Source organism: Haliotis rufescens, unplaced genomic scaffold, assembly GCF_023055435.1.
Source record: "Haliotis rufescens isolate VD_foot unplaced genomic scaffold, xgHalRufe1.0.p SCAF_11, whole genome shotgun sequence".
In the NCBI taxonomy this organism is placed as follows: domain Eukaryota; kingdom Metazoa; phylum Mollusca; class Gastropoda; order Lepetellida; family Haliotidae; genus Haliotis; species Haliotis rufescens.
Genome location: NW_025963791.1, coordinates 3,137,842 through 3,209,930, shown reverse-complemented (window position 1 = coordinate 3,209,930; position 72,089 = coordinate 3,137,842). Strand labels below are relative to the sequence as shown.

Here is a 72,089-nt window from a genome sequence, read left to right as displayed (position 1 = left end):
GTCTACATGAGTAGGACAGAATACAAGTTTCACCACGGCTGTCAGCTCACTGTGGGAGGAAAGCCCGAATTGAGGCAGGTCTCAAACGTTTACCGAAACCTACGATAGCGGGAATGGTACTGAAACCCTAGAAACATAATCGGGGAGGATCGGAATTCGAATCCACGATCTCTCGTATGCCCAAAGGACGCAACTTTGCACAGCGAATTGCGACGCGTTAGACGACTGGGCCACCCGTATCCCCCACGTCTACATGAAGCCATTACGCCATACACGACCTATTACATTGGCCTATTTCACATAAGAACGTAGAGCCCGAATTAATCGAGTTTTTACAACATTTACTCACATCAGCCTCTGTGCCGTAAGCAGACGACAGGAAGCCAGCGAGGGCTGGGTTCCCTCTGGCAGACGTGGCATCATACGCAATCCCTATCGGGCCACGTTCTGGGTCCTCCAATACCGTTTGGAATCCAAAATGGCGCTTATCGGGCCCACTGTCCTTCCAGAACGGCTCTTCGAAGGTGACCGCAAATTTGACCAGGAAGGCTAGAGGCACGCTGTTCAGGAGGTTTATTTTCCTAGAGGGTAGGGGAGGCGTGAACTTGATTCTGGCTGAAGCGTAAAGGATGAGGTATAAGAGCACTTTTGGGCCACTGGATACTGTTATGGATGTTATCGGACAGGACCTATGAATAACGACATGATTTGTCCCATCCCGTGCAAGCGCTGCACTTACGACTCTGTGATGTACACAATTCAAGTGTGGTTAAATGAGTGAAACATGTTTTTCAAATCAAGAGAGAATCTAACATCAGATCAGTAAGACCGTAACCCAAGATGAATGATCCACCTTTTGTATTGTCCCGTATACGTGCCATAGACTTAGTTATGGCCGAACACTGGCAACATCTAACATCGACATTCTCGACACAGTTTAGCCGCACCTCATCTTCCCGAGGCAAGGGCGTTAACTGACTATAAAAGTCCAGTCTCCACCCTTGCCGAACAAGCCTGAAAGTTCCAGGCTCGATCGTAGCGCCACCTGTGGCTATTACGAGTTATGTCCCTTCTATGTCCCTCCTAGTGACCAATCAGATTCCACCTCAGTTCATATCCTTGCATTTGCTTCAAACAAAATGGCGGTGCCCAGTCACGACGATCTGATCAATAATCAATATCTACATTGTAATGGATCAGACAATCCAATGATTGACGTCATGAGGGTCGACCAACGCAATTTGGATACGATGACAAGAGGACAACCAGTCTGACAACCCGATCCATTCAACAGCCTCTTACAAGCATATATGTTGCAGATGGCTTATATTCTTACCAGGAATCTCCACGAATCCGATGATCTACGTATCCATATTTATATATGGCTATGTGTTACTTTGATACAGTACAGTCAAAACTCATAAACATGTACACTTCAAAATAATTCTTTAAGCACTCAGCTGGGTGTTTTTATTGCCTTTACTGCATGGCTACGTTGAGATATGAAGTTCCCTTAAATCACCTGCATGGTGTGGCGGTATCGCCATGATGACCCTGCTACACTGCACCTGGAGGCGGTTTTCGGTTACAACAGTAACCTTCTCCCCAGACTGAAAGAAGGGAATCATTCATAATTACAAAATATGCAATTGGTGGTGAGTCAAACAGATTCGCATGTTTATGTATCCTTTGGTTTTTACGAGCCACAAGTTCAGCACTATCGGAGCCCTCTGAAAATATGCTACGTCCCACGCTTTCGGTGTACAATGACACCCATTGAGCCTGACAACCTGACCACCCATGTCACCAAGTCCATAGAGTGCTCGGGACTTATTCTAACCCATGTCACCACACCGTCATACGTTTCCTGAAAGTATTCCATTTTACTTTTGAGTTGGACTCATACATTCTGCAAAGACACATTGGAACATTCCGCAGAGACAGTTATATCACGATGTGTCAGCATAATGTGGGCGGAAGCCCAAAGTGATGCAGGCTTTAGGCTTTAACACTTTAGTGAAACCCATGAGCTGGGCATGGTGCTGACAAACCAAGAAACGTTATCAGAGCCAACTGGAACTCGAACTATGATCATTTCTGATCAACCTGGTTCGGTTTTATCAAATAAACATGGCAACAACAAAAAACGAGTCTGCAAAATCTCCTCCTCCTTTTATAACAACTGCATTTCAACTAACCAGAATGCAATTATAACTATTCTACCTGAACTATATGCGTCACTGGGTGGTTCAAGTGCACGTTTCTCTTGCCGATCTTGTGCATCATGTGCGTGGCCAGCTGCTGAACTCCGCCCTGAAAACATACATCAAACAATACAGGAAAATATTTAGCTCATACAGTGATTGTTTGGAACTTGTTCGAGACTCTCAAACTGAATGGGTAAGTGATAAAATGATTCACCACTACACAGTCATGCACTAAATTCACCAACTAATCAAGCGAATGGCTGTTTAATGACTGACGACAACCATAAGGGCAATTGGAAATATGAGGTAGCATGTCGTTTAAGGGTGAATCCCTACAACACCACTGGATGGTAGCCCAAAGTTCATGATACTGATCAATCCATCAGTAAATATGAGGTTGATAGTGCTTAGCATCGTGCTAAGATTATTGCTACGTGCACGCATGGGTGTGCGGCTTCTTGTACAAGTCCGGACTTATGCCAGTCTTATATATAGTGCTCGTCCACTGAGTTACCAGGCGGGTACCCTACTTAGACACAGTATACTCACTTCGAGTCGACTAGGCCTTGTTTTAACCCCTTAAGGCGGTCCAGCAGTAAAGGTGTAAGCAGTTTCACACTTGGCATTACATACATTGTCCAAATCAAGACTGGAACGTCCCCCTTTCAACCATTCCATGCCTAAAAACCTGGCTCGATTACCAACATGGTGCAGCTAACTGAATGTTGCTTGAAGCGTAGTACAGGCAAACCCAATCACGCATGTGAGACTGCACATATCTTTTGGATGATCATTCGAAAATGGCATGCATAGAGGAAGGGATAGCTTACATTTTGGACACCTGTGAATAAATGCCCATCACGAAACATTGCGCGGCCATCTGCTGAGCCTACCTTGACCCTGCTTTCTCTGCCGGTGAACTCAGCCGGTGTGGTGAATATTTTCAGTCCTCCAGCCGAGTTGATATACATGAGGAAATACAACAGGGTCATTTCTGCCGGGGACAGACCAAACATACACCGACACGCCGCGTCTACAAGGTTCTTGGCCTCTGAAAGAAGAAACGCAAAACCTTGATCCAGACATCAATACGGCGCCAAAGTCAATATCTCCATCTCACTGTTACAGCCAAATGTCCGATATAAAGGTTTGAATCCAGGGCATCTTGAAAGCACACTTCATGTCTTTTATTAATAGACCCCGAGAATACAGCACAATTTGAGTTAAACCAAAAGGGGAAAAAAACTAATTCATAACAAAATTATCAGTTTCCTATAATTATTCACTCACCCGTGAGAGCCCAAGGACTTTTCACTGGATCACGGCGCTTGACGCCACGCAATCAACACTTATCATAGCCAGAGATGTGGAATATAGACTAAACATTATAGAACACACCATATCTAGATTGTTGGACAATGGGTGACTCCCAGGGAAGACATCTCGAGCTACCCTGGCTCGACGTTTTGGTTTGTTATATTTGTTGTTTAAAGCCGCACTCAGCAACATTACATATGTGTGACGGCGGCATGTAAATGATCAAGTCTAAACAGGCAAACCGTTGATTGATATTATGAGCAAAGCCAAACGTCGTCGGGGTACGATGGCTCGCAATCAACCAAGTCAATGAGACTTACCACCCCAATTCGATCCTATATGTCTGGGCTACTTCCTAGTCTGGGCTAATGCCGGCGTTGCTAGCCCACTGAGAGACACCATGCCCCAATTTAAGAGTGCAAGTATCCATGTCATATCTAACCTCCAAAGACCGCCTCCGTGGTCTAGTGGTAGAGCGTCCGCCCGAAGAGCGGAAGGTCCGGGGTTTGATCCCCGGCCGCGTCATACCAAAAGACGTTAAAGATGGTACTTATTGTTACCCTGTCTGGCGCTCGGCATTAAGGGGCTAAAACAAGGACTGGTCGGCTCGGAGTCAGTATACTGTGTCTGAGTGGGGTATTCATGTTAAACTGCGGCATGGTATCTCATCGAGCTAGCACTATAAATCGGCATCAGTCCGGACTAGTACAAGCAGCCACACAAACACACACACGTACATGCACGTCGCTATATAAGTGCAATAATCTTGGACGCGACGTAAAACCCCATTTCACCTCACCTCTAACCTCCAAAACTTTCAGAACTGTAACCACTTTAACTTGAATAGCAACACACTTTTCGTGAGGAATATTAGGAATATTAATTAAGCACATGTGTTCGCGGGATGTTTTAGTTATTCAGTAACTGTTGTAAAGCGTCGTACCTACAGTCCACAAGTTGTCATCCCGATATTTCTCGAACGTGATGCCGTCCCACTTGAGCGCCTCCACCGAGTTCTTCATGTCGCTCTGTGACAGGCGACCCTTCAGTCGTTTCAGCTGTTACCATGGCAACACAGAATAATTAAAATAACATAATTGATAATATAATATATGAAAAGATATCCCTATCTTCGTGTTATGTGGATAAAAGGAAGTCGCAGAACACAGCAAAAGTAGGTGTTGAGGATGTTCTAAATCAGTGGAGCAAAGCAGTCGTTAGAGTTCAGACAAAAGTTCCATTAATTTCCTTTTTAGAACAGGTCGCGTACTGCTAACGGCAAAAGTGTATAAGTGTAACGTCGCAACGTTCTTTATAGATTAAGGCGTCGCTGGATTGTTTGTGAATTGAAACCTCGATGCTTGACACCATGGAGGTACGATGACTCACAATTAGCCAACCGCCCGAACCTCTTACGACATGCATGAGATATCTTGTCACAAACGCGCTATCAAATAATCCCTGGTCTAGTGCATAAAAGCCTCTGCAAAGAAAGTGTTGGATCCCCGGGACCCTCATAGTGAGTGAGTATGGTTTTACGCCGCTTTTAGCAATATTCCAGCAATATCACGGCGGGGGACACCAGAAATGGGCTTAACACATTGTACCCATGTCGGGAATCGAACCTGGGTCTTCGGCGTGACGAGCGAACGCTTTAACCACTGGGCTACCTGACCGCCCCCCGGGACCCTCATACCATGTGACGTTAGCGATGGTACTTGTTACTCTGCATGGCGCTCGGCATTAAGCAGATAAAACAACTACTTGTTTTGTTTGTTTGCTGTTTAACGCCGCACTCAGCAATATTCTAGCTATATGACGGCGGTATGTAAATAATCGAATCTGGGCCAGACAATTCAGTGATTGATATCATGATCATCGAACCACGCAACTGGGAAACGATGACAAACATAAACTAATTTAGCTAACCTAGCTACCCGATCCCGTTAGTCGCCCCTTACAAGCATGGGTTACTGAAGACCTGTTCTAACTAGGATCTTCACGGGTCGGTCGGCTTGGAGTCGGGATACAGTGTCTGGGTGCGGTATCCATGTTAAACTACAGCATTGTGTTTCATTGAGCCGGCACTTTAAAGCTCTGCACGCTAACGTCGAACCCATTCGACAGAGGTGTCCATCCCCGTGCATCTGATGTCGAACCCATTCGACAGGCAAACAGCATAACAACACCCCAAAATAAAACTCGCCATATCTATTTACCAAGAAGGCTTTGCGTAACATTTAAATTACGTATGACATGCATAAATCCTCAGCTTGCTCAATATCAAAACGTTCAGTCATTTATTTACCTCAAAAAGAAAATATCGCGAGTTAAAAATGTTTCGGCCAAACTTCTCGGCACACAACTACCAGAAACGGCCATTGTTGACTTTTGGCACTTCACGTTGAGCGGCATGCAGTCCGATATTTTCTTTATAATTTCATCATTTTTCCTATTCGATCATAATTCTTTGTTTGCTGGCGAAAGGAAAACACTCATGTTCCTTAATTTCTAAAAATTAGCAACTTTCGGTGTAACTAATTGTAAACAAAAACAATCTGAATCGTAACATCATCGATTGGATGAAACTTGTACTATCATGGCAACGGCGGTAAACAAACAACTCCACATGCATAGTTATCCCGTTAGACTATTACAATCATTTTGTTACATGTAACTTAATTTTCTAGAATTATTGACACGTATGTATAAATCTTTGTAAAAAGAATTTCATTTTTAAAGAGTTTGCAAATGATTTCGTTTGATAAACTTTCCGACACATTGACAAGCCGACAAACAGCTGACAAACGTCAGTGATACGTTTGGGCGTGGCCTAACTCGCGATTTGTTGAGTTGAACAAAGTCAACAAACACTGCGAAAAATGACAAATATTGGATGATACGCAAAATCTGAACTGATATACATTCTAGGTAAACCATTCAATAGCAAAATAATGCATTTTATGAGAAATAATCAAAATACTTGCAATTTTAGCTATGATTTCTGAAACCGGAAGCACGTACCGCATGTGACACATGGAAGCAAAATATGCAAAAGTTGGTAAGCAATCATAAAGAAATTCCGAAATAGATTCAAATTCAAAAGAAAATACATAATTTACTATTTTTCGTCAACTCTTTACTATTTATTGATCTGGAGAGCAGTCTTTACTCCTATTTGTTTCATATTTCTTCGTGATTGTCGCCATCAAATGTGCAAGTCTAAATCCGAAACCGTAATGGATTTCACGCTCGATGATATTAATTTTAAAATATTTTCTAAAAACGAACGCAACGGAGAGCGATACAACGTATTGATATGCCATAATAATAACATAATATTGTTATAGGTCTAACATTACAAAAAGAACAATTTAAATATTAAAGATGTTGTTGAAAACTTTCTGAGAACCTCCCGTCCTCTGAACCGATAAAATTTTGGTACACAATGAGGTAGGGTAGTGTAAATATATATAGATTCTAGGCTCCTATATATGTGATTTTGTACCCAAAACAAATTAAATTGTACCCAAAATACTTTGTGAATTTGTACCTAAGAAAATAAGAAAATAGATCTATAATTATATTTATGTTTTCATGTAGATGAACAGAACACACAATAAAATATTTCATCAAGTTCCAAATATGATTATGACTGTGATCCTTGAAATTGATTGTTTAGTTTTGAGAGAAAATTGACGTCTTGTCACTGAAGGAGAGGCCAGTTAAGTTGGTTAAACCTAAGTTAGAATGAATTGTTTTGATAGGAAAGTGATATGTTAAGTTTAAGACACCAAATTAATGTATATCTTTGAAATAATTCTAGGTTGATCTACAAAATCACATACCCATTTGGGTAACAAATTACTAGAAATTTTGGGTACAAAAGTCACCACTGTACATTTCAACTGATTTTCGTGAATCAATGGGATAAAAAAAATTCGTCTGAATGATTCCTTTTCTCATTTTTTAAGACAAGAATTTGTTTTACATAACAAAACAGGCAGATCTACACAGATCACGTTTAGTCCTAAAAATGTTTAAAATATGGACACCTCAGAAATGAGGGCTTATAAGGTTATAATTCTACCTAACTTGTCACATGGTTTGACTTAGATCTAGGTCTACCTAAGAAAAGTCCTTATGAAAATCTGTTTTTAATTTTTTTATGACACTGACATTTCTGGCACTTAGACAAAGAGTATTCAAGGAAAGACAGATATGTTTTTGAATGAAAATATGACTTTCCTTTATAATTCTTTTTTCATGATGACAGGGGAACTTTTATACACACCAGCTAAGGAAGTTGTGATACTGTGATTGCATACAAAGAAAAAACAGGTTGGAAGCAGTACCTGTATGTATAAAATAGGCCACATAAGGTGAACAAAAGTAATGGATTGGCTGACTGGAAAAAATACATCTGGCAAGGGTAAACATGTACACAGGCATGTTTCTTTTCATTCCAACCAGAAGACTGAGATAGCATTGTCTAAGAAACCTGTGGCAAACTTACCAGCTCATGTGCCACCATGGTTCTTGTGATTAAACAAACAAAAATGTCATGTACTGTTACAAGTACTGTTACTGTAATTAAATTAAATTAATTCCTATTAAATTTTATTTTAGAATTGTTTTATTTGGAAACAAACCACATAATGCACAAGATTAATGTCCATATGAGTTTAGTATGTATATGTTAAGGATCTGATTTATTCATTATTCATGGAATACTAAAACTAAAATGATGACATCAGAGAGTTACTTATTCACATAGTTGATTTTCAGAGTGCAAGATAATAATTGTTGAATAAATATGTTTAAACTAAAGATAATAATTGAAGTTTGATCAGTTACACTGTGCTGATGCAAAGACTAATATGTACTGTCCCCACACACCATCATTGTGGGAAAAATAACTACCGGTATTAAATATAACTTAAAATTTTTAAACCTGTAAACAGCTGTAAATAATTAAACAATTACAAATCTATCATCAATACGCCATCATGGTGCCATTGGTGGTCTTCATATTTTTGGAATAAATTTAGAAATCCTTCGTGTAACTGTTCTAAAATCATGCTAGAATCTATGAATGTATTCCCGAAAGGAAGCTATCCTAAATGTAATGTGGAACTAACACCGAAAATATGTACGTAGCATTTTATTGCTTATATATACCCTATCATATTCAGCAACGCGGGGATGTTATTTTGAAACACGTTTTGTCAAGCCCATTTTCGCGCACCTGTTGAAGAGGGTGATCTTGCTGATCGACGATATCCATAGACGTATTACGTGGGATACACTTGTTGTAGTGAAACTTATCAGCGTTTACATCGCAGAAATATGAATCATGTCCCATTTATATTCACAACATTGAATGGTGATTCTTAAATATCAACAGAAGTTCAAATAAAAGATACCGAGAAACTTGCATGTGGCATGTTGATTTATCGTCTACCGTTTCCGGGTCACGGGAGCATGCAAGGTCAAACGGATTAACTAATACGCGAATTATATCGTCAAAGTCACATTTTTATTTCATGTTAGTGGCGATTACTGATACTGTGTATCGACTTATGTTTTTGCTGTATGTGATAGGCGAACTATTTCAAAATTTACTGTAATTGTTTTGTTTCGAAAGCTTATCAGCAGACTACCCCTGTCTGTGACATCACATCCGGTGACCTATGCACTTATTGAAATAGTGCTGTCAGAATTCACGATCTTTATTTTCATTTTTCTCTCGTCATATTTATTGGAATATGACGAATAAAACATTCTTCGATTGAGAAGATCGTCAACTTTCGCCAAGTTATATTTTTAAAGGCAATGTAAACTTTGTTGATGTTAAAATAGCAGTAAGATATGCGGAGATCGAGCGAAGCGCGCCATGTTTGATTTTAGGACGTCTGCTAGCATCATGACACGGGTTGTTTATTTTTGTATATCGTAAATATTCAACCAAAACGCTTGAAATTAGGATTAGTGAATATTTATAAGTCATTAATTGTTTCCTGCAAATTTTATAACATGACACGTCAGATTAACCCGAATATTCGTATTTCTGCAACCGACATGATGACCTCGAAAATTAAGTTATTTTTATGTTTAACGTTTAGATAATAAATTCACTGAAATGGTTCCTAATTTACCATCGCGCTGTTATTTGCTGATAAAAAAACCCGAATTTTTACTCAATTAAAATTAAGATATCGGAGGTATGATTATTGAAATCAATTTGCACAAATGTTACGATATTAAAAGGTTCCTAGCATGAAATGCAAACCACCTTCAATAACGCAATTCAGGTAAGTTCAAGAAAATTTACAAATTTTGTGTTCGCTTTGGTCTTAACATTGGTATGATTGAAAACATCAGGATATTTTTATATAGTACTGTGTAGTTTTCTATCAGGAATAAATGTGCAAAATATTTCTTCAATTGGCCCTTGTTTAATGAGGCACCGACTGTTTGAAATCACCCACCCTCTTTAGAGCGCCTTATGCTAAAATTAATCCAGCAGGCAGGGGTAAGAAGTGTGAAAATAATTCAGCAGGCTAAAGGTTAAACCGGGCATGCACTAGTCCCGACTAACGCGCGCACACACACACGTGCATGTCTCTATACAAGAGCAATAATCTTGAGCGCGACGTTCAACCACATTTCACTTCACCTCATCTCACCCACAAATAGTTCCAGCTACACACAAACAGACACACACAAAATATTACCCCCGTTTATCCTGGGTAGATGTCTTAGTTCTATTATGAAAAATTGCCTGGGACCATTTGCTACCACAGCATTGAGACATTTGTATTATTTCTTTGCCTGTCTGTTTGAATGTACCCAGAAGCGGTATGTACCTGACATGTCTTTGTTAAAAACTAACTACTAAATATCTCAATAAGGATTAATATCTCAGACCATTGCACCTACCTTCCAGGAGAATTGTATGACGTCGAGTCGCGTCTTCCATGCAAGTCTGGGGGTAGGGGTGAAGGGGGACTCTGTGTGGGGGGCCACGGGGTTGAAGGTGTCCATGCGGAACTTTTGCAGCAGATACTGCAGGTGTGTCTGCGGCCTGGAGAACGAGTGATTGGGTGAGTTGGGTAGAATTTTATGGAATATTCCAGCACTATCACTGCGCAGGACACCAGACCTGGAGGAACGATGGAACATGCATACATTGTGTGGATATAATGTTATTATTGGGTGGAACTGTTCACGCCAACTTGAAATGTTTTCTGCTGCTTTGAAGAGTATTTTAGTTATATCAGGGCGGATCGGCTTGATGTGGGAGTGAGTGAGTGAGTTGGGTTTAACGCCGCTTTTAATATTATTCAAGTTATATCACGGGGTGTCAGCTCAATGTGGGAGGAAAGCCCGAAGTGATGCAGGTCTCAGACGTTTACCACTTCGGTGAAACCCACGAGCACGGGTATGGTGCTAACAAACCTAGAAACATAATCGCGGCGAACCGGGATTCGAACACACAATCATAGGTTTCTGGCGTGCCCAAGGGACGCAACTCTGCACAGCGAATCGCGGCGCCTTAGACGGCTGGGCCATCCATGGCCCCCGCTTGATGTGGGAAGTGAGCAGGAAGTGATGAAGGTCAAGGACGTTTACAATTTTGGGAAACGAAATTTAAATAGAAACACAAGGAATCGTAAACTACTTTTAGCGTCATGGTACGACTGAAGCTCGGGTATCACCCATTTTTTGCATCGGCTCCTTTTTTAGTCAACGAAATCAAGGGACATGACGACACAATCCCCAAATCATCGAGGACTCAAATATACAAATACATTCTGGTTAATTGTTTAGTTTCAGTCATTTCATCAAAATGATTTAAGTAGTTTGTGATATTAACATGGGCTCATTTATAGTATAGTGATCCATGTGCACATTGACTAACGCCCATCCACCTTACCTGCCGACCCACTCGCCCCCGAGGTCCCAGAAGTCCTTGGTGCCATCTGCTGCGTCAAGCTGCCGGGTCTCCGTCCTCCCGCCTATTCGGCCTGTCAATAAGTGAACAGCAAGGGGAAGTTAATAAAATCGTTCCAATCACGTCATGGAAATGTTTTTGTGAAGTAATAAGGTGAGGTGAGGTGAAATTAGGTTTAACGTCGCGTCCAAGATTATTGCACTTATATAGCGACGTGCATGCACGTGTATGTGTGTGTGTGGCTGCTTGTACTAGTCCGGACTGATGCCGATTTATAGTGCTAGCTCACTGAGATACCATGCCGCAGTTTAACATGAATACCCCACTTAGACACAGTATACTGACTCCGAGCCGAACAGTGCTTGTTTTAGCCCCTAATGCCGAGCGCCAGACAGGGTAACATCAAATACCATCTTTAACGTCTTTTGGTATGACGCGGCCGGGGATCAAACCCCGGACCTATCGCTCGCCGGACGGACGCTCTACCACAAGACCACGGGGGCGGTTTGAAGTATTAAGCAATCAATAAATTTGCAATAAAGGTACTAATGACCTTTTCGCAAAGAATCGAAACATTCAAGAATGGCCGCATTGCACCCACAGGGATAAATTGGTTAATATGTTGAGCAAATTATTTTTGTCTTCACAGTGATTGGCTCAGAGACCTTATACCGATGGTATACGGTCTTCTATTGGCTATTCAAATCAGTTCACGTAAATATTTGATATAACGCCGTTCCAACAACATAAGCCGATAAATCTTCTTGCGATTGGCAAACGCGCATTTTCTTCAAACAAAGACTATGCGAATTACATAGAATAACCTACTTGCAACATAATAGCCAAAAAACACTCGGACATTTAATGGATAATTCATCGTAGCTCGAGTAGGTTTTTCTTTAAGAACTAGTCAAATAGCAATTCAAACAAAGTCACTTGCCCAAGGAGACCGGAGCCCTAGTGAAGCCAAACCGCCGAAACGCGTTCACCCATTCAAGGACTCGATCTCTGCCCACCAACGTTTCTTAACTTCAGCTGATTTGTGAGCTGTGCAGAATGGCTCTGTGTACGTACTCATGGACTGTATGATCTTCTTGTGAAATAAACATGATTGTGTCTGTACAGTACTAACGTGTCCATATCGAGATAACAGACCGTATGGTGTTTTGGCTATTAACAAGCCCCCAAATAGCAGTCTATGCAACGGAAGGGAACATAGCGCGTAAACCTGTCAGTGTGATATAGCGGTTTGTACATGTGATTACTATCAGTCTGATATACACCGCCTGTAATTGTATATGAGGCTGTTGTTCTCCTTTTGCGGTTACCGTATCACCTGCCCCGTTTATCAGCTGCTCTATATAGTCACTCCCGGGTTAAGGATCGGCCCGTCAGAAAGGTGAGCCTATGTGCTCTGAAGCATATACAGCCCACTCTACATCTCCGATTGGCTTCACATCATAAAACATTTTTTTAAAGACGATATCTTCCTTAATCATTAACGTATATTTTATTTCATAGAAAGTAAACTGCTACCGGGTTTTCTATCGACTACGTCATATGCCTAATTGTAATAAAGAAGTCGTTCATCGATTATATCATCTCCTTACTTTATACGCTAACTTCTAAATGCCTCTCAAAGATATCATAGGCCTTTTGTTACGCGAGGTACGGGTGTCATGAATAATGTCCTGATTCTCATAAAAAGGAATTATTTGTTCTACTTTGTACATCTAAATATCAATACAATTATGTCTTTAATGGAGTAACATAGATATCACATTTAAAGGAATATGGTCGTAGAAACGTGCAATCTTAGACTTTTTGGCAATGGCAATATCAATAATGAGTGGGTTAGTTGAGTTGAACGTCACTTTAAACAGTATTTCTGTTACACCAATTATTAAGGCATGTCTAATGTGGGGGGAAAGCCCAACATGGCGCTGGCCGTAGATGTATGCAATGGTAAAACCTGGGATATTTTGTACTCATATTGTAACGAAGTGATTGTGTGTGTGTGCGTGCGTGCGTGCGTGTGTGCTAATGCCGATATTTTTGTGCCTGCCCACGGAGATACACTGCCTCTATCATTCGTGACCAACTCGTGTTATTCCGGGACAGGCCGAATAGCGACTCGTGCCATTTTTGCGACCCGGTTCCGTCTTAGCGCAAACGGGCATACCTAAAACAATTGTCAATTCGTTCACATATATTTCCCCATATATTTATATATTTCAAATGCACTTTAGAGCACAGTGGGACATCCGGAATTATACAGTATGACTGAACACATTTAACTATGTCTTGGGTATATTTTTTGAAATCATATGCGCATTCTGATTGGTTTGTCGTATTTTCGCACATAACATTCATCGACAGGGGAACAAGTCTTCTTGCAAGTTACGGAAAGGGGCGAGTGGTGACGAATGTGCCTCTATTACTAGGAATGAAAGAACTATATATACTGAACCGCAAAAGAAACGCCACTCAATGTAACATTGCATGAAAAGTTGTCATTTAAATAGCAGGGTCATTTTGTCAAAGTTTCTAAAGTTTAATTTACCTTTTCCGGAAAAATGAAATTTGATGATAAAATAAAGCAGATGACAATAAAACCGATCGCCCAAACGCATGGTTACCCGATGCACGTGAGTTCCGTGAAAATTGAAATGCACATGCGTTCCCTCATTTCTTGCCCTTTAATAATCCGCCCAGATCGGATAACATTCATTCGTTATTGAATTGTTACCACATGCCAAGATTGACAAGAAATCAGCGACACCAAGCCCTTGGACGATTGCAAGCTGGACAAACCACCCGGCAAGTAGCCAATGCATTTCAAGTCCACGTAAGGACCACATACAGGGCTCCAGCAATGGTACCATGACCACCAACACTACAGATGACCGACCACGTTGTGGAAGACGAAGCGTCACCACCCGACGTCAGGATCGTCAGATTGTGCATCTTTAAGATCGCTTTGTTACTGCTGCGGAAACTGCTCGACAGACCATGGGGACACACCAGCGACACATTAGTGCGGACACCTTGCGTCGACGATTGACGAGCACCTCCACTATCACGGGCAAAACCGAGGACCCATTCTGACATCACGTCATCGCCGGGACCGTCTTCAGTGGGCAACACAGCACCAGCGTTAGCGCTACCAGCAGTGGTGAAATGTCCTCTTCTCAGACGAGAGCCGTTACTGTATCTCAACAGCAGATAGCAGAGAGTCTGGCGACGCCGTGGGGAACGATATTCGGATGCTTGTGTTGTTGAGAGAGATTCGTGGGCTGGTCCGAGCATCATGGCATGGGGTGGAATTGGTCTTGCACAGATGGTCGGCCCTGTGGTCTTCCAGAACATCGGTCCAGGGAGAGGCAATGGTGTCACAGCAGCTCGGCACATTGATTAAGTCTTGAGACTACACGCCATACCTCATTTAGCACGTCGCCGCAACCACGAGTTTCATCAAGAGAACGCCCGTGCCCACACTGCAAGAGCTAAAAGAGACTTCATCCTGCAGAATGGCATCAGAACCATGCCTGCCCTCAGTCCCGATTTAAATCCCATTGAGCACCTGTGGGACGATATTCAAAGACGGCTGAATGACGTCCGACCAAGGCCGGCAACTGCAGCTGAACTGCGTCAGGCGTTCCTCAGAGTGTGGGCTCAAGGGCCTATGGCCTTCATCAACCGCCTCCTCATCCATTCCATGTATCGACGTTACGTCAATGCACATGGCGGACACACGAGAAACACTTGTGATGCCATTGTCTCAGAGACTAAGGGGCGGTCGGGTAGCCTGGTAGTTAAAGCGTTCGCTCGTCACGCTGAAAACCCGGGTTCGATTCCCGACATGGGTACAATGTGTGAAGCCCATTTCTGGTGTCCCCCGCCGTGATATTGCTGAAATATTGCTAAAAGCGGCGTAAAATCAAACTCACTCACTCACTCTCAGAGACTAGTGTTGTGTTTCACTTTAAGAACATTTGACACTTTAATTTCAACCTTGATGATCTGTTTTGCCAGGTTTCATCTTTTTAATATGTCTCAAAGTATGTTTACAGTGTTTGGACAATTAAGGTTTCTCATATCTATCCATGGCGACGTTTCTTTTGTGGTTCAGTATATTATATAAACTACTCAAAGGAAGTTCAAGAAAACCGCACTCATATTAACAAAGACACATACATATATCTCTTGGCTCATTACAAAAAAATACGTCCTTTCCAAAAATTACATCTTACAATATTTTCATTTTTCATGTCATAGACTAAATGTTAGTCTAAAGCCCCATTCACATGGACACTTTCGCTTACATTAGTAAATATACCCCATAAGTAAATTTGCTTACATGAGTAAAATGTGAATGGGGCTTAAGTTTAAGTCCTTGTTACTTGTATTTAAGTGATATTACGCATGCAACACGTGATAGTGAGTATGTGAGTGAATATAGTCTGCGGCAGTCAGCAACATTACAAGTCCACCATAACGGCCTGTAGCTGGCCTAGGCCAGTCGAACCAGTGGTACTGGCTTGACCAAGCCATCGGATAAACTCTGCCAAATCACACACGCAACGATCTGCTCCCCCTTTTTGAGTCGACTGTTACCACATGGACGTACTTGGGTCTTCTTAGACAAGCAATTTATTGCTCAATTAACTCATTCAAAGCATGCATTCTGTCTCTGCACACACCGAGAAGACTGTTAAGTATAATAACAATTGTGTAACCTAACAAAAGCGTCCAACTGGTTTCAGAATTACTGCAGCAATATATCAGTGGGGCCTCGGAATGAACTTCCCACAGCGAATCACTGAGACGCCCGAACATTGGTTTCGGCGTGCACACGAACATTAACCATTCTTCGCACAGACTCAACATTAAAAGTAGGGTAACCCCGATATACCTGTCAAGGTAGGGCTGACCTACATACGATATAGAGCATAATTAATAGTGTTATAGAAGTGAATCTATTGTATGAATACCTTCAGCGCATACTTATGAGACTCAACCTTGCCATAAGGCCTGATCATGACTTTTTTAGAACTTGGTTTACGAATCTGCCGACTCCAAAACATGAAAATGTATAATTTTAAAATAAAAATGAAAAGCAGTGGGGTTTTGTATTCCGGCAAGAAAGTAGAATGTTTAAAAAAACTCATTTACTGACGCTATCAAAATAAATATACATTATATTGTAATAATTGTATACTAGTATATGTATTATTCGAAATAACATTAAAATCTGTTGACAATACATTTTACTTCGAAAAACGAATTATGACGAATCGCGACAGATCCTTGCCTATAACAGAAGGGAAGTAACTCAATGCGTCATATCCAACATACTTCTGAGGAAATAAAAACAGCATATGAAAATGGAATTTTCATATCGATTTCGTTCGACCTACCGATCTGATTATTTGGCCCAAAGTTCGTAAACCGATAAAATAGAAAGTCGGTGCCTATAAGCGTAGTTGTAACGTGGTTGTGACGGAGCAGCGGCTGACACCAGCACCGCATGTTCCCTGCATCTCTTCACTGGCTAGGTTTGGTTTTGTTGTTTAACGCCGCACTCAGCAATATTCCATTTATATGACTGTGGTCTGTAAAGAATAGTCTGGACCAGACAACCCAGTGATTGACATCATCAGCATCGATCCATGCAATTGGGATACGATGACAGTTAACTGACTATAAAAGTCCAGTTTCCACCCTTGCCGAACTAGATTTTGGCTGGACTAACGAGTCTATGCATAGTCCAATCAAAATCGCGCAAGGAAATCGAAATCCGGTTCGTAAATTGTCATGTAGATTTCGGTCAATTGCAGGATTTGCAAAACATGTGCACCGCCAACTCATTGTCAACAGATACTTTCCAAATCTTTTCATGGTTTTAATCAAGGTGCTGGCGTAATTTGATGCACTTCGCGATGTAAGACTCGTTTTATCACAGTTTAGATCTTGATTATCTACCAGATCGTCCTGACTGGGCGCCGCCATTTTGTTTGAATCAAATGCAAGTGATACGAGAGGTCGAATCTGATTGTCCATAGGAGAGGCATAGAAGGGACATCACTCGTAATAGCCACTGGTGGCGCGACGATCGAGCCCAGAAATTCCAGCCTTGTTCGGCAAGCGTGGAAACTGGATTTGTAAAGTCCGTTAACTCTCTTGCCTGGGGAAGATGATTCTAATCCGGCTCTTCACGGGTTTAACTGGCTAGGTATACGTGCTTTACCGACATCTTGCTTCTACCATGACGTAGGTATCCGGTAATATTATCAGAAAGTCCATTTTCACAGAAAACAGCTTGTCTGCAGTCATTATTGCATGGCTGTCAACAGCTGTTCAACCATTGCGTAATGCAGATTTTTCCTTACATGCTCTGGCAACATGTGCATCATCAACGATCTACGTCCGCAGATCACAGTTTGTGCAGCACGTAACAAGGCATGGTAGCCTCCTATGGGAGGAAATCTCAAAGTGGTGCAGGGCGCGGTGGGATATCCTAGTGGTTGAAGCATTCGCCCACCAATTTCTGTGGTGGACTTGCTGGAACATTGCAAAAAGCGGCGTAAAACCATAATCACACACTCACTCAACGCGCATACATTTACCGCTTTATTAACAAAATTACATGATTATTAAACGAAGATTGCCAAATCACAAAACGCACCCTCCTTATCCAAAACGCTGTATCCGTGTTTTAAACCCAAATCTGGTTTCGGTCTGATTGGACAAGTGTTGTTATCAGTACGAATCTAGGAATCAAAACCATGACAACCGAAATGTCATTCGACAACTTAAGGGCGGAACACTTAACATCGAATTGCGACGCTTCAGATAATAGAGATTTTTTTAAATTCTGAAGAGAGATGATGCGTACATACCAACCAAAGTGTTTTCCATAGCTTTCAATTCAAGTCAACTAACATGACCTAGAAAATATTAATTTTAATTTGTTTGGTGTCAATGTCTCCTTTTAACCAGAACAAAACATGTCACGTGTATAGATGATTGCTCCTCTCCACTGTAAATATAACCGGATTCCAACAATGCTATGTAAATATTACAGTATGTATATGAAAGTTAAATAGAGTACGCCTTGGATAGTATCTTGAGATACCTTGATCTTATCGATGATAAGCCAACATGTGAGGAACAACTTACACACGGTTCTAAAAATAGCAGTGTATACATAAATATACATAAATGTGTTCAAATCACAGCAAATTCTGATTTAATTCGAATGAAACGTTTTCATATTTAGCTTTGAAGCTAAAACGAGTCTCTTTATGCTTTATTTATAAAACTGCTCGAACAATCGATGATAATAGGTGTTTAAGGGCAGTTGCTATCACCAGATTGTACACTATTTGCAGTCGAAACATGTAGAATTATAATTTCCTTGAATATTGAGTCACTGTGACCCATTCATTCACAGAGTTTAACAGAATCGATTCCAGCTTTATCTAGCTTTTAGATAAGAAATCATGAATACATAACCAGATGGAAGCTAAATCTAATTTCTCGTGACACAGTTAATAATCTGTGTATACAATTCTTTGTGGGCATGGCAGAGGAGGTGGCCCCAAACAGTCGCATCAACTGCTTTTGATGAACCCGATGCTGTCAGAACAGGACGACTACGTGATTCTCAGCTCATACTGTCTGTCTCGTTATACCGCTAATACGGTAACACTTCTGCATGGTTCGACAGCCAAGGTCGTTTTATTTATAGGTCATACAAATGAATGAGTTGGAGATAATTTTTCCATTGTTTCACTGAATCAGCGTCAGAAAAATAATGAGGTGAATTTAACGAAATTAACAACGTACCCTCGTTATAACATGATCATCGAAACGCCGGTAACTCACCCTTGGCTTCGAGAAGACATATTTTTAGACCTCGGTCCTTCTTCAGTAAATAAAACGCTGCTGACAGTCCTGACAGACCGCCCCCAACAATTACAACGTCCACTTCATATGATTCCATAGTTAAACTTCATGAAGTTACCGCTTCAAACACATCACCTGTATGTACCGCATAACCTTCGACATGCACATCACACGCTGGCTTTCATCGTGCTGGAGATCACGTGATACTGATTAGACCACGTGAGGGCAAGAGCGTCGTCTGCTACAAATGATAGGCGAGTCAGAAGTCGATTTGTGCTTGCCACTGACAGCCGGCTGTGTTGTATTTAGGCGGCTGTCAATTTGTTTATATTTTCAAAGCCGAGTTAAGAAATATCTTTTCAAACTGTTCAATTGCTTAATAAATATCGATCTTCTTTCGACGTTACCGTCACGATTGATGTTAAAACATTTAATTTTAACGTCGCGTTCGAGATAATTAGGCTTATATAGCGGCGTGCATGCACTTGTGCGTGTGTGTGCGTGTGTGTGTGTGTGTGTGTGTGTGTGCTTGTACTAGTCCGGACTAACGCCGATTTTACAGTGCAAGCCCATTGAAATGCCATGCCGCAGTTTAACCCTGATACCACACTCAGACACAGTATACTGACTTCGAGCCGTACAGTCCTTGTTTTAGCCCTTAATGCCGGGCACCAGGCAGGGTAACAACAAGTACCATATTTGAAGGTATTTTCGTATGATGCAGCCGGTTATTGAACCCACAACCGTCCCGAAAGTCGCTCTATCCACGGTCTTCTCATGTTAGAACTATATTAACGATATTAAGAAGATCTATATAGATACTTCTAAATTTTTACATGTATGTTTTTAATCATCCGAGTGATGCACGTCTTAGGCGCTGACCATTTTTATGAAACTTACGAGCACGGGTATGATGCTGACAAACATATAGAGACATAATCAGCGCGGTAGGATGTTTTGAGTCACAGGTTTCTTGTTCGCTGAAGTGATGCAAGTCTGCATTTATTTTATTTCTCGTTTCACTAACACCAGTGTTTTCATACAGTGTGTCAATGACTTGAACGATGTTAGTGTCAAATAATCGTATAAACCCAGTATGAAGAAGTGTAAGTGCGTAACTGTATATACATCTATTTTATTTAAATATAACTTTTACAAATATAAATCGCAAAATATCAGCCGAGCATTTTCCTAAATATCTTAATTGTTGTAGTTATTAAACAAGTGTGTACCGGTATTTACCTGTTGCCGTTATCTTATCTATATAGGGACCTTCAGAAAGTGAGTCATATATAACGGGTCCACGGCAGATACGCTATAGACATTCATGTGGATGCACTCTGGTTTTTCTTAGCTCACCTTGACATAGTCACTGTGATGTCGTGTCTTAGTTTTGTGTCCGTCTTCAATTCTTTCATTTCGCTGAAGAATCTTCAGGGTATGTCAAATTACTAAGAGCATAGTCTTATCTGTCTATATAGCAAGGTAGAGATTTCCTTCACTCGGCACATTCTACTTAATATAATGAAGCGTGTAATAAATAATGGTAGGAATATATCATTTAAATGTGAAAATTTAATATTTTATGTGTTTGATTTGGGTGATATATTATTTTGATGATTTATATCATTTTGACGATCTACACACAGCATACGTTTGTTTAATGAATGTCAATTCGAAATGAAGGTTATCAAAGTACTATGAATGATGCTACGCTTTAATCATAAAAAATCCATTAATGTAGATACACCTTCAAAACTTAATTTATTCTAAGAGTTGCTCTGTAATTGGATATTACTGTTCTCACTTAAATAATACAGTTTTACATGGGTACGATGTGTTTATCCATCAGTGGCATGGAGACGAGGAAGAGGGCAATGGAGCGAGTGTGGCTTTACGAACAACAAATACATTTATATTGAAAAGGAGCCCCGTGAGATGTGAGATTCAGAACCTGTCGGAAATCTAGACTTGCTTCATGAGGTCCAAAGCAATACAGTAAGGGCTGGGAGGAAGGGAACATAATGTGGTTCAGGGAGTGTGAGACAGACTGTACACGATCGTCGGCAGTGATACATTGAGCCTCCTCATAACACCTGAAACATCTCGTAACACTGTCACTGGGGACGTTGGTATGAACGTGAACGTGACACAACGGCAGAAAAGGTAGCCTTGAAACAGACTTCCTCTGTATCTACAGATTTCCGGCCTCTTTTTTCTTTTTTTCTTATTTTGCCTCTTTTTACTTCTTACTTTGTTTTTGCAACCGATAAACAGCATTCCGACTTAATGGGTTCCACGTTTTAAAAAAAAAAGATAATCACAGAGTCACACTGACATCCAAAGGAGTATTCATACACGTATATACATTTGTTTTTTAACACAATGTATCCCAAAGGAATGCATCCTCGAGTATCCAATGAATGGTACCTTCATTCTATTATGATCAATACCCTGTACCCATTCGCCACCATGGCTTCTGGTTTGGAAGTAACGTCAGAAGTTCCATATCTCTCATTGCAAACTTTGCGCAGAATTTCTCTCGCTCATGAGCTTGAAATCAACAACCAATCCAAATGCCTCTTCTGAAAGCGAGTTCGGCATAGATCGACCTTCAAAGTCGCGGCCCCCTCCGCGCCATCCCTCGCATTCGTGACCAACTCGTGGTTTTTCGGGACAAACTGCTTGTAGGTGAGGGAAAGGGGCGAGTGGTGACGAATGACTCCCTCGATGAATTTAAACGAATCGCAAGATTGTTATTAATAATGTTTTCCTGAGTACTAAGACGGGGGAGGTCCTTTAGCTAAAAGACATGCCGGTTGCATTTGTGGAGGCACCTAAAAGTCCGACCACATTAAAATCAGATCTTAGTTCTCGCGACCGCTAAACAAAGATCTTAGGACATCTTATTACTGGTCACATCAGACGTTTACCACTTTGGGCACGAGCACGGGTCATCTTCCCGAGGCAAGAGAGTAAACTGGCTATAAAAGTCTAGTTTCCACCCTTGCCGAACACGGCTGGTATTATGGAGTTAGAGTAACGAGTCTATGCATAGTCCAATCAAAATCGCGCAACGAAATCGAAATCCGGTTCGTAAACTTTCGTGCAGATTTCGGTCGATTGCAGGATTTGCAAAACATGTGCATCGCCAACACGTTGTCAACAGATATTTTTCAAGTCTTTTCATGTTTTTAATCAAGGTGCTCATGTGATTTGATGCATTTTGAGATGTAAGACCCGTTTTATCACAATATAGATCTTGATTATCGACCAGATCGTCTTGACTGAGCGCCGCCATTTAATTTGAAACAAATGCAAGTGATACGAGAGGTGGAATCTGATTGGCCCATAGGAGAGGCTTAGAAGGGACATAACTCGTAATAACCACCGGTGGCGCTACGATCGAGCCCAGGAATTCCAGCCAAGTTCGGCAAGGGTGGAAACTGGACTTTTAAAGTCAGTTAACTCTCTTGCCTCGGGAAGATGGAGCACGGGTATGGTGCTGACAACCCTCGAAAAATCGGGGCGAACCGGGATTCGAACCCACAACCATAGGTTTCTGGCATGTACAAAGGGACACAACTCTGTACAGCAAATTGTGGCGCCCTAGAAGACTTGGACCCCTATGCCCCCCATAACGATATGACCCGTAGGATAATAGAGGATGCACTGAAGGGCAAGACGATCAACGATCTTGATTTGAAACGACTTCAACGACTTCAAGATCGTGTCCAATTCACGTCTTGGCCTTGAAGTTGTTATTTTACTGCTGCCTCGATATACATAAAAAAGGGACAAACACAGTGTTCCAATTGTCAATTGTCCCGAGATTTGTTCACAATACACTGTACATATTTGTCATCGAGCGCTCAACCCACGCGCCGCTAAGTCCCGAGTCTGTTACACAGACCCTGAAACAAATATATCCAATACAGCCCATGCAAGTCTATAATATTTGACAAGTCTAGATTACTACAGTATCTGAAACTGTAGTGGCTCGTGTTTACTCTATTTTAATAATTAAAATAATTGCTTTTATCTGTAAAATATGTTCATTGCAGAGACTAGATGTTTGACAACTAAGTCCCAAAAGGAGGCTTACATGTTGTGCTATTTTTAGCCTCATAGGGTTTTTCCACAAGGTCATATGTCGTAACTGGTACTTATAACACTGGGGACCCGGACTTCACCGGAATCTCTAGATTAAATTATAAAAGTGTATGTGCCTTTGCTTGGAATATCTCTACCAGATGACCTTCTCCAGGCAGGACTCAACACATACCTTAAATCAAGGGAAGTAGTAATAGTCTGTATAGCCATTTTTAAAACAATTTCTTTTTTAAAATAATAATCTGCGATACCACGAGCGCATCCTCTGACCTGGGTCACACTGTTACAGACCGTTGAGAGTTCACGTGATCGTGTGATGAGGCTAATAAAATAAGGAACTGTTTCACCAGGATATGCGCGCCTTCAAATGCTGCGCCTCAGTTATTTGTATTGACAATAAGAAAAACATTTTTTTTTTAAATTCCCTGCGTCATAGAAGCAGTATCTGTTATCCAAGCTTGTCAACTGATGTTGTACTAAACAGCCAAGTTTAATGAGTTTCCAGTGCCCACTTGCACAAAGCGATCTTAACGCTAAGACTGTCGTAAGCCTATGTTACGGTAGTATAGGAGTTACGATCATCTTAGCGCTAAGATCGCTTTCTTGGTGATATGTTGTTTATAAGTTGGGGTCAAATTCGAGAATCAGATTCACTCCATAAAACTTCACATAAACGACTGATTCACTACAAAAGTTATGGTTTTGTATGCAAGGTTTTGACTCCAGTTAGCTAATTGTCCTTGGATCGTGAGACGGAATTTAAATACCGTCGGGCTCATTGGCAGTTCCGGCACATTTGATGAAACGTCCAAATACCATTTTTCTGCTATCTTGCATTTTACGATGGAAGCTAACAGTTAAATATTACTACACTAAGAAAATTGCTCAGTTACCAACGGTAAAAAGTCACTGCGGTGTAAATGTTATGTTATTGAAATCATTAGCATAATATCGGGTGTGACCACCATTTGCTTTGATACAGGCGAGGCATTGGCGGCGCATTGAAATTTCAAGAAAAAAATAAAAAAATAAATGGCCCTAAAAGGATTCCGTAGGATCCGCCTTTGTTTAGTATTAAAAGCCGAAATAGTATTTGCCCTATGTTTAATGTACATGTAACATGCTGTGTGTAGAAGATAATTGATAACCAGTTATGTATGTATATATTATCATATTCATTGTAAATCTCCTCAGAAAATGGAATATCGTAAGGTTCGAATTTCCAACATTTTGCAATGGATAGATTAATATTAGATTTACAAAGTATTGATGTAGATTGTACTTTCGATTTTTGTATGATAATCTATGGCAAGGCAACAAGTAGGTTTCCAGTGCAGTAGTGATGACCCTCTCCACGTGAACATGCTGGCTAACATAACATCGGAGATTACTGTTAGTTTACAGGTCTCAGCTGGATTAGAGTTTATCATCAGAGTATAGATAGTACATGTGTACTTACGAGTCGTAACCTGATTAAGGAGATAGAGTTACACTGTCTTCAAAGATATATCCCGATGATGGGGTAATTTGACATACGTGTGTTGGAGGTAATTTGTAAAATATGTCAGTTTTACATTCTGTCCTGTTCACATTACATGAACTCCATATGTTCGAGGATCGTGTTCATATACTACTTAACAAAAGTTAAGGACCACCAGAATCGTTCATATTATTATAGTTAATCGGTCATGCCCCTGCAGATTAACTATATTATTATGAAAGATACGGGTGACCCTTAACATGTATAGGGGTTTATTAGAAAATTACCTCTTGACAAAAATAAAAAACCAAGACAACCTTACTTTTATTTTTATAGTTTAACATCTACATCTGTCAGCTTCAAAACATGGAAAACAACCTAAATAATTAATTCTTATTACAATGAACCAGACTGATTATTATGACGATTTCTAATAGTGCTGCTCAGTTCTTAATGTATGTTGATCTATTGGATCTACTGATCAAAGAGGGAGAGAAAGTGAGGGAGAGAGGAGGGAGAAGGTTGAGAATGAGAGAAAGTAGAGAATGGGCGAAAGAGTGAGAGAGTAGAGAATAGAAGAGAAAGTGGGGAGAGAGAGTAGAGATTGGGGAGAGAGAGAGGGGAAAGAAAGTAGAGAATAGAAGAGTAAGCGAGGGACAGAGAAGGGAGAGATTAGAGGATGGGAGAGAGAGAAAGTAGAGAATAAAAGAGTAAGCGAGGGACAGAGAAGGGAGAGAGTAGAGGATGGGAGAGAGAGAAAGTAGAGAATAAAAGAGTAAGCGAGGGACAGAGAAGGGAGAGATTAGAGGATGGGAGAGAGAGAAAGTAAAGAATAAAAGAGTAAGCGAGGGACAGAGAAGGGAGAGAGTAGAGGATGGGAGAGAGAGAAAGTAGAGAATAAAAGAGTAAGCGAGGGACAGAGAAGGGAGAGATTAGAGGATGGGGGAGAGAGAAAGTAGAGAATAAAAGAGTAAGCGAGGGACAGAGAAGGGAGAGATTAGAGGATGGGAGAGAGAGAAAGTAGAGAATAAAAGAGTAAGCGAGGGACAGAGAAGGGAGAGATTAGAGGATGGGAGAGAGAGAAAGTAGAGAATAAAAGAGTAAGCGAGGGACAGAGAAGGGAGAGAGTAGAGGATGGGGGAGAGAGAAAGTAAAGAATAAAAGGGTAAGCGAGGGACAGAGAAGGGAGAGAGTAGAGGATAGGAGAGAGAGAAAGTAGAGAATAAAAGAGTAAGCGAGGGACAGAGAAGGGAGAGATTAGAGGATGGGGGAGAGAGAAAGTAGAGAATAGAAGAGTAAGCGAGGGACAGAGAAGGGAGAGATTAGAGGATGGGGGAGAGAGAAAGTAGAGAATAGAAGAGTAAGCGAGGGACAGAGAAGGGAGAGAGTAGAGGATAGGAGAGAGAGAAAGTAGAGAATAGAAGAGTAAGCGAGGGACAGAGAAGGGAGAGATTAGAGGATGGGGGAGAGAGAAAGTAGGGAATAGAAGAGTAAGCGAGGGACAGAGAAGGGAGAGAGTAGAGGATAGGAGAGAGAGAAAGTAAAGAATAAAAGAGTAAGCGAGGGACAGAGAAGGGAGAGAGTAGAGGATAGGAGAGAGAGAAAGTAGAGAATAAAAGAGTAAGCGAGGGACAGAGAAGGGAGAGATTAGAGGATGGGGGAGAGAGAAAGTAGAGAATAGAAGAGTAAGCGAGGGACAGAGAAGGGAGAGATTAGAGGATGGGGGAGAGAGAAAGTAGAGAATAAAAGAGTAAGCGAGGGACAGAGAAGGGAGAGAGTAGAGGATAGGAGAGAGAGAAAGTAGAGAATAAAAGAGTAAGCGAGGGACAGAGAAGGGAGAGATTAGAGGATGGGGGAGAGAGAAAGTAGAGAATAGAAGAGTAAGCGAGGGACAGAGAAGGGAGAGAGTAGAGGATGGGGGAGAGAGAAAGTAGAGAATAAAAGAGTAAGCGAGGGACAGAGAAGGGAGAGAGTAGAGGATGGGGGAGAGAGAAAGTAGAGAATAGAAGAGTAAGCGAGGGACAGAGAAGGGAGAGATTAGAGGATGGGGGAGAGAGAAAGTAGAGAATAGAAGAGTAAGCGAGGGACAGAGAAGGGAGAGATTAGAGGATGGGGGAGAGAGAAAGTAGAGAATAGAAGAGTAAGCGAGGGACAGAGAAGGGAGAGAGTAGAGGATGGGGGAGAGAGAAAGTAGAGAATAGAAGAGTAAGCGAGGGACAGAGAAGGGAGAGAGTAGAGGATGGGGGAGAGAGAAAGTAGAGAATAGAAGAGTAAGCGAGGGACAGAGAAGGGAGAGATTAGAGGATGGGGGAGAGAGAAAGTAGAGAATAGAAGAGTAAGCGAGGGACAAAGAAGGGAGAGATTAGAGGATGGGGGAGAGAGAAAGTAGAGAATAAAAGAGTAAGCGAGGGACAGAGAAGGGAGAGAGTAGAGGATGGGGGAGAGAGAAAGTAGAGAATAAAAGAGTAAGCGAGGGACAGAGAAGGGAGAGATTAGAGGATGGGAGAGAGAGAAAGTAGAGAATGGGCGAGAGAAGGGAAGAGAGAGTAGAGAAAGGGAGATACGCTAGATAGAGAGACGAAACCTAGAAAGATTTGAATGGGAAGAATGAGAGAATATGCACGAATGAGAGAGAAGGGTGATACTCATAGGGAGAGGGGGAAGAGAGGGAGAGAGAATGTGTGCGAATACACATAGATGCAACTTCTCATCTGTACAATATGTACAAATGCATAGTTTACCTACATAGTTTACCTACATAGTTTACCTACATAGTTAACCTTCATATGATTGCTTCAGTGAATGCTCAGATATGTGGACAGTGTACATTATTCAGTTTCATCGTGAATAATAAACACACGATCATCGTTGTTTATGTCTGTTTATATACAGCTCACGTGTTTCTTTAGAACAGTGTTTACATACTTATCATTTATACATTATTTATTTATCTACATGGCGCGTAGCGGCTGTTATTCGTCACGATTCGCCTCGCCCGAACAGCAAGTCCTCAAATCAATGCATAGACTAGACTTAGAGCGTATTTTGTTCAATATAATTAAATGTGATTAAATAGGGTTTAACGCTAATGTCAGGAACACCATATTGTGAAACATTGTATCCGAGCAGGCAAAGGGGGGTCAATAGTGGAAGCTTTATGTGTATTCCCAATGGAGGGCGTCCATCTTCACAAGGCAAGGGAGTTAACTAACTGTAAAAGTCCAGTCGGCTCGTATACTGCCGTGCAAATTCAAGGCCGTAGTTAACTTTTTGTGACAGGACAGGTGTGTGTGTGTGTGTGTGTGTGTGTGTGTGTGTGTGTGTGTGTGTGTGTGTGTGTGTGTGTGTGTGTGTGTGCATGTGTGTGTGTGTGTGTGAGGGTGGGGTGTGTGTGTGTGTGTGTGTGTGTGTGTGTGTGTGTGTGTGTGTGTGTGTGTGTGTGTGTGCATGTGTGTGTGTGTGTGAGGGTGGGGTGTGTGTGGGATGTGGGGTGGGGTGTGTGTGTGTGTGTGTGTGGGGGGGGGGGGGGGGGGGGGTGGCAGATACTGTTATTAATTTTTTAATCAAGTTAAGGAAAAATGTTTTCTGTAAAAAAAATCTGCATAGGAGGTCGCGTAAGGTGAATGTTCTACTATTAAGCAAATCAGCGTAGAGGCGTCTTAATTCTTGTCACGACTGAGCGACAAGCTTGTCTTTATCTGAAAACGTATATAATCGAGTTGCGATTTCAGAGTAAAGACGCGCCGTGATATTATGCCAATACAGAAGGGTATAGTGGCAATAATCAAATGAAAATTATCACATCTGCTGGGGAGAAGGCGATCAGATCTAATGGATTTCTAATGGTTGATTTGATGACATGGCGGCGCACTAGGTCGTTAAATGGGTCGTGGGTCAAATTCGGTGTTTGCATTTTGCAGCCAACGTCACTTATATCGGGTAAAATCACCCCTGTTGACCATACAAGAGCGAATTCTTCAAGGCACGCTTCTGATGAGTTGACCTATGTCAGCTTAACTTATGTTGTTCCACTGACGAGTGAGAGAGACACTGTGTTCATTGAGAATCGTGGGTGTATTTTGACCTTGACGTACACGTCTGCCAATCGCAACCCAGACGTGTTCACTGGGAGAAACATCAGAACTGAGTGCTGGCCATGGTATGACATTGTTATAGTGCAAACCATTTCAATACTTACTTAACATTTCATTTATCTAAATACGCAAACATTCGGCGTATCCCCTCTTATCATAAGCCCCTCCGGGCAGGACCCTTAATTTCCAGCGCTATCTATAATTTTCAATTAACACCTCCTAACGTCGCCGGATCTTACGTATATACATACACGTGGGACAATGACCTTGCCACACGTCACGTCATACCTCGCTCTACAAAACGCAACTGACATGGTCAGTCTGAGAGACAGCCAGAAGGTAAGTGACAGAACGGTTCTCCCACCCGGGAAGATTGGCCACTCGGTCCCGGTGTGCGTTCTGTCACGTTATTATCAACATGTACCTTTTCAACTTATTCCAAACCATCAACAATAAACATCGTCGTCTTAAACTTCACCCCTGAGTTTTGTCATCCGTCATCACCCTGAGCTACAACCCGAGGGCCGAAACATACGCCCTTGGGCAACATGGATGCTTTGCCGTTAGAGGAATTTGATCGCAATCCTGGAACGATAAACACATGCATTATTATCTTGAAAGAATAAACGTTGCCCAACACGTTGTGCAAATGGCACCACAAGTGGTTCAGTTATGTTGTCCCGATAGTATTGACCTTTGACTTTGCCATGGGCAATAGGGAGAGCAGATCGGCCAGTCATTGTGACACCATCCGATACCATTATGGACCCACATCCCAAGCGTCGATGCTGTACGACGCCAACGTAAACCCCTCATTAGCACGTATCTAAACTCGATTCCTTCGGTCAGGGAAGTCGAGAGTGAAACTTGATTCGTCAGAAACGTCGATTTACCAGTGCTGACGTTCCCTGCATCACTGTCGCCTCTGAAAAACTTGCAGTTAGTTGTGGGGTGACATGTGGACGTCGAGCACGCGAATGACGTCAGTGAAGACGATTTCGCATAGTCTAGGCATGTACTCTTACACCAGCTGCCTGTTGCAACCGGTACCATCTCTGAGTGGCAGTTTGCAACCGATTCCGTTATGCCACCGTTCTGACTAATCCGACTGGGCTGGAGTTGTTGCCCCTGGACGTCCAGAGCAGCGTCGATCGTCGGCGTTATACGTTTGTTTGTGTCAGGTCCACAATCCACTGATGACAGACAGAGAAACATGCAGCCTCATACAATCAGTGCTGTTGCTTCCTTAATGATTAAATGTGTTAAATAAGAAAACAATATGCGTCTGCTGACAACCGAGACTGAGTGACAATGGTAAATCTGGCATACCACACCTTGAACGTGCTGCCCGAGGTCACGTGCTTCATGGCTGTCATGATGTTGTGTTTGGGAGCTTGATTTCTTCGGAAATGTTCTTGCCACATAAATCACTTACTTTCACAGAGATTGGTGTATTCTCCAGTTGTTTCACGTCAAAACAAAATATCCCCTACTCTTTTTTGTGTGCAATAGTATATATATCCTGCCATTTCTGTGTATCATATACACCCTGTGTTGGTTTTCCTTGGCTAATGTCGACATTTCCGAAACGCGGTGGGAAAGAAATGAAGACGAATCATTTTAGAAATATGAAATCTGATTGGCCCAAGAACCCACGCATTCATAATAAGTCGTCACAGTGAGGAGTGAATGTCACTTAAATTATCGTTCGGGCGCAAACTAAGAGCCCCGGTACGCCATTCTTGTACAGGAGTCGGCATAACGAAGGACGGGTGATCAGGTCCTGTTGTCACTTAGTTGATTGTGTGTCATCGTACCCCGACGGTGTGGGTCGTTCATCATGCTACCAAACCACTGGTTTGCCTCCCCAGACGGTTATCTATAACGCGTACTGGCTGACTGCGGGAAAAACAACAAACCAACAAACGACGGAACTATTTTACATTTTCCAGCATCTTGAACCTGGCCATGTGGCTTCGTTCGAAGATGGTTTCCCTAACCGGAATTACTGGTTGTTAGTATCTTTCGACAATAATGCCAAACATATATCTGGGCATCGGATATCAGACCACTATTATTTTCTTGTGTTTTTTCCCATGTTTGTATTGCCCAAAATGTTTGGGATAAGTTATAATTTGTTTCTACCTTTAACAGACTCTTCAAAGACTTGTAGATAATGCTGGTTGTCAAGGTTGTCAGAAAGTGTTAGACCTCATTTTCTTCACATAATGCTTTCATTTAAGTTTGAGTTTGAGTTTGAGCCTGAGAAATGTTTAACATTAAATGATAAATTCCTTCTACGCGCGATTTAAAAGTTTAGGATCTCTTTGCATTGTTTTATATTACAAGATATTAGGAAGAACAAAGACATAGACTATTCCAATATTATATGAACATTGTAAATCTGAGTCTATTGAAGACGAGATTCATGTCCTGTTAATCTGCGATGTCTTTGCTTCCCAAAGAAAATGTATCCGTGCATCAACAAGTAATGTACAATTTACTTAACCCAAATGGTGTAAATATAAATAAGTCAGTTGCTATCTTTATCACACACATTTTCTATAAGATGTCAAAGCGTTGTTAATTAAGCAAATGTCATGTCCGATACGTGACTACAACTGTGTTGTGTTCATTCAATTGCGTTCAGGACCGCCTCTGTGGTCAAGTGGTAGAGGGTCCGCCCAAAGGTCCGGGGTTCGATCCCTGACCGCGTCATACTAAAAGACGCTAAAAGATGGAACCCTGTCTGGCGCTTGGCATTAAGGGGATACCAAAAGACGTTGAAGGATGGTACGTGTTGTTACCCTGTCTGGCGCTCGGCATTAAGGGGCTAAAAGAAGGACTGTTCGGCTCGGAGTCAGCAAACTGTGTCTGGGTGGGGTATTCGTGTTAAACTGCGGCATGGTATCTCAATGAGCTAGCACTATAAATCGGCATCAGTCCTGACGAGTACAAGCAGCCACACACAGACATACATGCATGCACGTCGCTATATAAGTGCAATAATCTTCGACGCGACGTTAAACCCCATTTCACCTCACCTCAATTGTGCTCAAGACTGAAATACTGAATAAACACGTCTGATTCTCAGGATGGTGAACGCCATGACTGCCAGATTGATGGTTGCAGTTGCATCAAATCAAACGTAATATCAAAACATATACACAAAGTATACCGACTCTAATTGTATGCTTACAACTCAAATGTTGATTGTTTGTTCGTCGGAGTCGATGCCTACCTTTTTCATTTACGACGATATTTCATGATAGCACACACATATATGATTATATAGATAAAACCGTATTTTTAAAACTTTGTTTACGGATCCGTCAAAATTCAAATCAGCATCACACATACGTCGACAGTAAATAATAAAATATAAAAATATTCGACAGGAATGCTGAAATGGAACTGTTTCAGTGCATTTGGTAATACTTGAAAGCACAAGACTACAGTCTGGTGTTTTATTAAAGCTATTATCTAAAAGACTAGAACCAATTTGACCAGTCTGGGTTATTTTTATTTCCACCTTTCGACTCAAACGCTGTAAAATAAAACATCTGACCAAAATACCTCCCCCCAACCCCCCACCCCCACCCCCAGGTACCAGGTAAAATTAGGTAATGCTGTGTTAAATATATTCTTTGACAATAGGAATTGTATGCATAAATTCATCAAGAGCAGACTTTTCATAAGATAATGAAGAATTTGTTTGTATGAGAACGAATGAAGTGATTTGTGGTCTTTTACAAAAGAACAATAATTAAGCGTCGACAATGTTTCACTTTTTACCAAAACATTCATGCAAAAATAATTGGTTTGTGAACTTAACATATACTGACATATATTTACACTAATAACATACTTAATAATCTTAGAAACAACCACGTGTTCCTTCTAAATGTATTACGAATCACGTATGTAGCTGTAACTGCCTTTAATCCTTTCAACAGCAAACTCATACTAGAGTAACGTTTTTCCCCTGAAGAAGGGCTTCATTTGTTAAATGGGTAAGTGAGTTAACATCCTCGGTTCTTCAGGTTATTATATCTCAATTATATACTAGTATTGATAAATAAGAATCGTTTCGAAAATAACGCAACCTCCTCAATCTCTCTTAGCACATAAAGTTCCTTTGCTCTTGAGTGTAACTTTTGTACGGCTGTATCTAGCGACATGTTATTTGAAATCCGACTGAAAATAAGTAAGCTACGGTAGCGAAAAGGTCCAGGGTATTTATCATAGAATGGAGATATAATGCCCTGGACAAACGAGGACAGTAAGCTAAAGGCGCTTTGTGAAGTAGGTGATCTGTGTAGAAAAGTCTTTGTTTCAGTTAGATTGTCGACATATTATTTCGAACTGCCTCATATATTTCTTCAAACACCTAGTTTTTAGTAGAAACGCCTTGGAATAAATGTTGCAGTCTGTCACGATTGCCTATGGCAAACAAGATTGTGATAAGTGAACCGAGTCCAATTGTCAGTGTCACCCAACTCGGCGCCTTGGCTTTCCGTCTCACAGATTTCTTCTGGCGTGTTTGATTGGTGGTTAGAATGGCAAGGTCGTCTGGCGTCACAACTTCCGGTTTGATTATCCTTAGCACTTCCGTCGCCGCTCTCAACCCCGCCTGAACAGCGCCGTTCATAGAGCCAATCCAAACAGTAGCGGTCTCCGTCCCTGCGAAATGGACCCTGAAAGAAAAAACATTTTGGAAGGGGTAGAATGTTATAGAAATGAACATCAATTTTTCAAATGCATGGTATTGACTCTAGCAGCTCCAAACATAAACAAATCTAGTCTGACAGAACTGAACAGCTTGTAAGCATCCTGCTCTTCGCTTAACCAACTGACCGACACAATATCATACCAAAATTAAATAAAAAAATTATATACACAAATACATTCATATTTTCATGTTATTATGTATCTATCAAGTTACCGGTCTTCTGCCCATCGAACCAAAGCTTCTGGTGACGCCATTGACTGTTGCAACTAGGATAACAACTCACTTGCCGAAAGGTTGACGGAGTGCCTTGTTGTAGTACATCATCGCTCCAGGGTTGGCGACGCACAGAGGACCCCCGTCGGTATAGGACTCCTGATTCCAATCCCTTTCCGCGTAGTCCACGTAGCCGAAGACGTCGGGCCCGAAGAATCGGGAAAGGGATTCAAGTACACCGCGTTTCCTCTCCTCCAGCTGCCATGATGCAAAAGGGTGAGTGAGTGAAAATATCTTTAACCGTATTCCAGCATTATTACGGGGACACCGGAAATGGACATTGTATCCATGGGGGGGGGGGTCCAAGTACCCGGCTTGACTTGGCTTCATGTTGAAAGTGAAAGTTTAAGCTTTACAGAAGCACTCAGAACCAAACAATTTACTTCCATATAATTATCGAGACCTTTATTCCTTATTATTACATTACGTGACATACGGCATAAATATACATTATTGAAGAGATTATTCTTGGTATATAATGACTAACAATTGACCTACAGTCCAACAAAGGAGCTCACATGCCAACGTTCAGTTGATGCTTGGACAATGGTAACTTCGGTAAAGGTAACCTTAAGTAATCATAGGGACATCGTAACACTCATATGTGCACACGAATAATCAGGTGAAAAACAACATCCACTGACGACATCCACTGTCGACAAGTGACATTCTGAAATGAAATACTGAATATCAATCAAGTCATGGAATAGAGTATACTATACTTTGTTGTCAGCAATATTTCAGCAATCTTCCAGCTAAATGATAGCAGTCATTAAATAATCTGGACCAGGCAAACCCGTGATTGATATTATGAACAACGTCCCAGGCCGTCGGGGTACGATGACACGCAACCAACCAAGGGACCCAGCCAGCCACCCGACCCATGCAGTCTTACGACAAGCATAGGTTGCTGGGGACCAGTTCTAACCCGAATCATGACTTGGTTAGTAAAGAAGAGAAAATGTTAGAAAGCGCCCTTGTAATCTGACCTGCAGTTGACCCCACTGAACTGCTTGATGACCGCCGATAAAGGCGACGATGGCGGGGTTGTCGTCAGCGGAAGTCGCGTCACAGGCGAAGCAGAGAGGACCGGAGTCGCACCTGGACACTGTACTTTGCCCCCCACTGGACAGAATCTCACCCGACCACCCCCGGTCTCGCCAGAACGACTGGAATACGGAGCGACCATTAGCATCTATAATTGTGTCCCAGCATCGTGTATATAGCATGTTCTAAACAATTCATTCTTGAATCAAGCTCGTACTGAAAATGTCACAGGCATAAAACGATGGATTCCATTAATTATACTTACTTTGTACAATTGTTCACCCGAGTGCCCTGTCATTTGTACACGGTATCATACAAGATTTGTATTTAACTATCCTTGATCTTTAATGATAAATTTCAGAACATATAACTGTCCTATTTAGATTTAGATTATTTGTGAGTGCACCCTGCTCCCCTCATACGCACCTCTTTGAAGGTGAGAAGAACTGTGATCCTGTTGCTGAGCGGAGCCCGGCTTATGTAGTCTCGCTTGCATATTGGCAGATTGGGCTCGAAATGAACCTTGCCTGGAGAGGAGAGGTGAAACAAATACAGCCTCAGCTGGGACAAGAGGAATCAGACATTGACTTCGTATGTACTTGAGAGTGATCTCATGTGAATTTATATGACTGCGAGGCAAAGCCAAAGAAATCTAAGACGTCAGGTAAGCATGACAAAGATAGTCAGACAGAAAAAGCATAGGTATCTTCCATACAAAATAGATGTGTCAATGCTACAAGGTACAGATGGTAGGGGTGATATAAGGTACAGATGGTATTGGTGACACATGGTGAAGGGAGTACTGACGATAAAGGTTTAATATGATATAGTTGAAACACAGCTACACCGTGTAGCCGAGTTCACCACTGTTTGTCTGTTTCAACAGACAGTCCAGCCTGAACATTCTCTGGCGTTGACGTTCTATATTATGATAGGGTAAAGATGATACTAAGGATGGTGTGGTGAAACCGTAAAGATGATACTAAGGATGGTGTGGTGAAACCGTAAAGATGATACTAAGGATGGTGTGGTGATACCGTAAAGATGATACTAAGGATGGTGTGGTGAAACCGTAAAGATGATACTAAGGGTGGTGTGGTGAAACCGTAAAGATGATACTAAGGATGGTGTGGTGAAACCGTAAAGATGATACTAAGGATGGTGTGGTGATACCGTAAAGATGATACTAAGGATGGTGTGGTGAAACCGTAAAGATGATACTAAGGATGGTGTGGTGATAACGTAAAGATGATACTAAGGATGGTGTGGTGATACCGTAAAGGTGATACTAAGGATGGTGTGGTGATACCGTAAAAAGATGATACTAAGGATGGTGTGGTGATACCGTAAAGATGATACTAAGGATGGTGTGGTGATACCGTAAAGATGATACTAAGGATGGTGAGGTTATACCGTAAAGATGATACTAAGGATGGTGTGGTGATACCGTAAAGATGATACTAAGGATGGTGTGGTGATAACGTAAAGATGATACTAAGGATGGTGTGGTGATACCGTAAAAAGATGATACTAAGGATGGTGTGGTGATACCGTAAAGATGATACTAAGGATGGTGTGGTGATACCGTAAAGATGATACTAAGGATGGTGTGGTGATACCGTAAAGATGATACTAAGGATGGTGTGGTGATACCGTAAAGATGATACTAAGGATGGTGTGGTGATACCGTAAAGATGATACTAAGGATGGTGTGGTGAAACCGTCAAGATGATACTAAGGATGGTGTGGTGATACCGTAAAGATGATACTAAGGATGGGGTGGTGATACCGTAAAGATGATACTAAGGATGGTGTGGTGATACCGTAAAGATGATACTAAGGATGGTGTGGTGATACCGTAAAGATGATACTAAGGATGGTGTGGTGAAACCGTCAAGATGATACTAAGGATGGTGTGGTGATACCGTAAAGATGATACTAAGGATGGGGTGGTGATACCGTAAAGATGGCAAGACATTGGTGACAAGGATTCTCACTGAGTAAGTTAGGCGGGATGGTGACGATAGCCCGTTTACACTTGAATGTTGTGCCGTGTGTTGTTGTGATGACGACTCCCTCAGACTCCTGAAACATCGGTAATGATAACAGAGGTAAAGTGAGGTGAAATTGGGTTTAACGTCGCGTTCAAGATTATTGAACTTATATAGCGACGTGCATGCACGTGTGTGTGTTTGTGTGGCTGCTTGTACTATTCCGGACTGATGCCGATTTATAGTGCTAGCTCACTGAGATACCATGCCACAGTTTAACATAAATACCCCACTCAGACACAGTTTGCTGACTCCGAGCCGAACAGTCCTTCTTTTAGCCCCTTAATGCCGAGCGCCAGACAGGGTAACAACACGTACCATCCTTCAACGTCTTTTGGTATGACGTGGCCGGGGATCAACCCCGGACCTTCCGCCCTCCGGGCGGACGCTCTACCACTAGACCACGGAGGCGGTCCAATGATAACAGAACATACAATAGAATGTACACATACTTTCATTCTACAAGTCCACGAACTAGTTTTGGTGCATTCATTTCATCGTAAATGTATTAGAGATGTAAAAAGACACTCAAGTTGTTTACCTGCTTGATGTTGGACACTGGCTGTTTCAACATGACACTGTTGTCTCCTATTGCTTCGACCAACTTCTCACATATTTGTTGAGCTCCTCCCTGAAACGCAGAAGTGATAGACAATGTACAAAGGTAACGTGAAAAGTAATTTTACACCGCTTTATTGTCGCAATGTCAGGGCGGGGAACACCAGAAATGGGCTTTACCAAATGTACCCCATCTTCCCGAGGCAAGATTTTAAAAGTCAAGTTGCCACTGGACTTTTACAGTCAGTTAACTCTCTTGCCTCGGGAAGATGCATGTACCCATGTGGGGATACAACGAAGAATCATCATATCTTGTTGAAACATATATTATTGGCAAAATACAATAGGATTGGACAAAAGCTATCCACATTATAAGATTCCATTTTTGGCATATCATTACACTCACACGTTTGCTTTATAACATTATATCAAAGATGTGCATCTGTTTAAAAAACTGGTTTCGAATATACATTTGTACATTAATTGGTTGTTTATTCAATCGAAACAAGCACAGCGTCGTTACAGACACTTCCGCGACCACAAGTAACATCTCTTTTCACCTTAATCTTCAACTCCTGTCCCGAATCCTCTGTTTTCTGCACGAGGTTGTCAAGGCCATCTGCGGAATTGACGTACATTAGGAAGAACAGAAGCGACACCTGGGACGCCTCCACTCCCAGAATGCACCGCACAACAGCGTCGATAGCATCAGCGGATCCTGTTGCACAGACATTACAAGGGTGATACTGGGATACGATAACGTATGTGACGATGTTGATGTGTCATCCTCGATTATCAATTTTAGAATGATAGTCCTTGGCGACGATTCGGTGTAGATCCTTGAAACGGTATAAGGTTCTTTACCGAAACGTTGCCTTTGCAGTAAATAGAGAAGTTGTAAACCATAACTTGTGTCTACTTTGTAACCCACCTGCTGTCCAGAGAGTGTTCTGTTTGAAGGTTTCTAGCGTCATGGAGTCCCACTTCCGGGCCTTGTTGCACGAGAACGGGTCGTCTGCTGGTACCTGGCGTCTCATGGCATCTATCTGAAAACGGAACGAAAATCCCTTACACTTGTACATAGATTGTTACTTGGTGAAGGACACGGGGACTGAACGTCAACATGTTGAGAACCAGAAGCGTCTTGTGTATGATCCAATCTTAATGATTTTACGTTACCACTTGGGCTTTCAACTTCTGTCCACAAAGTATATACTTTGCTTTCAAAATAATATTCTGCATCTACATGGAACGATTAATCTGATACAATAATGTTCAAACCTTCTGATTGAGATCTCGACGGTGGAGTTTTCACAGATAGTAATTGAACACTGTTGTATCGAACTCGAAGGTACAAAATTTTACTTATCCTAGTGTTCGGCATTCACATCATCTTGAGAATATGGCGTGTTCCATCCAACGACACAGTCGAGAATTCGACATAATGATGACTACTAATTGTCAGATTGTCGTTATCCAGTAGGCCACTGCTGGCTTTTGAAAAAACACGTAGGGACACACCTTTAAGTATTCTGGGGTGAGGTGAGGGGGTGTGGGCGAGGGCGGGGAGTTTCGTCAGGGCCAGAATATTTCCTTCGTTTCTGCTTCAAGACATACAATTTTTATCTCGAAAGCAACAGCCAAAAACGCATGGCTGTTTCACGAACATTTGTTTTGGCAAAGACTGAGACAAAAATATTTTTAAGTATTTTCGGGAAAAGATTATTTTTAACAAGATCACATAATTGAGGTCTGCAAAGGTGAAATAAAAAGCACCTCAACCGCCAGCTTGTACCGCAACCGTACCGAATTGACCTTACCTTGTTGATGAACCTTCTTAGGTCCAGCAGTTCCAGGTAGGACAGGGTGGGTAGGGTGGAGGTGTAGGTGCGGATGCTGTGGTCATCCAACTGGACAAACTTGCTGCCCTCACTGTACTGGGGGTACGTCTCCAACTCCAGCTCCGACAGCAACGACATGATGTGGGTCTGGCATCTGGGGACAGTTGTACTGACTTAGAACAATGCCGGGACCGAAAAGACTCCAAGTGCCCCATGATCGTCGTAAGGGCTGTCGCGTGAGGATTGGATGTATGTCGTTGTGACAACGTGTGGCATTGGTCATGCTGTGGATCGTTGATCATACTATCAACCATTTACTCCAATCTCATTTAAATCAGATCTGAGTTCTCGCTGCCGCTTTGTTTAGCGATACCGAGAACTAAAATCTGATTTTAATGAGATTGCCATTTACTCCTAGATAAGGGTTTTCTCATTTTGAGTACCTTATAGTCCATTACTGAGCGGTGAAACGTCCACATTCGATCATTTACAAGCTGCTCATCTTCCCGAGGCAAGAGTGTCCACAAGCCTATATCATAGCTTAGGCTAGTGAACACTAGTGAACAAGATGCAAGCTGCCGTGCTATAACTATACAACCTGCCCACCCGGCCTCACCCGTCCACCCATTTTCACCCGCCCATCTGGTCTCTTCTGTTCACAAAGTTTCACCCGCCAAACCAGTCTCTACTGTTCACCCAAGTCTCACCCGTCCACCCAGTCTCACCTGCCCACCCACTGTGAACCTAGGTCCCAGACATCTGTTCCTTCAGTCCCATCGGTCCCAGCAACTGTCTTCAGGGGAACACTGTACGTGCGCCCGCCAACTCGATCTGCAAATACACACGTGGACAAACGTAACACAGTAAACGACGGTTATAACGAACTCAGCGTTATAACCGTTGTTTGTTATAAGCATATATTCAGCAAATGGACGGGACAAAAAAAGAGTTCGTTATATCCGTCAGTTCGTTATAAGCGTGTTCGTTATAAACGTTGTTTACTTATGTAGTTCTTTCCGGCTAGTTCAGTTCGGTGAGTGTATATACATGAGCAAAGATTCAGGACATCGGAGCATGATGTCGCGCAATCAGCAATAATGCACAGACGTTGACCTGAGGTGATCTTTATAACCACCCACACTTTAGTATTGTCTTCTGATAGTCGTAGCTCTAAGATCGGGGGCCGGTCGGGTAGCCTAGTGGTTAAAGCGCTCGCTCGTCACGCTGAAGAACCGGGTTCGATTCCCGACATGGGTACAATGTGTGAAGCCCATTTCTGGTGTCCCCCGCCGTGATGTTGCTGGAATATTGCTAAAAGCGGCGTAAAACCATACTCAATCACTCACTCACACTAAGATCGGATTTGTGGAACGGGTTCACAATTTATTACAGTCGAATCTTTCAGACAGGTTCAGGTTCCAGGGGACGAGTCATACCCGGGAAAATCCAAATTAGATTTAAGTTACCATTATCATCATACTGATTCTTTTCTTGTAACGTTCAGACTGTTATTAGTTATTATGTTTGCACCCACTATCAACATTCCACCCCAAGCTTGTAACGCGCACTTCACTGCATGGGTGTAAGTCACCGACAGACGTCTTTGCCAGGTTCCGGTCACCATATTTCAATGGTTGTAACACTATGAGTGTATTTGTGCAGCTACAATTAGAGCACAAAGCACTGAAGCTCACCTACTGAGGAGGAGTGAATGGCAAGATGCCGAACTTGCGATGAGATAAACTACTCATCTCCAGCAACTGGTATCACAACATTCACATCAAATATGGAAAATGACCATTTGTAAATTTTGGTTTTAAAGTAGAAGGGATGGACATGCGTTGGAACCTCTTTTGAACTCGAGTTTCTAAGGGTCATCATATATATATATCGACTTATCCGTAGTGTGAGACAAGGGTAACGTCAATAATAGACCGTAACACTGTAAGGAGTTTAGATCTGAAGAAGACAAAAATGTAAGTCAACCACCGCAATAAAATACACGGAGACATCTTTATATCACTCTGGTAATTGTTTCATTTAATTCTTATAATGAGGGTATAAACGTCCTTAGCTTGACAGGGGGCCCAGTCATCGCCACAGTTCGCTTTGCAGAGTTGCGTCCCTTGGTTCATGAGTTCGAATCCCCGATTATGTTTCTAGGTTTGTTAACACCATACCCGTGCTCGTGGGTTTCACCTGGGCTGACACGCCGTATTAAAACTGGGATACTGTTCAACCCAACTCACTCACTCACGCTTAGCGTAACCGCAAAAATAGTTAAGGGTTCAGAGGGTAGGTCCCAGAGATATACCAAAATCTTATGACAAAACGTGTTGCACCTTTTACAGGTAAGTTAATTTCATCTTTTAACTTAACTTTTCATTTGAAAATATGACGACAGTTTCACTATCAAACATGTTTTCTCTGCTATGGAAGTGTGTTTGTTTGTTGTTTAACGCCTCACTCAGCAATATTCCAGCTATATGACGGCGGTCTGTAAATAAATCGAGACTGGGCCAGACTGGCGTTCCGACGTGTTGGGTTATCACTGCTCCACACCTCCTTTGCACAGACTGAATAAGGACGGATTCTGTCCTGTGGAATTCTCCTCCACTCGTCCTGCAAAGCGTTGGACAGTGTATGTGGCGTATGTTGATGTTGACGTACACGTCTGTCGAGTTCGTCCCACAGATGCTCTATCGGGTTCAGATGCGGAGATCTGGAAAGCCATGTCTTCTCGGGGTTGGAGAAGAAATCGTGATTCATCACTTAACCATGGACTCGAATTCATACATGTACGGTGTTGCTCCATCGCATACTTTGTCGTCGGTACAAACGTCACAGTACAAGGACAAATACCAGTCTTCTGGGTCTAAGTCCCACCTCTCGCAGACGATTCCTGAGTGTTTGTTCCGATACCCTTTTCCAACCAGGCATAAACCTGCAGTCTCGGTGGCAGTAGCATGTCGATGACGTTAGTAGGTGAAAGAACCTGATGTAGCGATCTTGTGCAGACGTGGAAACTTCTCGGACGATCTAGGGCCGAAATGAGGCGGGTTTTGCGATCCTATAAACGAGATATGGTGCTCTGGTGCACGTTGAAATGCAACTGCAGCCTGGGACTCTCCAGCTTCAAGACGTCCTCTCGCGATGTTGCGATTGGCAGCATTCAATCTCGGCATTTTCCCACTTGAAGTAAGTCGACAAACGTGAGACAAAATGTTGACTGACGTTTGATCTTTAAAGTCATTGTCACTGCACATGATTGTTTCAACTTGCACGTGCATTCTGCTTTAAATTCCCTTTCCATAACATTTTCATGCAGTCTTATGCTGTGTAAAGCTACCAAAGTTTGAAGTTTAAAGCGTGTATTACCACTCCCAAACCCTACATATACTAACACACTACATAAAATTGGTCGGGCCTCTTGACACGACCGATCAGTGTCGTCGCAGGTGAAGTGGGATTCTTGAACAGACCTATTTATATATATCTTAAGGTGGAACATGTGTTTATCTATAACTCCAAATGCAGTGCACAAGTGGGAAGTATCGTCAACAGGTGCATTGTGTTGCCTCAACAGAATACAGAATAATGGCTATGTTAATGCGGTTGCCTGAGAAATAGCGTGGGTAGGTTTATGTCTACGTTGGTATGCGGAAGATCAACAGATTGAACCTCTCATGATCAGGGTATTAGGTGTGTGTTGAAACACAGATAACACGCTACTTCTCTGTTTACTAATTCCCTTTACATGCCTGATAATGTTATTTTTAATAGTCTTTTATTTATATAAATCAGCAAGGCTGTGAAACTGTTTAGTATGGGAATTTATTTTTGAACTGAGGTGGAAATATGTAACTTCGGCCATTATCAATCAAACTGATAAACTAACATGATAATCCAATATTAAATGCATTTTCGATATTTATTGGTATTGATGTTTATCAGTTTGAATTTCAACTCTGCTGATTCAGGAAATATAACAAAAAATATTATACACTAAACAATGGTTATGACGAACTCGAAGGGACAACTAATTTTAGTTCGTAATAACCGCAGTTGTGTTATAAGCATATATACAGCATTTATACAACAAATAATCGGGAATAAACAATAAGTTCGTTTTATCGGTCAGTTCGCTATAAGCGTAGTTTACTGTATATGCCTGTCCATGTTGTAATAGTTGTTTCAAGGTCCGTGTGTGTGGTCGTTGGTGTGTGTGTGTGTGTGTGTGTGTGTGAGAGAGAGAGAGAGAGAGATAGTGTGTGTGTGTGTGTGTGAGTGAGTGTGTGTCTGTGCGGGGGAGGGGTGGGCCTATTTTTAAAACACATTACATGTTATCTGCACCCTGGCATAGTATTTGCACCCAAACCCCTTTTTTCAAAATCCTCGATCCGCCTTTGTATGCTGAGATATTATTAGAGACATATATGTTCAAATTACTTCTGTAACTTATTTACTTACTCTGTTCACGTTTATGTATGAAACATGATGAATTAAAACCAAGAATCTCACCTTTCGCCTCTATCACCAGCACACGAATGTTCGGTTCTTTTTTCTTCAACCTATGGGCTGCAGTCAAACCAGATATCCCAGCGCCAACAATAATGGCGTCGAAAAGATCAGAACTCATGTCGATAATACTGTTTCTTATTCATTTCCTGTCGTTATGAATAAACACAGCCAGTGAATCGCTGGAGGTATGACAAGGATATATTTCACGAGCAAAGTCCGCTTCAGCTCTCTCCATCGCCATAATCATGTTTTATCTCTAGTCACATGACCGAGATCGTCTGCTGCAAACGTGAAGATTCGCTCGTTTTTACGCTATCACGGGAATAGGGCTACAAGATACGAGAGGTACTTGGGCTGTGGTTCGTTTTTATCTAAGGCTGCTGTTATAAACAATGACATGGGTTTTTTATAGTAATGGTCGGGTTGTGATCTACCGTGGAACGTGGACACGTTTGTTGAACTATTTGCTTAAAGGGGCGTTATGCTACTCAATATAACGTTCTGTGGCAATGAGACCAAGAAACGGACATAACTTTCTCAACGCAGTCATGGCCAGATATATGTCGGTGTTGGTAGCAGGTCAAGCAATTTATAACTTGTTTAACGCTTGAGTGTGACTAGCCTTGTGGCTAAAACGAGGGGTCATCATGTAGAACCTGGGACTATTCCCCAAATGAGTGTAATTCAGGGGCGCAACTTGGCTAATTTTAACTGTAAATTTAACTAAATTTACAAGGGTTCGCGAGGGGGGCATGCTCCCCTGGAAATGTTTAAACATTCGATGCTCTTAAACTCTATTTCCTGCATTTTGGGACCGTTTATGTTAGATTTTATTTGTAACAAATATTGGTAATTTATTTGTTATAATGACAAAGAAATTTAAACAATCATTAAAACGAATCGATATTACTTTTGTGTGTTTTTTACATTTTCATTCGTGTGCGTCAAGATTCCGATTTTCAAGTTAGACAATAAATAGCATGTTCGATGAGGGCTTTACACTTCGCACTCAAAGTTCAATTGAGCACGGATCTTACAGATGACGTACCAACACTTCAACAATGTCGGCAGCCCACAGCCAGTGTATGATCAGTGGGTGGATGAATAACATGACCTTGCGGATTGACCGGTACTCACGCTATCGACCACTAATTTGCGTAATCGAAAATGACCGACACGTGACAATACCTGATACCCCCGTCCTTATATACATGCAAGGAAATATATGATCGTGGGTTCGAATTCAAGATTCGCCCTGATAATGTTTCTACTGTTGTCAGCACCCCGTACGTTGGTTCCACCGAAGTCGTAAACGTCTAAGACCCGCATCAATCGGGCTTGCCTCTCACATCAATTTGAAACGCCCTGATATACTAGTAACTGAAAAATGTTCCGATTGTTCAAAGTGGCCTTAAACCTGACTAGCTACCGCAGACGTCTGGTTTGGTTTGGTTTGCTGTTTTACGCCGCACTCAGCAATATTCCAGCTATATGACGGCGGTCTGTAAATAATCGAGTCTGGACCAGACATTCCAGAGATTTACATCATGAACATCGATCCACGCAATTGGAATCGATGGCATGCATCAACCAAGTCAGCGAGCCTGACCATCCGATCCCGTTAGTCGCCTTTTACAGATGACGTCTGACGGTGCGAACGTTGAATTTCATTCTGTCTCTCTTGACACCAATAATAGTCATAAATATAGTCATGTGATAATGAGTTGACGTGACATGATTAAGTATCAACCCTCAATCATTACTGGTTATCGTCAACTCTCGTTATCTCCACGCAGGCACAGATACTCACGGGAAACTCACAGAGGTCAAGGTCGTGGAGATGCCTTTTCATCGTGACACAAACATCACTGATTAATATAGGCTGATTATTACTCAACAAACCGCAGCTGTTCAATGAATCAACCAATCAAAAACAGACTATCACATGAAGTATGAATGTTGAATCATAGATCAGCTATCACAAACTGCCTCGCTCCTTGCGACCTGTTACAAAGCTAGACGGTCTCCGTGGTGTTGTGGTAGAGCGTCTACCCGGCGAGCGGAAGCTCGGAGGTCATGAATGACGTTATCATAATGTCCGCTGTGGCGGACATATTGAAAAGCAGGCTTGATCAGATTCGAACGACTTGAACAAATTCAGGAGTTATCATTGGTGGGAACTGTGTCCTGACAAGTCTGCATATCTATGGATTGTAGTTGCTCGCAACTTTCCCCAATTGCTGCTTCCGACAAGGCTATGCTTTAATTGCAATACTTCAATGACTTGGGTCCAAAATGGAAAGTCATCCAATGATGCCAGTTTAGCAAAGCGGTCATGGGGTGAGTGAGTGAGTATGGTTTTACACCGCTTTTAGCAATATTCCAGCAATATCACGGTGGGGGACACCAGAAATGGGCTTCACACATTGTACCCATGTCGGGAATCGAACCCGGGTCTTCGGTGTGACTAGCGAACGCTTCAACCCCGAGGCTACCCAAGCGCCCCCAAAACGGTCATTGATTTCACAGGTGAGATCATGACTTTGCCTGTTTTGCTTAACACCAAGGGGAAAACACTGAATGTCCCTGAAAAATACTGTATGTCCCTGATGTTTCTGGGAAATACTGTATGTTTCTAGATAAAACAGCTAGTGTGCCTTTCATTTCCTCAATGAGGTGTTTGCTCTTGTCAATCATTATTCAAGTACATTGCAGGTCTGGTTTAACTGTTGCGCGACCTCACACAATCGCATTAAAATCAGATCTTAATTCTTTATTTAAGGGCAGCGAGAACTTAGATCTGATTTTAATGAGATTGGACCTCAGACAATATTGGTCCAACACAAGTGATCTGAATATTTCAAACACATTAGATATGCAATATAACGTCTGCCACTGTATTTTTCAATATGAAAGTGTGCTCTTATCAAAAAGCATTTTATTCCATTAAACTAGACAGTGATATGTGACACGGTTCACTACCTGATATGAAATACTATTCAAATAAATCATATGAATTTGTAAAACAATGCTGAATTGGACATAAATTTTCAGTACATACATAAAGGGAAACAGACACATCACTGCTTTTCCAGCAATATACATAAAATATATCTGTAGAAACTTCACACAAAACTATACCATCCATAACAGACTAAGGCCAGCTAGGAATCAGTACTAATAATTGCATTTACTATGTACTATACTACTTCATGGAGGAATCACAGATACAGATCTGATTGGTGGGATTGGTGTGATTTGAAAAAATACTATGTCTATGTAATACATGCCCCGACATCTCATTTGGTACCGACATCGACATCGCATGAAATTCTCAATAACAGCCACAAATCTGAAACACACAATGTTTATGGCATGGTGAAATACAAAGTTACCAGCACTAGTTTTCCGAAGCACTCTATGTTTCACCTGGAACAGGCTAGTGGGGACCAATTCTAACCCGGAATCCCCACAAGGCCGTATGAGGGAATCACCTACCTCCTGTCTTGATACAGAATATAAGCATCAATCAATATATGACAGACATATGTTTAATATTGTCACGTGTTAAATCATGAAAAATTGGCACATCACTTAAATTAAATTAAGAATTTGTATAGCACATTTTTAAATTAACACCTGTTCAAATGTGCTTAGACCATGATTGATCTAGTCAAAGGTTGTCTTGAAGAGACAGGTTTTGAGTGTCTTTTGATTTTTTAAGCTTTTCTGTTTCTCGATTTCTTGTAGCCGATTGTTCCATAGCAATGGGCCAGCATGTTGAAATGACCTATCGCCATATGTTTTTGTATGTGATTGTGGCACCACTAGCAGATGTTGATGGTGGATATATTCAATATCTTGGGTTATTAAATACAAATTTGACAGTAGCATACATTTAGCCTCCTAAATTAAGACTCCACTTATTGGCACATAACTAGGAAATTAGCAGCCAAAGGCTCTCAAGCATGACTTACTATTTTCTTTCATATTTGCGAAAATACCTCACAATAAAAAAGGCGGATCAATAAGAACACACAAAACACATGACTATTTCATACAGATCCACTTGAACGTCTAGTTCAGGTGAGCTAACAGAAGAAAATTTCATTTTCAACAAACTAGTCATGGATAGCTAGAGCTAATCAAAACAAACAAAAGACAAACTCTTGCTGAGGAGACATTTCTTCAATGACTAATCTTGCTAATATGAATGAAACGATAAAATTTAAGGCTGAGTTTTTTTCAATTACCAAATTTTGTAAAAGGAAAAAAACAACAATTTTGAGACCAGTCTTCCAAACTATTTTGTGAACCACTTTCAGTGACCAAAAAACTGCCAAGCAGGTCAATATTAGAAGGGAACTAACTGACTGTTCATTTCAAAATGACATTTCAACGGAACCATGACAAATATATGTACATATCCTGAATTCCAACACGGGGGATTTAAACATGTCATATGATTAAGTGAAATAATAAAGAAATTAGTTAGTGAATTTTACACAAAAATAACTGCACACCAAAATTCTGTTGACCTGGATGACACTCTTCATAGTGAAGCCATCATGCTGAACAGATTTTGGGTTTAACAAATCATTATCAGATAGTAATATTAGTATTATTAATACTGACATCGTCAGCTTCAATCTTTAGAAAAAGATGTCCAATTCTGCCATTGTCTATTGACATCAGTTTAGCAGAGTGTAGTGTTAATATAGGACTATTACTGGCTGAGGATAACGAACCTAATAAATGTTTACCCAACTCAGGCTTTAGACTAGTGGTTGTAGTCGCAGGCTGCAGCAGTATCTGTCTGGGAGACTGAGTTTCCAGAATAACAGGGTCCAGACTATCCAGGGGTCCCTTTGCACATACTGCTACGGGGTACAGGGCTTGAAATAATGTGACAAATATGTGACGAGTCTTCGAGGCGTGCTGTCAACACTGATTCATACAAACTCCCTATGTTAATAATAGTATGTTTATCACGGTACAAACATACACACATTGTAAAATCCATACGACATCACTTTGGGCTTATTAATGACAAAATGGCTCCTCTTTTGGACAAAGCAAATCCCATTGCAACACACGCTCCAAGACAAAGTGTCAGTTTTATCCAGGGAACATTAGCCTTGATCTTTGGGGTTATGATTCGAGAGGCATAAAGGTCATGGTCATCCTGTGATACAAGGTCAGGGTGAATGTGAGACAGAACTTCGATGGCGGTGCGGTACCCGGCCTGCACAGCTCCACTCATATACCCACACCACTGAGTCGCCGTCTCCGTGCCGGCAAAGTGGACCCTGGAACAGAGTGGTAAACAGGTGGTACAAAGGCGGTACAAAGGTGGTACAGAGGCAGTACAAACATGATCTTTATATCAATTATTTCAGTAACACTTGGGGGATCCAGGGTCAGACCCAGCAGACAATGTTAACTAAATTGAGGATTGGGTGGTCAGTCTTAGACAAATACTTAGTCTCTGAAAACAAAAACTTTTGACAGAAACAAACAACTCCATTTAAATTGAAGAGGACTCCCACTGAGAAGGAAGATTCAGTGGAAACTCTAGAAGGCTGAGCGGAAGGGGAAAATATGGTTAACAGACTGAGACAGACTAGACCAATCTATGTGACCTACAAGTGTTCTTTGCGTACAAAAGATATACAATATATTCTGTAAAACTTCATGTCTTAATTCAATTCAACTTATGAACAATAACTACAGTATTTAGGAACTGACAGGATATAGATATTTAAAGATATATAAAATAGATCACTGCAAACATTTCACTTGAATGAAGAAGTGTATTTTGCTATTTTCTTGCAATATGAGTTTCAAGATGGTCTAAAAGTAAATATGACCATCAAATCAATACATCATTTTGTTACTGATATTTGATAAAATCATCTCACCCTCATGTCTCTTAATATTAAATATCACAGACTCAACAAGAAAGATCGGAAGCCTTCTACAAGCCTCTGACTTCTGTTACGGTATCGTCTTGTGTTGATGTAGCTGATACAAAAAGATGCTCTGGAGAGATTCTCCATCCACTAACCTGTTCACTGGCTCCCTGAGTCCGGCAGCGAAGTACTGCATGGCTCCTGTCCCCAGACAGCAGACCGGGCCACCCCTGGTGTACGGCTCCACGTTCCAGTCCTTCTCCTGGTACTCCAACACCTCCAGGGCTGACTGGCCAAAATACGTGGACAGTTGATGCAACACACAGTGCTGCCGATCTTCTGCCTGTGTAATACACATTTACGATGTCACCTCAGTGGATAGTCTAACAAAGTTTTACCCATAATTAGCAAAAGTTTGTACATATGAAGAAACAGAGTTTAGGCTTGGCAGAAAAGCCATCAATCGTGTGATCAATTGGAATTATGAGATGAGGTGAGGTGAAATTGGGTTTAACGTCACGTCCAGGAATATTGCACTTATATAGCGACATGCATGTGTGTGAGTGGCTGCTTGTACTAGTCTGGACTGATGCCGATGTATAGTGCTAGCTCACAGAGATACCATGCCGCTGTTTAACATGAATACCAGTCCTTGTTTTAGCACCTTAATGCTGAGCGCCAGACAGGGTAACAACAACAAGTACCATCTTTTAACATCTTTTGGTATGAACGTAGCCTGGGATCAAACCCCGGACTTTCCGCTCTTTCTTCTTTTTTTGAAATATGTCATTGTGAATACAGGGGAATCCCAACAACCCAGTCACTTTCTTACTGGAATACAGTTGAGCTTACTGAGTTCGGAAGGATAAGAGTGAATATAATTGTGTGCCAGAGACTGGGATGAGAAAGCCATGTAGGAAATGGAAGCCATCACGTGCTCAGTCTATCTGCTGCACAATCACAATACGAGGACAATATCGTGCTATTTTCAGCATACATGTTTTTCTACCCATAAGTCCACGTACAAAGTGTTTATATACAAACAGCCATGATGGTTCTGGTGAACAAAGTACAAAGTCCTCTTGTCTGTTTCTGTGACTATACAGTGCTCCCTCGTTATTGTGCTCTTCAATATAGCGCTTACTCCATTATAGCGTGTGGTAAAGCATGGCTCCCAAAATTTACTAACATTTTCAATAAAAAAACCTCAAGTTTTTCAATGACACAATGTTTTCCCCCATCTCAGAAAACATTTTCAGCTGATCACCGCCATCACGTAACACCGGAAATACCAGTCAACAAATCTGAAGTACGCATTTTAACCCAACGAGGGTAGCGTTGTAGTGCGGGATCACTGTACTCACACTGGTTGCTGCCCACTGTACTGCTTGATGTCCTCCCAGGAAGCCCACGAGAGCTGGATTCCCTTTAGGAGACGTAGCATCGTAAACAATGCACAGGGGCCCTGAATCACAACACGGTAACAACGATGGGCCGCCATTAGATACTGCCTCGCCAGACTGACCCTGTTCTCGCCAAAAAGCCTACGGAATAGAAAACGGTTTGTTAAGATATTTCTTGGTTAGACATCTAAAAGAATATAAATTACTGTTCTGAAAATCGATTCTGCAAGGTAGTTTACTAGTCACATCAGTTTTGGGTTGTCTGTACATATACACATATGATATTCAAATTTCTAAAGTTTTGACTTCCAAAAGCCTTGCTATTATATATCCTGCATGTTAGATTGATGATCGATCCTTACCATCCTGTATGTTATAATGATGACGGATCCTTACAATCCTGTATGTTACACTGATGATGGACCCTTACCATCCTGTATGTTATACTGATGATGGATCCTTACCATCCTGTATGTTACACAGATGATGGATCCTTACCATCCTGTATGTTATACTGATGATGGATCCTTACAATCCTGTGTGTTATACTGATGATGGATCCTTACCGTCCTGTATGTTATACCGATGATTGACCCTTACCATCCTGTATGTTATACTGATGATGGATCCTTACCCTTCTGTGTGTTATACTGATGATGGATCCTTACAATCCTGTATGTTATACTGATGATGGATCCTTACAATCCTGTATGTTATACTGATGATGGACCCTTACCGTCCTGTATGTTCTACTGATGATGGATCCTTACCCTCCTGTATGTTATACTGATGATGGATCCTTACCCTCCTGTATGTTATACTGATGAGGGATCCTTACCCTCCTGTATGTTATACTGATGATGGACCCTTACCGTCCTGTGTGTTATACAGATGATGGATCCTTACCCTCCTGTATGTTATACTGATGAGGGATCCTTACCCTCTTGTGTGTTATACTGATGATGGACCCTTACCCTCCTGTATGTTATACTGATGATGGATCCTTACCCTCCTGTGTTTTATACTGATGATGGTTCCTTACTGTCCTGTATGTTATACTGTTGAGGGATCCTTACCCTCCTGTATGTTATACTGATGATGGACCCTTACCGTCCTGTGTGTTATACTGATGATGGATCCTTACCCTCCTGTGTGTTATACTGATGATGGATCCTTACCCTCCTGTATGTTATACTGATGATGGACCCTTACCGTCCTGTGTGTTATACTGATGATGGACCCTTACCCTCCTGTATGTTATACTGATGATGGACCCTTACCCTCCTGTATGTTATACTGATGATGGATCCTTACCCTCCTGTATGTTATACTGATGATGGATCCTTACAATCCTGTATGTTATACTGATGATGGATCCTTACAATCCTGTATGTTATACTGATGATGGACCCTTACCCTCCTGTATGTTATACTGATGATGGATCCTTACCGTCCTGTATGTTATACTGATGATGGACCCTTACCGTCCTGTATGTTATACTGATGATGGACCCTTACTGTCCTGTATTTTATACTGATGATGGATGCTTACCGTCCTGTATGTTATGATGACCTTGATCATGTTACCAAGGGGCATCCTCTTGATCAGCTCCTGTTTTTGTGGGGGCAGTAGAGGGTGGAAGTCGATGTGACCTGTAGGGGACACAATGGAAATTGTGATGTACAAACTACAGCCTTATCATTTACATACTGCTTAATCACCTGTCTGCTGTCCATTTTCCTCAATGGCATTTCCAGATATCGGTTGTAGGCATGCTGTTTGGGAGGGGCATTACACTGACATGATGACTTGTGGCATCCAACACTTAGCTCTTGGGAGCCTGCAGTTTCCCGAGGCAAGGGCGTTAGCTGACTATAAAAGTCCAGTTTCCAACCTTGCAGAACTAGGCTGCAATTTCCGAGCTATTACAACTTATGTCCCTTCTGTGACCCTCCTATTGACCAGTTAGATTCCATCTCTCTATCACCTTTGCTTCAAACAAAATGGCGGCGCCCACTCAAGACAATATGATGGATAATCATAATCCATATTGTAATAAAACAGGTCTTACCTCGTGAAGCGCATTAAATCACTTGAGCACATTATTCAAAAATATGTAAAGATTTGCAAAATATCTGTTGACGCCCAGTTGGCTGTACACATGCTTTGCAAATCTAGTAGACAAATGAAATCTGCACATTGAAATCCATGTTGTTTACAAACCAGATGTCTAGATTGTAACATGATTTTGATTGGACTATGTATAGACTCGTTAGTCCAGCCAAAATATAACTCAGGAATCCCAGCCTAGTTTGGCAAGGATGGAAACTGGACTTTTGTAGTTACCTCCCTTGCCTCAGGAAGACGGGAAAGTGGACTTTTATAGTCAGTTACTTCCCTTGCCTTGGGAAGATGTTGCGCTATGGAGCAGAACAAGTACCAAGAACATTAATGGACTGAGTTTCACTATTCTATTTTGACTGCATCTCTAAGATTAGTATTTAGTTGTTTTTTGAATTAATATAAAACGGATATATATTTGTTGTTTCACCCAAAAGTCAGCAGTTTTCCATGTCTACATCATGTTGGCATGTTATTATTCAAGTCTACACCATGGGATTCTGTTCTCTGGAGGTTGCCAAGCCTCATCAGTCACCATGGGAACCTGGCTTTCTGGTAGTGAGGTCAAATAGGACTAAAATATCATCATCAAAGCAAAGATGTGCAAAACTGTTTATGATTTGGAAGGGAGGTTCTGTTAATAATTGCTCAATTCTTTTGTTGGGAGACATCTGTCAACCACTCTAGTTGCTCACCGAGGGCAGGTGGCGGCACGGCACAGATCACCCTCTTACACTCGTACTTGTGACCGGGGACAGTCTTCACAGTGACACCTGTCTCGTTCTGAAACACAAAGCAGTAGACTAGTCTTGTATACAAATCAACTAGCAGAGGTTCATGACGTGTGTGGATCAGGAATGAAAGTCGGTGATATATAAGTTCTGATTCTATCCAAGAGGAAACATATTATATGCAATCAAAGCACATAGGTGTTGCAACATATACATAAATGTTTTTGTTGTTGTATTTTCTGATATTTCACAATTGTACAAAATATGTTAAGATCTTCTTGACATTCAATATTTCTTGGTAGCTGAATGCTACAAACTCAAAAAGCAAGCCTACACTTGTTAGCTGGTACCAGAGATGCTATCAGACAGGGTGGCCTGTACCCAGTAGACCAGGAGCCCATGACAACCAATCCACATTAACACTGACAGTCCAACCACCACCAAAGCCACAGTGTTGAGAGACAGTGCCACACATTAATTAGCACCTGAGACACTATCTAACAAGACACCCCTTCAACCACCAAAACATGGTGGACAGTGAGCCGAATGTGAGCTCCAAAAACCGCTCCTCCCAAAAACACAGTTCGCCAGCACACTAGGGCCCTACCCTACACCCACTGATACTGAGTAGACCGAGGGATGAAAAAAACCCATCAATGTCAACTTTAGCAGTTCATCATAAATTTACAGAAACCTATGCAGGAAGTCTTAGAATATGAGAATGTCCTAACATTATACATGAAAAGTCTTGACATTACATTGTACCAAGATTGTATGTACCTGGTCCACCTACCTGTATGACAGAGGGTACAGGTCCACCTACCTGTATGATAGAGGACACTGGTCCACCTACCTGTATGACAGAGGGATCGGGGCCACCTACCTGTATGACAGAGGACACTGGCCCACCTACCTGTATGACAGAGGGATCGGGGCCACCTACCTGTATGACAGAGGACACTGGTCCACCTACCTGTATGATAGAGGACACTGGTCCACCTACCTGTACGATAGAGGACACTGGTCCACCTACCTGTATGATAGAGGGTACTGGTCCACCTACCTGTATGATAGAGGACACTGGTCCACCTACCTGTATGATAGAGGACACTGGTCCACCTACCTGTATGACAGAGGACACTGGTCCACCTACCTGTACGATAGAGGACACTGGTCCACCTACCTGTATGACAGAGGACACTGGTCCACCTACCTGTATGATAAAGGACACTGGCCCACCTACCTGTATGACAGAGGGATCGGGGCCACCTACCTGTATGACAGAGGACACTGGTCCACCTACCTGTATGATAGAGGACACTGGTCCACCTACCTGTACGATAGAGGACACTGGTCCACCTACCTGTATGATAGAGGACACTGGTCCACCTACCTGTATGATAGAGGACACTGGTCCACCTACCTGTACGACAGAGGACACTGGTCCACCTACCTGTATGATAAAGGACACTGGTCCACCTACCTGTACGACAGAGGACACTGGTCCACCTACCTGTATGATAAAGGACACTGGTCCACCTACCTGTATGACAGAGGACACTGGTCCACCTACCTGTATGATAGAGGACACTGGTCCACCTACCTGTATGACAGAGGGATCGGGGCCACCTACCTGTATGACAGAGGACACTGGTCCACCTACCTGTATGATAGAGGACACTGGTCCACCTACCTGTATGATAGAGGACACTGGTCCACCTACCTGTATGATAGAGGACACTGGTCCACCTACCTGTATGATAGAGGATACTGGTTCATCCAGGTTCACATTCATGGCTCCCACGGTGGACACCATCCGCTGTGAGACCTGCTGTGAACCACCCTGAAGAAGGAATAATAATGATAACATAGATCACTGATCAGAATTAAATGTTTCACTGCAGGATCAACTTGAACCGTACTTTACATATTCTGAAGTAAGCAAGCAAGTGTGTCTGGTTTAACATGGTCTTCAACAGTATATCAGTTTTATCATGTCAGCTCGAAGTGGAAGGAAAGCCCTCACCAATGCAGGGCTTTTACATCAGCCATAGCATATCGTATTGTACGATGAACAAAAGCAGGTACCTGTATCTTGAACTCCTGGGCCGTGAACTCTGTGGCTTCGACAAGGTTCTTGATACCATCAGCTGCACTCACGTACATTAAGTAGAACAATAAAGACACTTGAGTCGTCTCCATTCCCATCATGCAACGTCCAGCAGATTCAACTGCTTCCTTAGCACCTTTGTGAGGGAGTGAATGAGTTAGTGACACAGTGAGTCAAAATATAAAGTCACTTCGGGAGAATTTCAGCTGTATTGTGACTAGAATATGCAATACATTTATACTTATAAAACCTGTTGACAAGAAAGTATAATAACCTGCAATGTATCACAGATTACCATTTAAAACCAGTAGGAAGATATTACAGATATAACTGCAAAATGACAATAAATCATTCAGGTTATAGATCACTGGAGACCAAAGATAAGCCACATTACTGCATTTTCTCAAGGCAAGCGAGTAAACTGACTATCAAAGTCCAGTTTCCACCCTTGCCGAACTAGGCTGGTATTATGGAGTTACAGTTTGGCTGGACTAACAAGTCCATGCATAGTCCAATCAAAATCGTGCTACGAAATCGAAATCCGGTTTTTAAACTGTCGTGCAGATTTTGATCGATTGCAGGATTTGCAAAGCATATGTACCGCCAACTCATTGTCAACAGATATTTTTCATTTTTTTTTATGTTTTTAATCAAAGTGCTCAAGTGATTTGGTGCACTTCGCGATGTAAGGCCCGTTTTATCATAATATAGATCTTGATCATGATCAGATCGTCTTGACTGGCCGCCGCCATTTTGTTTAAAGCAAATGCAAATGATACGAGAGGTGGAAGTTGAATGGTCCATAGGAGAGGCTTAGAAGGGACATAACTCATAATAATTACTGGTGGCGCTATGATTGAGCCCAGGAATTCCAGCCTAGTTCGGCAAGGGTGGGAACTGGACTTTTAAAGTCAGTTAACTCTCTTGCCTCGGGAAGATGCATTACTGGGGACTGCGAGGACTTTTTGTAGCCCAGTAGAATGTACTGTTAGAAAAACTATCCCGCAATTAAACTTCAGAACAAATATACTACAACTAAAACAGTCCCAGCCATGAAAATATTGTGAATTAGTGGAACTACCAATTCATGGTATAATATAACTCAGTACATGTATAACCTGAGCATGTTAAGTAACAACATTCCAAATGAAATGTTGTCTTGGAACAAATGTTCGGACAACTTGGTGCAGTGAACCATGACCAGTTTTGTATTTATTTGCAGTTCTTTTGGGACATAGTGGTGTGAAAAAGGAAAGTGAACATCTCTCATATAACCAGACATTTGACACTTATGTGAATTTGTAATTTAAATTTGTTGTAATTCTTAATCTTAAAGAAATTCAATGATCAGAAAGTCTTCAGCCCAATTAATCCCCATACCCTTCACATCGTCAGAAACTGTTTTTTTTAGTATTATATTAACTGCAGTAAGCACATGTACACTTACTAAAACCATACACAAGAAGCTAAATTTGTGGTCTGATATCAAGTGGTAGTGAACAAACTTACTTCAAACTTAGGTAAAATTAAAACTTTTTGATAATGGTTATAAGGCAATTATAGACCCCTTTTTCACTGCAAGTTTCTACCAACTCATGTACATGTGTGCTTTGTTTGTTTGTTTGTTTGTTGTTTGACGCCTCACTCAGCAATATTCCAGCTATATGACGGCGGTCTGTAAATAATCGAGTCTGGACCAGACATTCCAGTGATAGGTGAGGTGAGGTGAAATTGGGTTTAACGTCGCGTCCAAGATTATTGCACTTATATAGCGACGTGCATGCACGTGTATGTGTGTGTGTGGCTGCTTGTACTAGTCCGGACTGATGCCGTTTATAGTGCTAGCTCATTGAGATACCATGCCGCAGTTTAACATGAATACCCCACTCAGACACAGTATACTGACTCCGAGCCGACCAGTCCTTGTTTTAGCCCCTTAATGCCGAGCGCCAGACAGGGTAACAACAAGTACAATCTTTTAACGTCTTTTTGCATGACGCGGCCCGGGATCGAACCCTGGACCTTCCGCTCTCCGGGCGGACGCTCTACCACAAGACCACGGAGGCGGTCTCCAGTGATAGACATCATGAGCATCGATCCACACAATTGGGATACGATGACATGCATCAACCAAGTCATCGAGCCTGACCACCCAATGTCGTTAGTCCCCTCTTACGACAAGCAGTCGCCTTTTACAACAGTCCTCAGCAGGAGGAGCTTACAGATAGGTTTAGAAATCAGCTTAATGGAGCAGAGTTCTCAATACAGCAAATATAGTATTTGTCTTGGATAAAGGACAATATGACAAATAAGAACATGATCACGATTACTGCTGCCTTTGAGGACGGTCTTGTTAGTTACTGTTGTTTAGTATACCTTGTTTCTCATCATTGTGGTTGGAGAAATAAATATTACAAGGAATAGAGTCTTTTAGTTCAGTTGTAGAGAAAAGGTGAAAAAATTAGAATCATTGCCACCTTTTGTCCACATAGTCTGTTGAATGAAGGTATCCATGGTGATGGCGTCCCACTCTGCAGCGTGCCGACACAACCAAGGGTCCTCCACATTCACCTCTCTACGCAGCTCATCAATCTGTTGGAAATACAGGCAAATATATATTTTTTTTAAATGAGCATTTCTAATTAAATGCAATGTTTTTATACTTACCTGACGCTACACAGTGCTATAGGTGTAGTGTCAGGTAAGGTAAAAACTCTATTTCATATTTTTAAATCTTTTTTTCAACATTTTGTAACCTTAGATCTATCCATATTTTACCATCCTCTCAATTACTGATGAATTTTAAAAAAAGGCATAGGTAACCCTATCATTAAAGGTGCCACAATTTGCTTTGCAGAGTTGCTTCCCTTAGGCATGCCAGAAACCTATGATCCGAGATTGGAATCTGTGATTTGCCCTGAGATTATGCTTCTAGGTTTGTCAACAGAAACTAGAACTTACACATAATTAAACTAAAGATTTATCACAAATAAATGTTTTTCCATTATTAAAAAAAAAGAAATTAAATAATATTTTAACGCCATGAACTAATCTCAGTATAAGTATAATGCTAGTAATCCTCCTGAAGTTTTAGTATCTTCCAATCATCAGTTTCATTTAAGAAATAAACAGACAGACGACCAGGCCAACATGCCATGCCATAAGCTCACCTAGACCATGTGTTCGGACAGGTGAGCTAAAGAAAATGTCTGTCTCTACCTTGTTTATGAACCGCTGAAGATCAATAAGAGCTAGGACAGAGAGCGAGGGGATATCAGACTTGTAGGAGCTGATGGTGTGGTCAGCGAGCTGCATGAACTTGATGCCCTGGAGGAACTGGGGGTAGATCTTGAGCTGGAGCTCCTCTAGGAGGGCCATGATGTGGGGCTGGCATCTGGGGACAAGATGCAGATAGACGTTACCTATATGTCAGTAGCAGAAGTTACGCAATGTCTCATTTGCATCTGATTTACATTTCTAAATTCTTCAAGGCTGAAATCAAAACATTTTTACTTTTTTTTTTTGGCTATAAATATCCATGACTCTCCAAATTGTGCTCACACATATGCCGGCAGTCATGGTGACTCTCAGTTTCCATTGGCTACTTGAAACCTGAATCAAAACATAAACTCCTCAAAAAAATATATGCAATGACAGCTTATCTTGTGGTAAAAATGTGTCGACCCATTCACTAAATATTTCATCGAAATCTCCGAAGTGGAAGTCAGGGAAAATTTCCATCCATTAATTAATGTATACATACACAGTGATCAGACCAAAATAATTCAGTGATGTTATGCTCATTCGACATCATTTTTTAAACAAACAGATCAGAGAACATACCTTCTTTTATGCTACAATTAACATTGCATGTGATGGAATCTCAAATGATGCAACAGTAAACTGAATTGAATGTACCCAATTAACGTAAAGTGCATACAACTATTTTCCAAAATTCATCAACAGTCATTCAACCGAGGTCAGTCCAGTAATCGGAAACACGTCAGTTGTTTTATGCCTAATCTGTACTCACCTTCCAACCCACTGACCACCAAGGTCCCAGTGGTCAGTCCCCGAGGCAGCCTTCATGGGGACAGTTTGCGTTCGACCACCCACACGATCTAAGTTGACAAACAAAACTCATAAACGCACGCATATTACTGTAATTATTCTTGGTTATTCTCAAGAAAAATATAACATTTCTTCAAAATAATCAACAATTAATAATCATGACAATAATAGAAGATCAACATTATGTGTTTTCAGACTTGCATATGTCATTGAGTATTTGATGCCTTTAGCAGGAGGTTTCAAATGCAAAACATAGGTTAACTTTCTTGGTCATAATCTGTAATACGCTGGATAGACATAAACAGTACAGACACAAGTTCTCAGCCAGAGCGTGCAAAATTGCTCAAGATCTCACACTGACATAATTTATTATGCATTGTAACAGAAAGGAATGCTTTCATATAACAGCACAATTACAGATATATTATCATAGGAAAATGGCAGTTTTTCATTTTAGTACCTGGTCGCAATTGCAATAAACAAGATCATGTTCAAAGTACTTCATATATAATTTTCATTTTCCTTACTCTGTTGTAGTATTTTTAAATAGAAAGCAAAGTTGGGAATATAATTGCAGGCCGTTACATACAATGAAATTACGTATAATTTCTACGGAGCAGCATCACTATAAGTTTAGGGATAACCTTTGGCCTCCAAGACAACAACGTGCAGACTTTGGTCCTTCTTTTTGAGGCGGTAGGCAGCTGCCATTCCCGATATGCCAGCCCCGACGACAACAACGTCACATTTAGTCGTGGACATTGTGACTCTGTGTGTGCAGCACCAACTATCGATTAAGTTGACAGTGGCAGATAAAGGCAATATCAATGCATTGGTGTGACCGTGTCCACTTCCTCAAAGTCCATCGTCAAACTTTAGGGCAGATAACTCTAAGTAATGTTGCCTTGATAAAGTGTGTTGGTAGAGGGGCCATACGTGGCACACGTCAAATGTCCGATAAAATAAATGCTGAGGTAGAAAAACGAACACCACTTTTCACTTTACTCCACGATGAAGAAATATATATACTTATACATTCACTTAAGAGCCAAGTATTATGAAATTCCAATACTTTTGAATATTAAGATATGTTCATTATTCATAACTTGTCGATGTATACTTGTTACAGTCAAAATGACTGAAATGTCCCCTTAGGCAATTTACAGAATGCCTACATATTTTAGTAATTTTACAAATTGACTGAAAAATCTGTCCATATATTTATTATTATAATGGATTCCAAACATTTTGATGTTTAATTTCATCACCCAGTTACTGAACACTGAGAGGATCAAAAGAAAACAAAAGTCAATGTATATTTTTGTGTGTCTTCTAATCCTATCATAATTAGTCTGTTGTGATTTTTTAAAAGTTGCAATTCAGAACATTGTATGTTTTTCTTAAGATAACATTCTTTTGACTTCTCGTCTTCTAAGGGTCGTATTTATAGAGAAGGTGTCATATTTTTGGAGTGATGGCTGGAAAACCACCAGACTTCCCTGTCGTAAGCAAATGACCAAATATTGCATAAATCTATTTACTAGTGTCTCCAGTATATAGTATGGTTTCGTTGCTGTATGCTTGAGTCTATTTTGTGGCTTATGCTGATATTCTATATGAAATATATACATATAGACAATAGATTATTATCACCGGACGTATCAGTTGACTTCGTCTACGACACAGATTAACATAAACTGTCGCATATGTTTTGTTTCTCGTTACTGGAGTATATCAGTTACATATCGCACATGTAGCATATATACTGGAGTATATCAATAACATATCGTACATTTAGCATATATACTGGAGTATGTCAGTTACATATCACACATGTAGCACATATACTGGAGTATATCAATAAAATAAATGTATTACATATCGTATATGCAGCATATACTCGAATATATCAAAAACATATCGTACAAGCAGCATATACTGAAGTATATCAATTACATATCGTACATGCAGCATATACTGGAGTATATCAATTACATATCGTACATTTAGCATATACTGGGGTATATCAATAATTATTACATATCGTACATGTAGCATATACTGAAGATTCGGACTAATATGAAACTTGGTTTGTCTGCACGATATCCGCTCTCGTGGATTTCACAAAAGTGGTAATCAACTGCGACCTGCGACATATTGGTTTCCTCCAACATCAAGCTGACACGCCGTGATGCATCTGATATACCATTCTGAGCAGCGTTAAACCCAACTCACTCTCTTACTTTGCCAGTTACAACTGTTGCGATCCGATGTGTATTATATACATAAACAATCACACCAAGGATTTGAAGAGGGGTCCTAGCAGAGTAATATCGATCTGAACTGTCTCGTAAACGGCGATCTTAAAGCCTTTCCTAAAACAAAACCGGATTATGAATAGGACATCTTCACATTCAACCTTGATGCGAACTACTGTCTTAAAAATCTTCCGTGATAACCCGCGCGTGAATCTCACACCCAGTGATATAACTGGTACGGCTAACTCATTAATTATCAAATTACCTATTTTCAAATTCATTTGATAAGACCCGTGAAGATCCGGGGTAGAATAGCTCTTCAGCTACCCATGCTGGCCTTAGAAAATGAGTGAGTGAGCTGGGTTTAACGCTATTTCAACAGTATTCCAGTTATATCGCGGCGTGTCAGCTTAATGTGGGAGGAAAGCCCGAAGTGATGCAGGTCTCAGACGTTTACCACTTCGGTGAAACCCACGAGCACGGGTATGGTGCAGACAAACCTAGAAACATAATCGGGATTCGATCCCACAATCATAGGTTTCTGGCGTGCCCAAGGGACGCAACTCGGCACAGCGAATCGCGGCGCCTTAGACGACTGGGCCCCCCGTGCCCCCCGTAGAAGGTGAGGTGAGGTGAAATGTTGTGAAAAGTTGCGTCCAAGATTATTGCAAGATTAATGACCTTTTCCCGTTGACGACAATATAACAGCCATGTGTTTGTGCGTTTTAGCATTATAGATGTTTTTATTATCCAAAAGCAATTTCAGAGTTTGATGCGACGCTTTTGTGGAAACAAGAATTGATTTTGTTTTGCTGGGATTACAGTGTGTATAGAATTAGCCAGTCTTGAGCCCTTTCATTAATTTTGTTTAAATTGCTATTCATAGTAGTGTCTGTATATTCAATGTTATTAGATGATATGCCCAGGTGATGTGTCGTCGTAAAATAATCTTGTTGAACAGTTCAATTTATCAGTAGTATCATTGATGCAAACAAGTAACAGGAAACGGCCTAGTACCGTGCAAACAATGCTCGTGGTTGAAGGACAAAGACTCGTCAGTCACTCACAGGAACATTTCCGACAGCTGTCATAGTAATACTTGGAATTTGCTGTAACTTTGATATTGCCAATGTATCTTTCGTTTTTACAGTATACACAGGGAAGACCTTTCAAAGCCTCAATTCTCCCAGAGGTGAGAGAGAAAAGCGCTGCTGCTAAAAAAGTGGAATCCTTCAGGACAGGAGTTCGAGAACATATCCGATCTGTAAGTAGAAAGTTGAAAATATCAGCGTTTTGTGTTTATAAATTAGACCTCTTTATCGGTGTTATTTCTGTCCCCAAACAGCATTCATTCACAAATATCGTTCCAGCTCGCGGCCTTTGTTAGCCGGAAGACAGGCCTGAAGGATGCCAAGAAGCGGGATGGAGATGTGGAGAATGCAGGAAGTCTTAGTCTGGTCGTCTACAGCTCGACAGGTGAGCAGTTCAACTCGGTAACCCCATCACTTGTAGGTCGGGAAAATATACATACATACTCAGATACATTAAGAAATGAGTTTAGCACGTTTGGGAATTTTCAATATATTGGGATATTTATTTAACTATTGACCAATCAAAATGGTGTAACAATTGGTCACATTGTTGTGTAATTCAGTCTCACAAACCATTGTTTGTGATGGGTTATGGATTTACACTGTTTAAAATAGTATTCCAGTCATATCACGGCTTGGGGGCCTATGTCTGGAATCGAACCGGGGTCTTCGGCGTGATGAGCTAACTGTTTATCTTCTTGGCTATCCCGCAAACTATTGCACCTTTGACATTTTCTTTATGTTCTTATGTCATTGTGTGTTTTACCGTCATTTAGTCGCGTGCTGTTTATTGTCCTCAACCAAATACTTAATTTAACAAGAATATCAGTCAAAAACCAGAACTCTTTTATGTCACAACCATGCCGTACAAATGCTATGAACTATCATTTTTGTGTGAAGTCATTTTTTGAACATGTACTCCTACACACATATAGTGTATGAAAGTTTATAATTCAGAGGAAAAAAGGATATAAAATAGTATTTTTGTTTAGTTATTAGTTGAACATTCAAAAGGGAAATATTGTTTGAAAGATTAAGAAAACTGCTCACTTTTCCTCTATAAGAGCAAAGAAAACATGTCCTTGCTTAATCTTTTTCTTTGCTTGCACGTAGCGAATTGTCCCAAATATGATTCGATATGGGAATATGTGATAATTAATGCTAGTGTAAGGATATGAAGACATATCGGTTATGATCAGACCCGTGATGATCCGGGGTAGAATATGTCTTCAGCAACCCATGCTTCCCGTTAAAGGCGACTATGCTTTTTGCAAGATGCGACTAACGGGATTGATTGGTCAAGCTCGCTGGTTTGGTTGATGCATGTCATCGTATCCCAATTGCGTGGATCGATGCGGATGATGTCAATCACTGGATTGTCTGGTCCAGACTCTATTATTTACAGACCGCTGTCGTATAGCTGGAATATTGCTGAGTGCTGATATTATTCTTTTGTATATTAAATTAAATTATATTTTGTTATTATATTCTTTTATAAATCTCATATCCAGGCCCAGCAGACAGCAGGCGGAAGTCTCCAGACACAGATGTATCAACATCCAAGAAGATAGGGCGTTTCTCGAGATTCCGAGCACTGCTCTCCAGGCTGTGCTGTTGCCGATAGATCTGTGAAGGCATGGTCTTTCTCAAGTGCTACAAATTTTGTTCGATGTCACTCTCAGGATGATAAATAAAGTCCTTACATTGTTTATGTTATTAATCATCAAGATGGGGCACGGATGGCCCAGTCGTCTAAGTCGCCGCAAGTCGCTGCGCAGAGTTGCGTCTCTTGGGCGCGCCAGAAACTTATGCATATGGGTTCGAATCCCGGTAAGCCCTAATTATGTTTCTAGGTTTGTCAGCACCATACTCGTGTTCATGGTTTCACCAAAGTGGTTAACGTGGGAGACATGCATCACATCGGGCTTACCTCCCACATCAAGCTGACATGCCGTGATATAACTGGAATACTGTTGAAATCGGTGTTAAAACAAACTCGCCCCCTTTCTATGATGATCCGTTTAGTTTGTCAGATGTTACAGGTATGTGGGCACATGGTGCCCCGTTTCTGTCAAGGTCCTGAGAAGATTGAATGGATATTTTATACATTCACGAAAAAGGAGAGAGAAACAATGGTTTGAATTATGAAATCTAAACACCTGTTGTGTTTTGTACAGACTGATTATGTCATTTGTTATTTGAACGAATAGTTCTTGTCTTCAAAGAGTATAATACAAATGTCTTGTTATATAAATATACAAAAATAAAATACACTATAAATATCTTTCTTCGCATTTTGGTTGATGTTTAAAGCAAGCAATACAGAGTACCTATGTATGCTTAAGTAGAGGAGCCCTTCATAGTGTTTTATATGAAGATTATAGAGTTTTGTTGTGAGAGTTTAAGTCCGCAACTGATGGTCTTATTCTGAGGATGTGGGTTTTAAATCTCATATATCCTGCTGATCATGTTGAATGTAGTATTGTCTTATGACCTATTTGTGTGGATGTCGTATTAACATACAACCTGCTTGTTTAGATGTGGTAGTGTCATATAACCTGCTTGTATCTATGTAACACTGCCATATAAATTGTTTGTGTGGATGTAACATTGTCATATAAGCTGCTCGTGTGTGGATGTAACATTGTCATATGCCATTCTTGTCATGTGCGTGTGCGTGTGTGTGTGTGTGTGTGTGTGTGTGGTTTTACGCCGCTTTTTGCAATATTCCAGCCATATTACGGTGGGGGACACCAGAAATGGGCTTCACACATTGTACCTTCTTGTGTGAATGTAGTATTGTCATATAACCTGCTTATCATGTTGGAGACCCGTGAAGATTCCGGGTTAGAATAGGTCTTCAGCAACCCATGCATGCCATAAAAGGCGACTGTGCTTTTCGTAAAAGGCGACTAACGGGATCGGGTGGTCAGGCTCGCTGACTTGGTTGATACATGGCACCGATCCCAATTGCGTGGATCAATGTTCATGATGTCAACCACTGGATTGTCTGGTCCAGACTCGATTATGTTATCGACCGCCGTCATATAGCTGGAATATTGCTGAGTGCGGCGTTAAACAACAAACAAACAAACAAATTATCATGTTGGATGCAGTCTTGTCATATAATCTGCTTATATGGATGTAACGTTGTCAAATAACCTTCTCGTGTGGATGGAGTATATAATATATACTATGCTGTTGTCATCAATATTTGTGATTTACACTCTCATATGCAGTCAGCCGTGACGCATTTTTTTGTGAGGCTGCAATAAACCCTTTTACTTAAAATTTGTGTTTCTTCGTGTTTATGATCTTGCCATCTCTGTGGTCCCGACAACATGCAAAGCCAAACAGTGGAAGTATCATTTGTCTGCACGAAGAACACCACTGGAGAATGGATGAGGGAGTGTCGTGTTACCCAGCAGAATGTGTGTGTCGGGCAACCCAGTGGTTGATAACATGAGCAGAGACCCACGACGTGGGGGCACGATGTGTCGGTTCATGACTCGGCTCCGAGGACTAGCAAGGGGCATTAGATTGGTTTGGTTGGTTTGTTGATTTACGCAGCACTCAGCAATATTCCATCTATATGACGTCACGTCAATCTGTAAATAATAGAGTATGGACTTGACAATCCAGTGATTTATATCAAGAGCATCGAACCACGCAATTGGGATCGATGACATGCTTCAACCAAGTCAGCGAGTCTGACCACCCGATCCCGTTAGTTGCCTCTTAGACAAGCATAGTCGCCTTTTGAGGCAAGCATTGGACGCTGAAGACCTATTCTACCCTGGAACTTCCCGGGTCAGGGTCACTGGAAGCCAGTTCTGCCTCGAGATTCAGTCTGTTGGAAAACAATGGTGGCAGTGAACGGGGTATATGGTAGTTATCTACACAAGATTAGAGAGTGTAAAACTCGAATGCGGGCAACACAAATACTACACACGAAGGGACCTGCCATTTGAAGATTACAGAACAAAATAGTTTGTGTATAATATATTGATGCAAATGATGCCACAACAACAAAAATATGCCTGTTTGCAAACGAAGATCTAAAATCCATCGCTATAAAGGTACACACCTACAACCGGCCACACATTAAGCTGACACGCGGCGAAAATAACTACAACAGTTCAAAGAGACATTATGCCAAATTCAATCACTTTCTCAGAGATCGTAAAAATGTTAAATAGAACGCCGTAAAAACTGGATTATGACTGGAACATTGACGGCCATTCTTGATGTGAGGCATTTTCTGCCATGGTCCCTAGATAAGGACAATAATATGGAGTTCCCTCGAGCTAACAACTGTAACTATAGTGCCACTTGTTTTCTGCCGCCTTGAAATTCCGCGATGGCAAGATCCTCAGTGCCTCAAGTTTGTCTTGAAGACTAAAATAGGGATCTAGCGGTCGTATTGTCTGACGAGCAGAAACTTCTCAGCCGTGACCTAATTGTGGGTACCCATATTGTTGACAGCTGGGTGATCCGAACATGTTCCTTTACACATGTTACAGGAAGACATTATTCGGGAAATATACTTATAATATATAATTATATATTTAAAAACAAATTCAACAGTATCGTAAGGATACGTATCGAATTCGACACCGTGTTGCCATTGACCGGGGCATTGATTCCTAATTTCACTGTCAGTGTGTCACTTAGTTCCTAACCGCAAATTACGAGTGAAGATCCGGATAGGAATTTGTCTTGAGCAACCCGCGCTGGTCGTAAGACTAACAGGCTCGCTGACTTGGATGATGCATGTAATCGTATCCCAAAAGGCCTGACAGGAGACACATAAGAAAAATATCCATATAGTCATTATCATCATTTATTCATCAGGAACAACTCACAAATGAGACGAGCTTTAACCACAGGTTGGTAACAAGACAATTATTAGCTTGCTTGTACATGATGTTTTGAACATTATTCTCTAGGAAAGGGGGCATTATTATTGTCATCATACTCACGAGAGAAGTGAGCATTATTATTATCATTATACTCTCGGGAGAAGGTGGCATCTATATGAACATTATACACACGAGTGGCAACAAGCGTAAAAATTAAATTCCCGTCGTGTTCATTGAAATTCCTGCATTCTGATTAGCTGAATTGGTCACGTGTTATTGCATTCTTTTCACAATGAATGTAAAAACATAATCCACGACCACCGTGGGGGGCTACTTATATTACTACGAAATGTCGGGGAATCCATATTAAGTCGAGGGTATTCCTTTTAATTTAAATATTCCTTAATAACAGCTTAAAAACACAGGACAGGTTTTCGCTGTGGCAATACTGTGAACATTACACTACCCGGAATAGAATGTATTCCCTGCACCCGACCTAGGACCCAGGATCCGGGGAAAAAATGTCCCTACCAACCTATGCTAGTCGTGAGAGGTGACTTAATGGATCTGGTAGGCAGGCTCGGCGACTTGTGTGTCGACGACGTGGATCGTTGCTCATAATATCAACCATTGGATTGTTTGGTCGAGAGGAAGGGAGTAACTGTGATGTGTCAAATGACACTGTGTTTGTTAAACGCAGCACTCAGTAATATTCTACCTATATGACGGCAGCCTGTAAATCGAGTCTGGACCAGACAACCCAGTGATTGATATTGTGAGCAACTATCCACGCTGTCGGGCTTAGGTGAACATAATCCCTCCGCGAGTGGGGAACAAGAACATAATCCTTTGGGAACTGTCACGTCAATAAAATAAGGTACTACGCTGGGTCATACTGTGGAATTGTAAAAAACAGGGAATTTCGAAAGGACGCAAGGGAGGAAGGAAAGACATTAATGTTACACGCAGGAAGAGAAATTACTCGAGTAAAGCGTAAATTCATTGATGATGCTGACGATATTACCAACGTACGAAGTCTCTCCACTTTACCCACTTGCGATGAATAAGTTCTGTAATCAATCTTATTTGATCCTAACGAAATCGACTAGGTGGTGCCGGTCGGTGAAAAAGAAACAACGAAGTTATATTTGTAGAATCGACACTGCGGAAATTTTCATCAAAGAGATGTCAGCAAAGGATATGTCCAGAAATGTAATCAAGAAGATCCTCGATTAAACGTTTGAATTCAAAGAGGCTGTGAAAGTTTCAACAAAGGGAGGAAAACAACAGGGGTGTCCAAAAAGAAGCTCGAAGAAAAAGAAGAGAAGGGCCCCGGAGAAGGAGCTGTGAGAAGTCTCAGCGTTGAATAGCTCGTGATTATGGCCAACTTACCGACATATGGTGAATGCTTCTATGAACAATCACGGTTATCGTTTAATACTCTACCTCATACGATACTTATGAAACGGACTGGGAAAACTATGCCCAGTCGGAAAAAAATGCACTTATTATAAAGTGCGATCGAGTAAAAGAGGTCTTCACAAAAGCGGTCACGACAAAGAGCATGTCGCGAAAAGACAACAAAAAGAAAATCAACATCATTCTCCACGTCTCACGACACTTATGAAACCGAATGGGAAAGCTATGCCCGGTCGGAAAAAATATTCCCTAATTATTTGTGCGATTGACGCAGCAGAGGTCTTTTTCAAAAGCGGTCACGACAAAGAGCATGTCGCGAAAAGACAAAAAAGAAAATCAAGCAGAAGGCAATTGGTGTAACCACATTATTATTAACGACATTATTAACATTATACACACGAGGGAAGGAGCATTATTATTTCAAAAGATGTTTTGTTTGTTTGTTGTTTAACGCCGCACTCAGCAATATTCCAGCCTTTATGACGGCGGTCTGTAAAATAATCGAGTCTGGACCAGACAATCCAGTGATTGACATCATGAGCATCGATCCACGCAATTGGGATCGATGACATGTATCAACCAAGTCAGCGAGCCTGACCACCCGATAGTCGCCTTTTACGACAAGCATAGTCGCCTTTTACGGCAAGTATGGGTTGCTGAAGACCTATTCTACCCCGGAATCTTCACGGGTTCAAAGATGTAATCGTCAGTTATACTGATCAGCGACTGCGGCCGTGTATTAACCGTTCCAGTGTTTGTTGCACAGTATAATGTTTGACTCTCTATTGTTACATACATTTTACATTTACTCCAGGCAGAGCAGGGGCCGGAAGGAGTGGCCAACTAACCCACGTATGAAGAATTCTTCAATGAACAATCACGACCATCATCATTCTTCTCAACGTCCCACGACTATTATAAAACCGAATGGGAAAGTTATGCCTAGTCTGAAAAAAAATATTCTTTAATTATTTGTGCGGTTGACGCAGCAGAGGTTTTCGCAAAAGCGGCCATGACAAAGGGCATGTCGCGAAAAGAAAAAAAGAAGATCAAGGAGAAGGCAATTGGTGAAACCACTGAGTTCAAAGAGGTAAAGACTGAAAACTGGCGCTGTCTAGATTGACAATCTTCTGTTGCTTAATGTCAGGAAGTCGTAGGGCTGTCACCATGGTGACGATTCGTTTAAAAATAACTTGTTCCAAATAAAAACAAAATTCCCCCAAACGTTCGAGATATCGGCCATTTGCACCATCTTAACAGTCATACGTTTGTACTTGATCATGTCATAAGTTCAAACAATGCACGCGGAGGAAGGACACAGACTAGTCAGTCACTCACACACAAAAAGATGAGTCAGTCAGTCACAGGAACATTTGACTTTGTTACCAATATATCTTTCGTTTGAACAGTATACAAAGGACAGACTTTTTAAAGCTTCAATTCTGCCCGAGGTGAAAGAGAAAAGCGCTCCTGCTAAGAAACTTGAATCCTTCAGGACGGGAGTTCGACAACATATCCGATCAGTCAGTACAAAGCAGTAAATATCAGCGGGTTTGGGGTTATTTTTTAAATATAAAAAGTCTTCTTTGTAGTTGTTGTCCCAAAATAGCATTCCTTCACAAAACTCGTTCCTGTTCGCAGCCTTTGTTGGGCGGAAGAAGAAGAATATCCAAGACTAGGCACCTAGACCTAACATTTGAGTTTAAAGAAAAAAGGAAGAGAAGGAGCGGTGAGAAGCCTCAGCGTGGAATCGCTGATGGTTCTGGCTACCCTACCAACCTACGATGAATGTTTCTTTAAACAGTCAAGATCTTCGTCCTCCTTCTCACCTGATACAATACTTATACAACTGACTGGGAAAGTTATCCCCTTTCGTTAAAAAGAAGGAAACCGATGCTGTCATGACACAGCGGATGTCGCAAAGAGAAAAGAGAAAATCAAGGAGTAGGCACTTGACCTAAGGTTTGAGTTCAAAGAGGTAAAGACTGAAAACTGGACCTGCCCTGTT

The 72,089-nt window shown here is 41.4% G+C and overlaps 3 protein-coding genes across 4 annotated transcripts in view; all 3 read right to left on the bottom strand.

The window, feature by feature from the left end:
- The window catches only part of LOC124144532 (probable flavin-containing monoamine oxidase A), a 22,888-nt gene extending 3,290 nt beyond the window's left edge, over positions 1-19,598 (bottom strand). The window contains exons 1-8 of one of the 2 annotated variants that reach the window (XM_046513974.2): positions 19,372-19,598; positions 11,464-11,554; positions 10,467-10,689; positions 4,468-4,582; positions 3,101-3,258; positions 2,224-2,313; positions 1,523-1,610; positions 350-615 (exon numbers count right to left, since the gene is read on the bottom strand). In XM_046513974.2, the coding sequence (XP_046369930.1) occupies positions 350-615; positions 1,523-1,610; positions 2,224-2,313; positions 3,101-3,258; positions 4,468-4,582; positions 10,467-10,689; positions 11,464-11,554; positions 19,372-19,489 (1,149 nt within the window). In that variant the 5' untranslated portion in view covers positions 19,490-19,598. The remainder of the gene's footprint in view (positions 1-349; positions 616-1,522; positions 1,611-2,223; positions 2,314-3,100; positions 3,259-4,467; positions 4,583-10,466; positions 10,690-11,463; positions 11,555-19,371) is intronic. The other variant, XM_046513975.2, reaches the window with a different exon arrangement.
- A 13,259-nt stretch (positions 19,599-32,857) lies between these two features.
- Positions 32,858-44,416, bottom strand: LOC124144533 (probable flavin-containing monoamine oxidase A). Its single transcript, XM_046513976.2, has 11 exons — positions 44,103-44,416; positions 40,307-40,412; positions 39,561-39,735; positions 38,672-38,786; positions 38,301-38,458; positions 37,724-37,813; positions 37,129-37,216; positions 35,558-35,658; positions 35,074-35,253; positions 34,095-34,282; positions 32,858-33,776 (listed from the first exon to the last, which is right to left on the bottom strand). The coding sequence occupies exons 1-11, from the start codon at positions 44,218-44,220 to the stop codon at positions 33,470-33,472; spliced, it is 1,626 nt and encodes a 541-aa protein (XP_046369932.1). The 5' UTR covers positions 44,221-44,416; the 3' UTR covers positions 32,858-33,469.
- Positions 44,417-47,023: 2,607 nt separating this feature from the next.
- On the bottom strand, positions 47,024-61,329 carry LOC124144534 (probable flavin-containing monoamine oxidase A). Its single transcript, XM_048392123.1, has 11 exons — positions 61,096-61,329; positions 60,414-60,501; positions 59,600-59,774; positions 58,858-58,972; positions 56,359-56,516; positions 56,024-56,113; positions 54,235-54,322; positions 52,970-53,070; positions 51,379-51,558; positions 50,170-50,357; positions 47,024-49,411 (listed from the first exon to the last, which is right to left on the bottom strand). The coding sequence occupies exons 1-11, from the start codon at positions 61,211-61,213 to the stop codon at positions 49,132-49,134; spliced, it is 1,581 nt and encodes a 526-aa protein (XP_048248080.1). The 5' UTR covers positions 61,214-61,329; the 3' UTR covers positions 47,024-49,131.
- Positions 61,330-72,089: the final 10,760 nt, after the last annotated feature.

What these genes read in the sequence shown, in the direction of transcription:
- LOC124144533 (XM_046513976.2), bottom strand. Translation starts at nt 44,220, where the DNA reads ATGAGTTCTGATCTTTTCGACGCCATTATTGTTGGCGCTGGGATATCT. An exon ending in TAAGAAGGTTCATCAACAAG is followed by an intron (nt 38,787 to 39,560) that starts GTAAGGTCAATT and finishes TTCCGTTTTCAG; the next exon opens with ATAGATGCCATGAGACGCCA. An exon ending in GACAGGAGTTGAAGATTAAG is followed by an intron (nt 37,814 to 38,300) that starts GTGAAAAGAGAT and finishes TCTGCGTTTCAG; the next exon opens with GGAGGAGCTCAACAAATATG.
- LOC124144534 (XM_048392123.1), bottom strand. Translation starts at nt 61,213, where the DNA reads ATGTCCACGACTAAATGTGACGTTGTTGTCGTCGGGGCTGGCATATCG. An exon ending in TACAGTGGGCAGCAACCAGT is followed by an intron (nt 50,358 to 51,378) that starts GTGAGTACAGTG and finishes TGTATTACACAG; the next exon opens with GCAGAAGATCGGCAGCACTG. An exon ending in CTCAGGGAGCCAGTGAACAG is followed by an intron (nt 49,412 to 50,169) that starts GTTAGTGGATGG and finishes ACTCTGTTCCAG; the next exon opens with GGTCCACTTTGCCGGCACGG.